The sequence below is a fragment of the Strongylocentrotus purpuratus genome, unplaced genomic scaffold, assembly GCF_000002235.5.
Source record: "Strongylocentrotus purpuratus isolate Spur 01 unplaced genomic scaffold, Spur_5.0 spur5_scaffold_18, whole genome shotgun sequence".
NCBI classification, from domain to species: Eukaryota; Metazoa; Echinodermata; class Echinoidea; order Camarodonta; family Strongylocentrotidae; genus Strongylocentrotus; species Strongylocentrotus purpuratus.
Window position 1 is genome coordinate 27,038,189 of NW_022145603.1, and position 72,089 is coordinate 27,110,277.

At 37.5% G+C, this 72,089-nt stretch overlaps 3 protein-coding genes and 1 non-coding gene across 4 annotated transcripts; 2 read left to right on the forward strand and 2 right to left on the reverse strand.

Moving 5' to 3' along the window:
• Positions 1-330: 330 nt before the first annotated feature.
• LOC580331 (alpha-1,3-mannosyl-glycoprotein 4-beta-N-acetylglucosaminyltransferase C) lies at positions 331-11,420 on the reverse strand. Its single transcript, XM_030989640.1, has 5 exons — positions 10,997-11,420; positions 9,503-9,756; positions 3,457-3,590; positions 2,429-2,522; positions 331-1,783 (listed from the first exon to the last, which is right to left on the reverse strand). The coding sequence occupies exons 2-5, from the start codon at positions 9,600-9,602 to the stop codon at positions 627-629; spliced, it is 1,485 nt and encodes a 494-aa protein (XP_030845500.1). The 5' UTR covers positions 9,603-9,756; positions 10,997-11,420; the 3' UTR covers positions 331-626.
• Positions 11,421-18,683: 7,263 nt separating this feature from the next.
• Positions 18,684-30,426, forward strand: LOC589826. The gene is made up of 8 exons (XM_789459.5): positions 18,684-20,624; positions 21,778-21,872; positions 22,540-22,588; positions 23,603-23,720; positions 24,894-25,029; positions 25,436-25,496; positions 26,913-27,019; positions 28,071-30,426. Exons 1-8 carry the CDS (start codon positions 19,575-19,577, stop codon positions 28,174-28,176), a joined length of 1,722 nt encoding a protein of 573 aa, XP_794552.3. The 5' UTR covers positions 18,684-19,574; the 3' UTR covers positions 28,177-30,426.
• Positions 30,427-32,257: 1,831 nt separating this feature from the next.
• Positions 32,258-54,269, reverse strand: LOC592915. Its single transcript, XM_795640.5, has 13 exons — positions 54,142-54,269; positions 53,117-53,138; positions 52,411-52,482; positions 51,860-51,990; positions 50,954-51,056; positions 50,014-50,129; positions 49,568-49,646; positions 48,682-48,843; positions 48,072-48,257; positions 36,265-36,334; positions 34,437-34,672; positions 33,889-34,023; positions 32,258-33,249 (listed from the first exon to the last, which is right to left on the reverse strand). The coding sequence occupies exons 1-13, from the start codon at positions 54,192-54,194 to the stop codon at positions 32,404-32,406; spliced, it is 2,211 nt and encodes a 736-aa protein (XP_800733.1). The 5' UTR covers positions 54,195-54,269; the 3' UTR covers positions 32,258-32,403.
• Positions 54,270-67,363: 13,094 nt separating this feature from the next.
• On the forward strand, positions 67,364-67,440 carry Mir210 (microRNA mir-210). The gene has a single exon (NR_036386.1). It is a non-coding gene; the product is annotated as a microRNA mir-210 (primary transcript).
• The last annotated feature ends 4,649 nt before the right edge of the window (positions 67,441-72,089 follow it).

A 72,089-nucleotide genomic window follows, 5' to 3' on the forward strand; every position in this document is an offset into this window, starting at 1 on the left:
GGCAACTCTGTGACATATCTTGCGAGCTCCCCTACCATTTGCTCTGCATTTACAAAAACAAAAAATTTAGTTTTTATTTTCCCTCTAAAATTTGTTCAATCATACATGCACCATAAATATAATTTTCAAAGTTTCTATTCAATCCCTGTATGGAGAAATAAATCAATACGTCATCAATAACAAAGAAACTGAAATGTTATGAAATTTTAAGTACAGACCAAAGTGGAGAGGAGCTTGAAAGATAAGTCCCAGTGTTTTCAAATTGTATTTGATTGATTGCAACTTTAAAAATTCATAACTTTCTAATTTTTAAGAATTTGGTCAAACTTTCACTAACATTTTCCTCTCATTTTTCTACTACATGTACTAATAAAGCCAATTTAATATCAGGGTGGACTTCCTCTTTACAGCAAAGTCGTCTGAGTTGGGATGATTGCATGAAATATGTCCTATTCAACATATTTTTTTTCCCTCTTAAAGAATATGAGAAGCCGTTCAGTATGGTAATTGACTGTCTCTTTCTGAAGAACACGACACAATTCTTCACCAAATATGTTGACAGTCTGTAGGACAGTTGTACCAATGTCCTGTCAGACAAACATGGAATCATCCGCTGTGTGTTATAATCAGTGAGGCAGCCACACAGCAATCTCTCTTATAACTGCCCACTGAACCTGAGACTTAAGAACATGAATACGTAGACACGCCACCGCTTCAGTAAATTTTTCCCGAACATTTACGTCAATCTCCCCTTTCAGAAATCGCCCAACCTCGACATAGTCGCTACACTCCGGCAACGATCCCTCATTTCCTTTATGAAGTACCTTTGAGCTTAACTCAACTGCAGCCTCTTCCAGCATGTCTGCAGGATGTTTGTCCGATCCGGTAGCGATGGCCACGCGGGATAACAGAGTTGGCAGATTGAATACAAGAATTACTGACTGGCCTTCTTTAGGACTACCTGCCCAGAAGAACCCAGGCTCCGGGCTGTAGCTCAACTGCGGCAAGTACATGCTGAATGGTTTCATGTCGCTGTACACCTTACCTGGAGGATTGTCACTATCTGTATACTTGCGATGATCAGGTTCAAAGAAATTGTCCTCCATGTCCATTTCCTTCTCTTTAAGCGATGACTGTTTGCCCTTGTGTTGGAAAAGTGAGGGCACCCGCAGGTACGTCTCTTGCTGCCCGTTCACAGAATTGAAATATCTATAGAGGAAATCCACAGGTTGATCCTGGTAGAAGAACATGACAAACTGCGCAAGTCTGTCAAGATCATACGCATGAAACAGCTTCCCGATGAAGCCCAGGACAGAGAACTCAAGAGTTACCCAATCGATGTTGCTTTTGAGCTGAACAAACTGTTGAATTGCAGTTATATACCCTGGGGTAGTAATGACATCATCCTCAATTTGGATGTAATACTTTGAAAGACTCTCAGCGTAAAAGAACATGAAAGCAAAATCCACACACTGTTTGGACCGCCAGTAAACCCTCTCCTTTGAGTCGCCATACTTCAGTTTCAGGTTGCCGAGGGGCGGGTAGAACCCTGAAGGAGCCTGGATGACTTGTATGAAACCACTCTCAAGATGGCTGAGGTACTTGTCCATCATCATGTTCTTCAAGATGTTGCGTTTCTCTTCGTCAAGATCTGCCAGGAATAGAAGAAGAACGACATCTGACCGTTGCTCCGGAGTGGAGTTGTCAATGAGGGAATCCAGGGTTTGTGTCAAGTAAAGCTCGCTCTTTCTTTCAACTGTGGGTATGCCAACTGTCAGAAAACCTGTAGGCACAATAAAAAGAGGCATGGAGATTTTTTTTTTTTTTTTACATACAATACCTCCTTCTTCTTCCAGTAGAGTAAAGACCTCCGTTGGCGTATTATCGTACCTTGTGCTTGTCAAGTGCTGAGTTCTACAAGAATTCTATGTGCAGCTAAAATTCTTTGAATTTAGAAGATAACTAGAGCTGTAGCAATACTAAGCTGCCAATAAGGTGTTTCCTCCTCAAGTGAAATATTGAATAAATGATATTGACAGGTAAAAATTCCACCAGTGTAAACAAAAAAATTCTGTTTACGAGAGCTCAGCTCTTTCTTGGTTTGGATTTTTTTTCTCAGTTTACCAGAGTTTATTAATCGCTCACAACTCCTGTGTATTTTTGTGTCGCTGGTACCTACACAGCATATTATTATAAGGTCTATTAAAAAAAACCAGACCCTACTGAATCATACATTTTGCAAATTTGACATTTTAATCGTCATTTTGTTTATCTATATTCTTCCAAATTGACATAAAAATCATGAGAAAGCTCACAATCTATTTGTTATTGTTAGCAGTAGTTGATCTTCTCTTGATATATACATGTATATATCAAAAGAAATATTGTACAGGAACAAAATGTAAAAGTTGTCCGGCATAGCTCTTACCTGGCTCATTCCGTTCGTATCCCAAGACCAGGGCCTTCTTGAGGGCTTCTTCATTAGGCTTGGTCCATAGCGGAGTCATTCCACACGACGCGTTCTGCATGCAAAAGAGAAATGTTGGACCATGACGTCATCAACCCTTAGCATTATTTTCCTTAATTTATATCCACAGATACAGTTGACAACTATATTATTCATACCCTTACCAAATTTTGTAATTTTTTAAGTATGAGAACAAATTATTTGTCCCGATTTATGTTTCTTGAGAATGTGACAAATCAAAGCTTAAAAGTACATCTAAAATTATTCACCAAAGGCCTTAATTCAACCAGTTCACCTTTCATTCTTGAGTTACAAAGTACACAACAAACATAATATTTTATACAAGGGGTATGAGTGATTCCGTTGTTAACTGTATATTAAAGATAAAGTTGCAATTATTGGATAAGATTGTCCATCATGGAAGAACCTGACTCAGAAGCAATTGGGAATGAATTGGGGTTTAGGAATCACAAAATGATCAGAAATTTACTGATTCTTGCTGGCATGAATGTTTGGTCCAAAACTTTAATTTTTCTTTTCTGATCACATATTACATTTGATGAACATGTGTTTCAGGGAACTTTTTGTTCTTCTTTTTCGTTTGTTTAACAATATTCTTCCAAACTGACATACAAATCATGCAAAAGCTCACAAACTATCTAAGTTAATCTTCTCTTAATACTGTAGTTCAAAAGAAATATTGTACAATGTTTCAAGATGAGCAAGATAAAAGAAAAGGCCAGGCTACAGAGTTAATTTAATTTTATTACTCATCATTCCTAAGTATCATTTGAGGTGTTCACATACACTTGTACGAGCATTGTTTTTTAGTGGACCCCTGTTTCCAACATGTATTTCTACATTTGTTGTAAATGTTTGTAATTTATTTGTAATGTTTTGTTGGAAACATGAATAAATTGAAATTAAAATTGAAAGTGTAAGAGAAATTGATGAAAAGCAATATATACATGTCCATGTACAGTACATACCCTCGCCGGTACATGTGATCTGTCATTGCTACTGGCACATTTTTGTTTGAGTATGTTGACAGTGTCAAAAAGAGTGTCTCGTTGACCTATGACCTGCTTCACAAACTCTGCATGCTTGGCCGGTTGCTTGTCATCTGCATAGGAACATAAATATATCATGCAAGGAAGAGAAGAGAAGGAAAGAAAAAAAGGGATTAGATTAGACAAGAGAGAAATGAAGGGGCAACAAGAGAGAAAAAGAGAGAAAAGAGAGAAAAAGAAAAAGAGAGAAAAGAGAGAAAAAGAGAGAAAAAGAGAGAAAAAGAGAGAAAAAGAGAGAAAAAGATAGTAAGAGAGAGAGAGAGAGAGAGAGAGATGGGGAAGGAAATGAGAGACGGAGCATGTAATCCAGGAATATGATATACATTCAGATAAATTTATACAAGCTTTCCAGTTGAATACAATCATTTCAAGTTAGCTTTAAGTGTTCACATTGGGATTAAAGGTAATACAAAGTTTAGGTATGGGGTCATGAATTTGGTTCAAATGAATATATTGGAGGCATATGCGATCCTACAATATTGAGTGATCGTTGTCGCGGTTGAAATCGAGTCTAAAGTTATGAAATTGTAAATAATAAACTCTTTATGTTGTATAGCTCCCTCTCAAGGTCGGGATATTAATTAAGCTATAAAACAATGTTTCTTGACTAAAATTGGCGGATCAGCTATTCCCGTTTGGAAATTCTATATCACAACTACATATTCTGAGATTTTCATGGTCGCAGTTACCATTGTACGGCCGTAGGCACTATTTGAAATTCATCAAAATTTACCAGGAGCACTAGTAAATTTTTATATTCTATTTTTCTCGAAAGCAGAAGTGTTTTAGTGGCTAATTTTTCTAGCGCTTACAGTTGTATAATACATCTACAGGGGCAACCAAATATATCAAAATTGTAAAGATTCACTATCCACCCAATTTTCCAAATATCCCAAAACTTTGTATTACCTTTAAGAGTAAACATTATGATTATCCTAAAATATTTATCAAAAAATACTGTCAAGCTCATGCCTTTTCTTTACACTAAACAAGTACAGTGTAATGTTTTAATAGCCTAGCTCGTCAGAATAAGTTAAAAAGTTTTTAACAAAATCTACCATAAACATACAGTATAAAGAATCATTGTATGGCAAAACTGGTTTTGAAGTTGTTAGTTGACATGAGAGCCAGCCAATCATGATTAAGCAATCATGCTTATCCCCGCCCAGTCATTTGATTTTCATATGATACAACATTCAGATAAGAACAGGATGCCAATTCTTAATCAAATTTTGATTGGTAACGATGCCAAAACAGGCGTTTTGTTAAACAACATTTTCTTGTACGGCATTTCTTCAGTGATACGATGTTCAGACTACAAAATTACAAAAAAAAAGGAAAAAAAAGAAAGAAAAAAAGGCAGACCCTAGATTTTAAGATTTTGGGGTTGGTCGCAAAGGGCAATACAACAACCATTCTTTAAAGCCTAGCCAAAGGGCAATTTCTTTCAAATAACAAATTCTTTATGTTTATTCAAAGTCGCTGATGTTGTGAGGCTTCAATAGATAGCATTTTTACGTAGTCAAAACTCTTACAAGACTGATTGATTAACCTGTGTAAAAGGGAGGTAAAGTAAGACAAAAAAAAATGACTTCTACATCACGGCACAAGTAGTGTTGCTCTCCATAGCGAACTAGAGGGCAATTTCTTACTTTTAAAATGGTAATGGTAATGGTTTTATTAAAAATTCATTTGCAGCCAGATGGTTGAATTGCAGAACTTTGTACATTGTAAAAACATAAATATTTATACAAACATAAAAAACGTATTAAGACATATCACGCAGTGAATGAATTAAAAAATCAGTGTACACATATATATACAAATTAATACAATTCATAAAATTCGCTTAACATTCTATTCCACAATCATCATAGGGCTGGAGGGAAATATAGAAGAGAGGTAGGGAGGATAATAGTGCAGACAGCACAGGAGATCCAGGAAAAGTGTGAGATAGAGACAGACGGAGAGAAAGAGAGAAAGGGAGAGAGGGAGAGAGATATATATATATATATATATACCGTATATATATATATATATATAAAAGATAATGCTGATGATGAGAGTGTACTATATCAGACATATCGAAAATAAGGTAAAAAGTACAATTTCGACAGAGAGAATACTGGTTGTAAAAATTAATAAATTACATTTTACATTTTCAATGAAAAGTTATGGATAACATATATTGTAAATTGATCAGTAGGTATGCAATCAGATGAGAGACATGAAATATTGAGATTTTGAGATTTTTCTTGTAATAAATATCGTCGCTGTTTTCACGAAGTGACGGTAGTGAAAAAAAATTGCATTCACTTTGCGTTACGTTTTTCCTCACTACCGTCACTTCGTGAAAACAAGGACGATATGTGGCAAGTATGTTTCAATCATTACATAAGTGAACAATGGTAATCTTGATTTACTGTATTATATTATCATTTTCATTAATCAATTATCAAGGTTGTACAATCGTCTTAGTTAAAAAGTTATATACTATTTCACATAAAATAAAATAATTCTCCAGCACCTCTACCTCATCACTATGGGGATAAGTTTACATGTTAAACAAAATAATGTGGACAAAGTGCATGATCACTACTGTGAATTTAGCAAGTCAATAAGGTAGGGAACTGGACCGTTACAAAATTGTTTGGTTTTACATTTTAACTGTTCTCCTGTATTTGATTAGCATAGGCTAAAAGAGTCAGTGAAACTGAATTAAATAGCAGTTGGTAGACTGGCCCCAAGGTCGAGTTTCTTCATCATTTCTTTAAAAAAACAATTTCTTTATGTTTTTTGAGGCTTCAATAGAAACTCACACATGACTGATTGAATATTGACCTGAGAAAAAGGGAGGTAAAGTGAGAAAACAAAAATGAATCTCCCTTTTTGTTTAATAAAGAACACCTTACCCTGAAAAATAAGAAAAGTGTTGCTCTTCATAACTAGAGGGTGCTTTCTTTATGTTTATTCAAAGTCAATGATGCCTGAGGCTTCAATAGATGGCCTCTCTTAATGTTGGTTTTGATTTTTGAAACTCACACAGCACTGAATTGAGATAAATAGGCGGTGTCACACAGAGGCCAAAAATCCGGATTTTAGTTATCCGGTTTTTAAATATCCTCTTTTTGGCTGTCTGACATCAATTATCCCTTCAAAAATCCCTTCAAAAATCCCTTCAAAAAACCTCACATGAAACAAGATAATTCTCTCTTGAAAGGATTTTTCAAGGGTTTTTTGAAGAGATTTTTCTGTCTGACACCAATGTTGAAATAATCCCTTTTAATAAGCATTGTGACATCACACGATTAAATGCGCGCAGTTAAACGTGTGATGTCACAATGCTTATCTGCCTAAACGGCGCATAATTTCGATTGAACGTGTAATGTCACAATGCTTATCTACCTAAACGGCGCATGCGCAATGGCCCATCAAAAATCCGGATTTTAGTTATCCGGATTATTCGTAGCCTGTCTGTCACCGACTCAAATGAAAAAACTAGATTTCTAAAATCTGGTTTATTCAAGATGGGTCGGGATTTTTCTGTGTGACTCCGCCTAATGAAGATATTCTTGGCATGATGTAATGCCTTGTACATGTAAAATGTATCATACACCAAGCTGTAGTTGGAAAGAATTTTTTATTCAATCATAAAATCTCTACTTTTCAATGAGGGGAAAATCCTAGCCGAGAAAGCAAAATATTATATTTAGTGAAAAATATATAACAGGGGAACAATTGTAACTCAATCTTGAGTCAGTTATTTAAAAATACTAAAATATAGCAATTAACAAATCCATTTCAATTAGTATGCAAAACCTTCACCCCAAAAGAGCACCAACTTATTTATGCAAAGTACATGTATATAAAGGATAATAGCAGGTGAGTGAAATACTTCATCACCACACACACCTGGGAAGGAATCATATTAAATTTGAATACATTTACTTCAAAGACGACTTCAAATGGTACATCAAGTTGTAACCAAGAAAGTGGTGATGCTCATGTCGTGATGAGAAACTGGACATTATTCTTCTTTTATACCTCTCTGATACACTTTGGTGGGGAATCTTGTAGATGAATGGGCAAAAATACAATAATCTCTTGGAATAACCAAAGTTATTTTTTTTTGGGGGGGTGAGGTTTCCTTCAAAGAAGAACACAGTTTCGGCAGGCCCAAGGTCTCTCTCTTTCTCTCTTTCTCTCTCTCTCTCTCTTTGTCCCTGCCTTTCTCCCTTGTCCCATCTACCCCTTTTCTCATCTACCCCTTTTCTCTTTCCTCTCATTTTTCTCCTAAGACTAGTCTAAAAAACCTTATATATTCAATTCACTGATATATCTTCCATTGAATTGAAAGGGTTGCAGCAGAACTAATTTGCGTGTGAAAAAGCAATCTGAGCAGCAAGGTTGCCACAGAGGCCGGTGCAGGTCAAATTTGCCACTACAGGGTACTGGTTATTTTACTTCTTGATTAAATCACACCTAGTGTTTAAGAAGACCATATGATTCAATCAAAACAATCATTTATATATCATTAACAGGGATGAAATCAACCAAAATAGTAAACATACAGAGCAAATACTATCTCCTTATAAATGTAGGTGAAGTCAGCAATGATAACATGTTGTTTGTAATAAAAGCAGCAAATTAAAGGTACTACAAAGTTTTGGTATGGGGTAATGAATTTGGTTCAAATGAACATATTGGAAGTTATGCGATTTTACAATATTTAATGATTGTAGTCGTGGTTGAAATCAAGTCTAAAGCGATGAAATTGTAAATATTAAACTCTTTATGTTTTACAGCGCCCTCTCAAGACTGATATCACTTTAGCTTTAAAACAATGTTTCTTGACTACATTGAAAATTCGACCGATTTGCTATTCCCGTTTGGAAATCCTATAACAGATACTACATATTCTGAGATTTTCATGGTCGCATCTACCCTGAAATGGCCTTAGACGCTATTTGAAATATTTGCAATTGACCAGGAGCACCGGTAAATTTTGATTATTCAATTTGCTCGAAAGCAGAAGTGTTTTAGGAGCCAACTTATTTAGTGCTTATAATACTTCCACAGGGGCATCCAAATATTGGTAAATAAAAAATTTAAAAAACTACTGTCCATCCACTTTTCAAAATGTCCCAAAACTTTGCATTACCTTTTAAAAAAAAATTGAAAGGTGTGAAAGCAATGGAACTTTCGTGTTTATTTGTCAATTCAGGAAAAAATATAAATCTTATCTTCTATTATATTAAGTTTTATTTTCGATCTAATTGCCTTTTATGTGATTTATATAATTAGTTATGTTGTGTCTTATGTGATTATGCTATGTTATATTATCTGTTTGCTTGTATATTGTTTAAAAAAAAAAAAGTATTTCTCTTGAAGTGTGGTAATATAGGGGTTCAGCCTTGACAGGCCAAATGCCTTGTTGATCCCTCGCATTCACCACCCTTCATCCTTCTTTCATATTGCCATATATATAAATATTATTATATTTATATTGTTTAATTTATACTGATATGTTTGAATATATCTTCTGATGTATTTTTAAAGAGACGTGAAATAAAATTGAATTGATTTGAATTTTTTTAAAGAGGGGTGCCTTAATCTTTACAGGTGAAATGAAGATTCAGGCATTGTTTTTTAAATTTCAAAATTAAAGTGTACCAAAGCAATTACCTTTAAAAACAATTTGTGTACAACTATAATGCATAAAACCATGATATTAAGGAACGAACTCTTTGCAGTGGTGTACTGATGAACTATGGGAGGGCATTACAAGACATTGTCTTACTAAGGAGCCCAAAAAGACAGGTGAATACAGGTGAATACAGGTGAAAAAGTAAAAAAGTAAGAAAGGAAGAACAGCCCTGAAACTGATGAAGTAAATAAAATAATCATCATTATTATTATAATTAGTAACGGTAGTAGTAGTAGTAGTAAAGAGTATTATTATTACCTGTTGCAGTGTAGAGCAATCTGGCATTCCAGCAACTCACAAGGCATAAGACCACGACGCCACCGTAGAGAAGTTTGTGGATCATCTTTGCACGCGTCATCCTGCTAAACTGAATGAACAGGTACCTGGCCGGGAGAGGTGTTTTTTGTTGGTATCAGCGTTTCAATCTTTCTGAGAATATTTTACGAGTGCATTATCCTTTCATTCCCTGGTGAACGTCACGCTTCACCTCACATCACCTTATCTAACAGTGCCTGTGAAAACAATGGAGGGGGAGAGATAGAGAGAGAGAGAGAGAGAGAGAGGGAGAGACAGAGTGCCAGAGAGAGAGAGAGAGAGAGATGTGGGGATAGAGAGAGAGAGAGAGATAAAGAGAGGGAGAGAGAGATAAAGAGATAAAGAGAGAAAGAGGTAAGAGAGAGAGGCAGTGGAGAGATAGAGAAAGATAGAGAGAGGGAGAGAGAGAGAGAGAGATGTGGGGAGAGAAAGAAAGGGAGAGAGAAAGTGGGGGGGGGGGGTAAGAGAGAGAGAGAGAGGCAGTGGAGAAGAGTTAAAAATAGAATTGATTAGTTTGCAGCGCAAAATTGAATCAGTGCATGGGAACCATCTCATTTTATGTGCTCTTTATATAGAATAATTATACAAAGAACATGATTGAAAATAACTCATGAAAATGAGCGACTGCATGGTCATCAAATCGAGTGTGCAACACAAACACTTGGGTGGAATTATATGCGGGGGGGGGGGGGGGGGGGGGGGTGCACGGTGCAACAGAACACAATCAATAGGGACTCTTAGATTTACACGGCGAGAACGTGGACCGCCACGTGTGACATCCTTTTAAGGTAATGTGACATCCTAATAATTGTAAGGCATTGCCGGGCATGGCCCAGTGACTAATAACACAATGTCACACGCGGCAGCCCGTGCTCTCTCTCGTTGTGTAAATCTAAAAGTCCCTATTGTCATCCCGGCCCCCCCACTCAGGTTTCAAAATGACCGCATGCGTGTTGCGAAAATGTCCTTTTCGTAACAAAAGAAAAAGGTCGAGCCGTATTGACTTTACACACCGGACTTTTGCTGAAAAGGGGGGGATGCTGAAAAAGGCTCGTATACAAAAGAAAAAGGTCGAGACGTATTGACTTTACACACCGGACTTTTGCTGAAAAGGGGGGGTCGGTTGGAACACGCATAGAGTCTATGCGTACCCTAAATAACACTGAGTGGGGGGCCGGGATTGTCATTAAGCTTCATTGAGCTACTTATTACTTCCTTTATACTGTTTTTAGCTGCACATATTTTACTTGCACTGTTACAGCTGGAAGAAGAAGAAGACTGGATCGGGTACCGTATGTGAGCAGACAAGCGATTCTAGCTGCTCCCTAATAATGAATGATTAATATTATTAACTGATTAATATGAGCATGATGAGTAGAAAACCCAAAACAGAACCCAAAACAGAACCTAGCATTACAACTGAGCAAGATTACTTACCTAGATGCGTAGAAGCTTTGGTATTCAAGGTATTCAAGGTATAAGTATGAGCATGATGAGAAGGAGGAGTAAAGAACAAGAACTGGAACTTGAAGACTCAGACTGGGGCCCCGTTTCTCGAAACCGTCATAGAGGTCTATAGGGTTTAACATAAGTTCTTGACTGAATCAGCGCGCGTTGAGTAAGAAGGCGCTTCCAACCCTCCTGATCACTGCTGTCTAGACTGGATGCTGCAGTGCACAGTAACAACAACAAAGGGTACGCTACCAGTCTATCATGTACCATGTGTGATGCAGTATGCAGCTGGGAACGATCCGTCCTGCTGCTTTGTACATCATTAATGGCATCACTGATCAAAAGCATTGCCAAGGCGCCAAGGAAGTGCTAATTTGACATCGCAAGATAATTAGTCTTCAAGCACAGACTTTATTTGACATATTTATCCTGCTTATGGAAAGCCATAGGGGGAAAAATAAATATACCGGTATTCGATCCTTGCAAAATATGTCAAAATATAGACCTATTCATGCTTATGAAGAAATAAATATGTGCTATAAGAATAACTTCGATGTTTTATTAGAAATACATGAGTTTAATATAAAAATATATGCGATATGCCGATTTTGCCGATCGTCGTTTTTTTTTTTTGGGGGGGGGGGGGGGGGGTAAGGTCAACTCTTGGGGTCACCCGTCATTACCACTTTTTTTCCTTCTAAATATTATTATTTTTTTATTAGAAAACAAACAAAGGGGGGGGGGGGGGGTTCCTCAAAAACACACACATGAAAAAAGTTGAAGAGGGGGGGGGGGGGGGGTTCAACCCCCAACCCCCCCCCCCCCCCCCTGCGTACGCGCCTGAATGCATTGTGTTATCGTACAAAAGCTTGTTTATACCGGTACGTAATGACCGTCACATATATTTTCAGAACCTTAAGTCCTCTGTCTCAGTTAATAAAAGGGAAGTTCAACCTAAGTTAAGTTGGTTATAGTTAGAAGCGGAAAAATGAGAAAGCTTCTCTGCTCAGGCAGTGAAAGCTTGAACAAATTCCGATTAAAAATAAGAAAGTTAATTGGTAACTACTCTGTCTCTCATAAAGTTGGATTTTTTTAAATCCCATGATGGAATTATTTTGACTATGATCAATATAAATAGATATACCATAGTTTACATTCTCAGAGTTATTGAATAATAATTTGCCAGTGTTTGTTTTGCGTGACTGCTAAAGCATGCTTATCAACTAGGGGACCTACGCCTTTAAGTCATAAATGACAGTAATGAGGATTAACCCTAATAAGGCCGGGGGCATTATGGCCCCCCTCCACGATTTTTCTAATTGTTCAGGAACGCATATGGATGGCGCCCCGCCGCTCGCTGACTTTTTTCTTTCGAGTCTTGCGCATCTTAAAAAAAAAATGAAAAATGAAAATCGGACCAACAGTTACAAGATCGAATGACCTTTTGTCTTTGCATGTCAGCCCGAAAATCGCTCATTTTTGTGATTTGTGTACAAAACATGAAAATGTCATTTTTCATAAAAATAGATCAAACATTGGTTATTGGGTCTTGTTTAAAGTTTAGGTGGTTGTTTTGGGGGTCAAAATAGTTGAATTGTAGTAAGAAATGAAATAAAACAACAAAAACAATAAAATTCATAAGTTTTAAAAAAAAATGAAATACGCCATAAGATATTATAAAAACAAAAGATAACATTAGGAATTAGCTGGCTCTTCCGAATTTTTTTTGTCGTATTATTATTCCAAATGGTCTAATGAATATATGTGGTGAAAAAGAATGCTTAAATATGAATGATATATGATTTATGGGTACAAATGTGATTTATGACCTAATTAAATTACCATAAATATGCAAATTTTCAAAAAAATGCAATTATTATATTATTCTATACACTTCACTTGACATGCGTGCAAATTTTCGCGGAGATCGGCCCTTTCACGGTCGAGATCTTAAGGGGGCCATAATGGTCCGCCCGACCGTTCTAAGACCTCAAATAGCCCGGCCTTTTTAGGGTTAATGCCCAACAAAAGGGCATTAATATAGCACATCGACACGGTTTCGATCCTGGGGCCTCACAGTTACGAGGCCATTGCTTTGCCACTGAACCATGACTGTACGCAGCGGGGCTATGGTAGGGGGCAGACCCCACAATATGGTCATTATTATGTGGCTCAGTTTGACTTCAGAGACATAAAGAGAGAGAGAGAGAGAGAGAGAGAGAGAGAGAGAGAGAAGGATAAATGCCATACATTCAAAATAATAATGTGGAGAATAAAAGAAATTGTAGGATGTGGCACAAAAACTCGTGTATTCATATAATGCACTTTTATACACAATGTTTTCTCTTCCAAACATCAGTCCTATTTCTTTACTTCAGGTGAGCTTTTATTTAGACTAACCTTTAAACTGAGACTAATATTTAAGCCGTGCCCTCAAAAGCACCTTTTCAGCTCATTAATTATTATATGGAAATTATTGTAATTCATTACTGCTGTGTGCAGGGGCGTCGCTAGACCTTTTTCAGTGGGGGGGGGGGGGGGGTGTAGAGGCCAACGATTACCGACAAAAGTAGCCACCAATAACCGACAAAATTAAATTTCCAATATCTACAAAGTCAACCCTATAAACCTGGGGCCGAAGGCTAAATTGTTTTTCCTATGGACTATCTATAGTACTTGCATATGCGCAAAATGGTCATTTTCCTCGACGACATTAATATACGAATTATTTCTTAAATTTAGTCAGCATCATAGTTATATATTTAATGCAGGCGCGGAGCTAGGATCTTATTTTAGGGAGGGGCGGTAGTGAGCAAGAGAATCACTTAAAAGCGCGCTCATAAGGGGGTGTGGGTGATGAGCCTTCCGCGCGAAGCGGGGAAGCTTAGACGTTTCCTTAAATTATTAGGAAAAGAAGACGATTAATTGTACCGTTTTCGACTGGTAATCCTAGGCTGAATGAAGTTCCCCCCCCCCCCCCTCCCGCGCGAAGCGCGAAAGCTTTGACGTTTCATTAAATTATTATAAAAAAAAGACGATTTGCTGTACCATTCTCGACTGTTTATCCTTTTCTGAATTCAGTATTCCCCTTTTACATTTCCTCATATCATTAGAGAAAGAAGACGATTCGTTGTACCGTTTTCGACTTTTAATAAACCCTATTAATTTTGTCTGAATTCAGTTTCCCCCTCTCGCGCGATGCGCGGAAGCTATGACGTTTCATTAAATTATTAGAGAAAGAACACGATTCGTTGTACCGTTTTCGACTCTAAATAAGCCCTATTAATTTTGTCTGAATTCAGTTTCCCCCTCTCGCGCGAAGCGCGGAAGCTTTGACGTTTCCTTAAATTATAAGAGAAAGAAGACGATTCGTCGTTCCGTTCTCGACTCGTCTAAATGAAGTTTCCCCTTCCGCGAAATTGTTGGCGTTTCATCACAATATAGAGAAAGGAAGACGATTCCTCATACCGTTTTCGAATCTTATTATTATTAAGCCCTATTCATCTGAATTCAGTTTCCCCCTCTCGCGCGAAGCGCGAAAGCTTTGATGTTTCCTCAAATTATTAGAGAAAGAACACGATTGGTTGTAACGTTTTCGACTTTTAGTAAGCCCTATTTGTCTGAATTCAGTTTCCCACTTTCGCGCGAAGCGCGGAAGCTTTGACGTTTCCTTAAATTATTAGAGAAAGAAGACGATTCGTTGTACCGTTCTCGATTCGTCTAAATGAAGTTTCCCCTTCCGAGCAAAGCGCGGAATTTTTGGCGTTTCATCATTTTATAAAGAAAGGAAAATGATTCGTCGTACCGTTGTTGACTCTAAAACCTTGTTTGAATTTAGTTTTTCCCGAAAATTTTAAACCTCTGATTTCTTTAGCTGATATTATAGGAAAGTGAAACTTCGAGAAAATACAAGTATTGTAGTTGTAGTCACTCTCGAAGTCGTCACAGCGGATAAGAAGTCGCAGTTCGTAGGGAAAAAAACTTGTCGGCCGACCGACAATATACATCTCACCGACTTCAAACTTCTGCATTGATATAGTACAAGAGGATCGATCAAGAATACCGACACAGCTGACCCAACACAGCAACATATTTACCCGTGTCTTTCTTGCTCCCTCGACGAGACGACTCCACCCAACAACCCCCTCTCTCTTTTACTCCCACTCCTCCTCTCTCAGACTCTTACCTCCCTTTCTCTCCTCTCTTTCATTCCCCGTTTCTTTTGTTTCCCTTTCACTCTTTTTTCTTCTTTTTTTCCTTTTCTTTCTTTTCTTTCTTTTCCTTTCTTTCCTCTCCCCCCTCTTTTTCTTTTTTCTCTTTCTTTCCTTTCTTTCCTTTCTTTTCCTTTCTTTCTTTTCTTTTCCTTTTCTTTTTTTCTTTTCTTTCCATTCCCCTCTCTTTTTGTCCCTCTCTTTTTTTCCCTCCCCCTTTTCTCTTTTTCCCGACGGCAGCGCAATTTTACCGACAATATCCTGAGAGGTGGGGGGGGGGGGTGTCGCACCCCCCCCCCACACCCCCCCCCTTTGGCGACGCCCCTGGCTGTGTGTATACAGTGTACTTTTAAAAGATTTGCAAATGTTTTCACATGTTTGAGCTTCATTTATTTAAATCGAAATGCAACAGGAAAAAACAGAGATTTGTTTTTTTCTTCTTGGACCTGATTTAAACTGGATGTTCAGGAATGGTATACAGTCTTGTACGAGACGATTTAAGAATAATGCGTGGAGATCAATTCAAAAATAATTAAGTCTGTTTGACATTTCAAGAGGTTGTTTAAGAGAAGAAAAAAGAAAGGTTGAAAGAAGGCGGGGTCAAAAGAAGAAGGAAATATTATAAAAGTAGAATTTTTGAAAAAAATAGAGACGGTATAATTAGAGTAACTATATTAGGCCTAAAAAAGAAGAAGTTGTATTGGCCTTTAGGTGCCAAAACATGGGTCGGTCGGTCGGACATCTTTTAAACAAATTGTTGTGGAAACGTTGTGGAATCGATCAGAAAAGGTTGATCATCTATAAGTATTTGGCCCAGCCTTCGTAAAGTAAGCGGCACTGTACACAGAAAATGTATATGGGACTCAGAGCACATGCAGGTGCGCGACACGTGCGTTTATCTCTCACACACCAATAGATATGACTAATTTACCAAAATAATATATTAATTAGTAGGCGGTTTCCCGGCAAATTTTTTATCATCATGTATTAGTCAAAACTTACTCTTTCACATGATTGGTAATAAGGGCGGGTCGGTCGCAAAGGGCAATACAACATTTTTTTGTTTTGTTAGGCCTTAGAGATAAAGACCGAAAGCTTCAAATCTCTGATGTCGATGGTTGTTCCGCTGAGACTACTACTTCTGGCTTATGTGTGTATCGGGGGAAGGTTGACAAAATAATGTCATTTTTGGGGAATAATTAACCCATATACCAGACGGTTATTTCTTTCTACTATATACTTAACTAGCGAGAGAGAGAGAGAGAGAGAGAGAGAGAGGGGGGGGGGGTTGAAGATATGTCCATTTTGCTCTTATCTAGAGAGAGAGAGAGAGAGAGGGGGGGAGAGAGAGAGAGAGAAAAAAAAGAAGAAGAAGAGAGTACGAATGCGGGGGAGCTATAGGGGCGTGTAGGATTAGTAGAAAAAGTGAAAGAGAGTTCAGAGAGCAAAACTAGACCCACTTCTTATGTCTTTAAAAAATAGATGTTGTATTTGCCCTTTAGGTGCCAAAACATGGGTCGATCGGTCGGAAATCCTTTTTTTTTTTTTTTGTTCTTCCTCTTTGGGCTGATATTTTTCAGTTTTGAATACATATTTGTTTTTATTCATTTAACATTATTTTTTTCCTTCTAAAAAGCCATTTTCAGTAGGTCGCACTGAAGCTATAGTCAATTAACGCCTTATTTATTCGTATAGAATGCATTATTTTGTTAACTATATCTAGTGAAGAGGGTGAAAGATATTTTTCTAGCACACAATAATTGAGGAGTCGAAAGTGGAAGAAGCCAAGAAAAAGGCACTGGAACTCTGGGAGTTAAGGAGGGAGCGATGGGAGGTATGAGAGAGAGAGAGAGAGAGAGAGCGAGAGAGAGAAGGGGACGGCACTCGAGATGGAGAGAGAATGAGGGAAGTGTAGAAAGAGGACAGCAAAAGATTAGGGAGATATATACATGTAGAGAGAGTGAGAGAGATATAACAGTTATGAGGGAGAGAGAGAGAGATCGATCAAGGGAGACGGAGAGAGAGAGGGAGAGAGAGAGAGAGAGAGAGAGAGAGAGAGAGAGAAAAAAAAAAGAGAATCCTGTGGAAAAGGTATGGTTGAAACAAAGTTATTCCTTTGAACAGCACAAGAATCCCATCACCTGCAGTACGTTACAGATATTAAACAATTTTTTTGCTGTTGAAGTAAGAGCAGATATTCAGCGCACCGAGCGTGAACATAGACCCCTGTTACACATGCGTCGGCTTTTAAAGCGGGCCCCGGAGGCGGCCTCACACCGGCAATTTGAAGCCGCCTCGAGATCATCAAACCCCTGTTACACATGATCTCGGGCCCGCAATTTTGCGTCTACACATAGGCCGGCCTCACGTCGCCTTTTCACGAGCTGATGTTGGGGCGGACTCCAGAAAGAGAAAGTGATAGAATGATAAAAACAAAGAATAACATAAGAGAAGGTAATAGAAGGGAGAAACAAAGAATAACATAAGGAAAGACAGAAAGAGAAAGTGATAGAATGATAAAAACAAAGAATAAGATAAGGAAAGACAGAAAAAGAGAGTGATAGAATGATAAAAACAAAGAATAACATAAGAGAAGATGAAAGAAGGAAGAAACAAAGAATAACATAAGGAAAGACAGAAAGAGAAAGTGATAGAATGATAAACACAAAGAATAACATAAGGAAAGACAGAAAGAGAAGGTTATAGAAGGAAGAAACAAAGAATAACATAAGGAAAGACAGAAAGAGAAAGCGATAGAATGATAAAAACAAAGAATAACATAAGGAAAGACAGAAAGAAAAAAGGATAGAATGATAAAAACATTTCACATAAGGAAAGACAGAAAGAGAAAGTGATAGAATGATAAAAACAAAGAATAACATAAGGAAAGACAGAAAGAGAGAGTGATAGAATGATAAAAACAAAGAATACAGGTTACGTCACTTCCGCTTATAAGCCGGCCCGAGTCCACTTTTGGTGTTACACATACCGATTGCGGGACTGAGGCCGGCCTCAAACCACATCCCGAGGTGGACTGAGTCCACCTGGCCTCAGTCCGGCTTTTCGAAAAAAGTTGGTGTTACACATACGTCGAGCCGACTCCGGGGCCGGCCTCAGTCCACTTTCAGACGTATGTGTAACAGGGGTCATAGACTACTACACACAACACCCATCGACAACACAATTTCAGTACATTATTATCAGTACATTAATAATAAATAAATAAATGCAGAAATATCTGCTAAAAAGTATTCGCCCCGCCCCTTAATTCCCCTACACGTGTACAATTTATTTAGCGTACACCTTATGCATGCACAGAGAAGGTTTGTTTCGGAAGTCTTACGAAATACAAGCCGACTTAGCTGATAATGAGTGAAAGTTTGTCTCAGGCCCAGGTATGATAGATTTAATATCATTTGTTTTATCTAGGCCTAGACTATAGACCTCTAGGCTATAATTAATAAGTCCCATATATGCACGCTCCATCTTCTTAACAGGGCTATTAAAGAGCAAAGGGAGGGCGTTTTCGGTACATATCGCAGCTCAATCGTCAACGTACATTCAGTGCAGGTCCCTCGCCGAGCTGTGGCGTAACACTCGGTGCGATGGGTACCTACCACCACATCCGTGAATTCGCGTTTCAGTAGTGAGTAGCTTTTGAGTTTGAGCGTGAGTGAGATCGAAATGACCGCTCAAGCTGTGCGTACGTACGCTGATGACGCTTTCCGAATTCCGTACGCGTATTGGCGTAGAGTCGTGGTATACGCCTATCACGCGATGCTTGAATTCACACATCTTTAAAGCGTACACGCGTACATTATGTAGACCTACGCGTTGTAATTCGATGTAGCCAGTGGAGTGACACAGTGGCGCTGGAATGAACAGCTGCGTTATAATTTCTAGGCCTATAATTATAAACTCGCACAGTCTTTGATCTTGGATTAGAAAGTCTGTTATTAGTTAATGCTGCAGCATGCAGCAGGCCTAGACCTCAGATTTTATCTTGACCTATAGGCTACCGAATGTTTGAACTTTAAGAATCGGTTGGAATTCATGTGAGTAGATCTACACTGCAGTGCACGTCGGACGTCTACAGCTACAGTCCAGACAGACAGCATATAGTGCCAGGGATTCAACTTCATGAAACCTCAGCCTCAGGATTGAGCTGTGAAATAAATTAAAGTCAGACGCAGCTGAAATCTCATCAAGATCATTTGTAAGACTAAGATTCAAGACTGAGGCCAGAGGCAAGACCAAGAATTACATCGTGATACAGACTGAGTAACCGAGCCAAGCTAGGCCCAAGGGTTCTCTCTGGTTCTGGTTCTGGTTCAGAGAACCAGAGAAGAAAAATGAAGCAAAAGCAAAGGAATTCCACTAAGATGTCATCTGATATTAAGAAACGGAGCCATAATAAAGGCTGTAGCGATAAGGACAAGGCAAAATTTCAGACTTCTTGGACTGAACTTTTTCCATTTATACAGCCCGTATTTGAGGATAGATACCACTTTCACTGTGCTCCCTGCCAGAAGGCAATTCCATGCTTTCATCAGGGACGCTTTGACCTTGTTCGCCACATGAGAGGAACTCGACATAAGATAAATATGTTGGAGGCTAACATAAGTTCAAAGGTCACACCGGGCTTGCTTCGAAAGGCACAGTCTATTCGCTTCCCAATCCGCTACCTGTATGAATTCGAAGCACAAAGATCCATGTTAACACATGGCGCAATCGCCTCAAAGCCAGCAGCAGTAGTCTTTGATCGAAGAGAAGATACATTTAGCCTTGCCTGTCCTGGAGCTAGACAGGAATCCAGTGCTATTGGTCATGTCGGCAGTCCAAGCAAAGACTTGGAAGAAGAAGAGGTGCAAAGAGAGATGGCGGAGTATGATTATGTGTTCGCAGAGGAGGTGGATGATGGTTGGTCTGAAGGTGAAATGCAAGATTCTTCACAAGTTTCTGACAATCCAGATAAAGACGTTCCTGGGACATCCTATGAAGCGGACCTTCAGCAGGCTGCAGCCAGCTGTAAGTACATTGTCCTCAACCAAGGCTTCCAACACGATGAGCTTCCAGCGCCGACTCATAACACCAAAAGGCGATTCAAGATAGAAAAGGATGAAGATTCAACCAGGTGTAATTCAATCTTGTCTCAAGCAGACTATACGAGAAGGATCAAGCGTCCTGCAGCAAAGTCCTTGATTGACAAAGAGGGTGTCTGTGTGACCAACGGAATACAGGGGATTGGCTCTGCTGCTGGCCAAGAAGTCTTGCACAAGGAGCGTGGGCAGCAACAGGATGATTTCACAGGATTTCAAATCCACAATCCTCGTAGTTTGAGAGTTGATGACGATGAGGCTCTAGATGTAACAGGCTGGTCGCGTCATGATGAAGTAGGAAAGGTGATTAAGGGGCTCATGGGGGACCAACAGGCACCAATTAGGCATTGTTTGCTGTAAAGTGGGCGCAAGTAGCTATAACTAGTGCATGGGGCTTTAAAAAAAGGTCTATTTTCATCCAAATTTAAATCTGTGTTTATTGCTTCATGCGGCTTCAAAGTTCTACAAATTATATTTTGGGGAGGTGGTGGAATAAAATTTGTAAATAAGTTCCAAGTTTGCTATTTTAAAGTATTATGACGCACGTCTAAAAGGGAATCATACGTTGTAAATTGCGTTTATTGATGGTTCTTGTTAAATTGTTATGTGCAATTGCTTATATTTGTATAGAAATTGGGCATTATGAAATAACAGTTAATGATATTATTATTAATAATAATTAATATTTTTAGTAGTAAGTAGTAGTATTTTTACTAATATTAATATTGTTTTTATCATTGATATTATCATTATTATAATTTTTGTAATTACTGTTATCATTAATTATAAGTAGTACCATGTAAAAAGATTTATATCGTATCATATTTTCTTTTACTAATATTAATATTAGTTATTAATCATTATATTTATTATATCATCAGAATTAATATTATCACATAAATTTTCAAAAAATATATTAATACTTATGGATCATAAATCATAATGCCATATACTGTACATGTATGAGCCTGATTGTTAGAGGTGTTGTGGTATAGTGGTTTATTCTCTTGACACTCAATCTAAAGGTCGGGGCTTCAAGTCCCACCCTGTCTCTAACGTCGTTTGCCAAGACTTTACTCCACTTTGGCCATGCTCCATCCAGCCTCCAGGTGTAAAATAGGTATCTGGTTATGGCTATTGCTGGAGTAATAATAGTAGCAAGGTCCCCAAGAAGAATTACCGGTACACCAATGCTGATGAGTGTGATAAGGCTTCCTAGACAAACGAAATTATTATCATTGTGTTAGATTACAGAATGCTCCCCAGGGAGTGGAGAATGTGCATAATGTACATTGTGTGCGGGTAAGCCTGAATCTGATGACCGGGGTAATAATATATCTGTAAAATGCTTAGACACATCATTGTATACATCTATGTATTGGGTGCTATATAAAAGCGGAATATTATTATGTTATTATTGTTATTATTAATTACTATTTTATTCTGTCAATTTCAGGACCATCCTAGAACTCTGATCCCAGAGCTTCTAAAGCATTTCTATGGGCTTGGCTGGGTCACTGGTACAGGTGGCGGGATCTCCATCAAACATGGGTAAGTCTAAAACTGAACACTTTGATTATTTTCATCCTCTCTATTTATCTATTTTATTTATTTATTAGCCTTTTTTTAGTAAGGTGGCTCCATCAGTTAAATACTGTTTTCCGTGGAGGCCCTACAACATAAAAACAAAATTTACAAACATATGTAAACAATCCAACATGCAGGGTTGCTTGATTGCCATAGATGCAAAATTACACAAAACGATAGCCACCAATTGATGTAAATGTATTGTATTTATAAAAAGAATCTTGCCATTTGAATGGTTTCAGACTTGAGATGAGAAGTTTATGATTAAAAAAAATAATTGTAATTACATGTACATGTACAGTGCAATACCATATTGTTTACATTAAACTCTCCACAGTTTGTACTCTGTATACACCATCAGGTACCGGTTTCACAAAGCCTTTTTTCAATGACAAATGACAAAAATCTGTGACAAATCTGTTGATAACCAATCAGAAGCAAGGATTTGAGTAGCTTATAACAAAAACTGTCATTTGTCACTGATGACAAGCTTTGTGAAATAGGGCCCAGATCTCTGGGTGCCCATGTGTCCCCGCGCCCCGTTGCCTGTTAGTGTCGAGCTGTGGTTTAATAAGACATTTATACTTCTATAGGCTCATGCTGTTTTGTTTTTCTTTATCATACCTGACAGGGATGAAATCTTCATAGCTCCCTCTGGTGTACAAAAGGAAAGAGTTCAGGTAACTTAGAATTGATCTACCTAAGTAGATTAATGTTAATATGTCATTCATGTGTAGTTCATATCACAAGATGTATTATTTACCTTTACATGCACTTACACATCTGCAAGAATCTTCAGCAGTGAAGGAGGCAGATTAAGAAGAATATAACGTCTTAGTAGATCCTTGTCATTTGATTGGGGATCGTCACATGATATACAATAAATAATCCATTGAACAACTACATGTACATGTACGTCATTGAGCGTGCACGCGACCAGTATTGTCTGATGTTATATAAAACAAATAATGAATGTTTTTTCGCTTGTTCAATAATGTGAATTTGTCCATTCGTATCAAGTTGAATTGAACGTCAATCTTTCAACTCATAAACATTCATTATTTGTATATTATTAAATAAATACCCTTTTGCAACTCGGTGCGTTTAAAGATCAGGTTCTAGTACACCTGGGTCAAGTGTGGCGAACGTAGATTAACGTCTTGCCAAAAAACTCCTGAATAAGTTAAATGAAATACAAGAATTAAGGGTGCATTGATAATGGTGGTGTTTAGTAACGGTTGATTACCATAGTTCTTTAATACCCACTTAAGTGATTCTATTTGGCATTTATGTTACGGAAATTTTGGTACGCTTCAGATTATTTTTATTTTTTATATTCATTATTGGTATACTACTAATAATAATAATCTTGTAGTCCACTCCAAATTTTATTAAACCGAAAATAGAAATTCTTTTTGCTCAATTGACCGTGAGCCCGGCAGCCACTGAGCAGCGCCAGATTGATGTTGCTCTATCCCCTTATTGTTGAACGCCAAACAAGGTAGCAGCAACTCCTGTCTTTTGGTATGACGCTGCCGGGGTTCGAACCCACGACCTCCTGGTTGTGAGGCGAACGCTCTTCTGACTGCGCCAACACACTGGTATAGAGCCAAACACCAGTGAAAAAACAAAATCGCTGAATGGACAGTAAATATTCAATTTCAGTTTTGATTTCTTTTTTCTTCAATTTTCAGTCAGAGGATCTTTTTGTGACCAATCTCATTGAAGAGGATATCAGTGGACCTCCCCCAACCAAGAAACTTAAGAAGAGTCAATGTACACCACTCTTTATGAGCTGCTATACTCTAAGAGGTAATTATCTCACACATATAAATCATTCATTCTATTTATCTATCCATCCATCTATCCATCTGTTCATCTATCCATCAATCTTCTATATCAGTGGACCTCCATGACTCGAGAAACTTAGGAAGAGTCAATGTACGCCACTCTTTATGAGCTGTTTCATTCCTTCTAACTATCTATCTATCCATCCATCTATATCAGTGGGCCTCTGCCAACCCAAAACCCTATGAAGAGTTAATGTACGCCAATAATGAGCTGCTACATGTAAGTAGAGGTAATTGTCACACATGGCACATTCAAATCCAATTTCTATCTTGACTATCTTTCTATCTAGTACCCAATCTAACTATCCATCCATCCGGCCATCATTACTACAGTTAACATTACACAAGTAGAATCTGCTGGGACTGAAGAAATCACTCTGACATACAATAGGAATGACAGTGGGGGAAAATCAGAGGACTTTTTTAGTTTATTGCTTCAACTTCTATATGCATACTGGAGGGTCACAGCTATTAGCCTGAATTCACAAAGGAGGTTAAGCTTAACCCATGGTTTAAAACCTCATCAACATAACCCATGGTTTAACAAATAGCGCAAAATAAGCGTACCTTGCCTTGCACGCATCTAATATTGGCCATCTGACTGTTTCGCGCATATTTTGCGCTAAATTTTGCGCTAAATTTGAATGAGGATTTAAACCATGGGTTAAATTCAAACCTCCTTTGTGAATTCGGGCCAGTATGTATGTTTTTCTTCTCCCAGGAATAGGGGACACCAAAAGGTTTATTAAAAATATTGATAACTAATGGTAATAATAGTTGATGATGATAATAATAATCATGATATTAATATCAATAATCATAATAAATAATAATAATGACAATAGTTTGTTCTTATATAGCGCTTTTCAGGACCGCAGGCCCTCTCAAAGCGCTTTGCAGATATGTATTATTACCCCGGTCAACGGATTCAGGCTTACCCGCACACAATGTTTGCACATTCTCCACTCCCTAGGGAGCATTCCAGCCGGGCATCATTTTTATAATAATACAAATAATTATAAAAATAACAATAAAGATGATAATAATAACAATAATATCAATCATTCTACTTGTGTTTAGTGTGTCAAATTATGTAACCTTGAGTGTGTTTATTTTGCTTTACTCGACTGCACAGGGGCCGGAGCATGTATCCACACCCATTCTAAGAGTGCAGTTTATGTCACCTTGATGTCACAGGGGTCAGAGTTCAGGATTACTCACCAAGAAATGATCAAGGGCATCAAGAAAGCAACAACAGGACAGAATTACAGGTACCTCCCCCGTTAATGCAAATGGAATAGTCCATCTTTATGTTTTCAATATTGAGAGTGAGAGCATTCTATTTGTTAGTAGGGGTGATGGATTTCTTAAACGAGGAATACTCATGAAGAAGGTAAAGGACAGAATTACAGGTACCTTCCCCGTTTATGCAAATGGAATAGCCTATCTTCAAGTTTCCAATATAGTTACCGGTACTCAAACTTCAAATTCTAAAACCATGACCTAAACTTAGTTTATAACTTGAAGTTAACTGAAAGTTTTGAAACCAAGGGTTCAGTTTCTAACTACAAGATAACTACAAGAAAACTCAAACTTCAATGTAAAACCATGGCCTAAACTCAAAATTAAAGACTGTCGTGCGTAACTAAATATTTGTTATGTTGCATTCACACACAGATACGATGAGCAGTTAGTGGTCCCCATCGTTGAGAACACACCATTTGAGAAAGACTTGAAGGTAATGTGCATTTCCAGATTAAAACAAAATGAATATATCATCTGTTTGGAGCCTGAAGGCTGTTAACTCAAATCCTTTGATACAGGGTTAACGGCTTTATGGCCATTTTGAGAAAAAGGGGTTTATGTGTCACTGAGCACTCGGGCCTTAAATATACTATGTCCCTTTTGCAGCCAACATCAAATTCTTTAGAACGTTGCAGGAATTATGAATATGTCATGTGTGTCCTCTCTGTAAAATCTAAACGTTAGCAGTGTCCTAATATTCAAATTATGCAAGGAAACCTATTTACTTGCTAGACTTCTCTGTCAGACACTATTGAGTGACTGACTGGCTTTTTTCTTCTTTGGTAATAACATAGGTACATAAAATGAGCTGTAAAGGGTACATGAGCATTTGTCTACATCAATAACCCACTTCTTGTAATGGCCCATATTAAACTGATTGAATCTTTGCGCAGCATAAAACGTACAACCATTCAGTACAATGGTCTGAAAATCAGACTATACTTACTCGCTCTATAGCTCTTAAGTCGATTTGACAACTAATAGTCGTTATTTTCCCACTTAAAGACATTTTCAAGCCCCCCTTTTTTTAGGGAAGTTTTAAATTAGTATTATCTTTCAAATGCTGTTGGAATTTAACCTTTTCATTTGTTTGGCCTGCAAATGGGACATAGTACATTTAATACAGGGTGAATGGCTTTCTGCCTCCAAACAGAATTTCCCTTTAATATGATAATATATATATTCTATAATATTTTATTGACAGTTTATATGGAAATTTTAAACAATAAGCTGAGTGTACATTTGTATGTGTAACTAGAGGAAGGGAGATAGTGGACACATTCTTCAGGGTATCTATTTCCTACAAAATAGAGGGCATAAAATTGACTATTGATTGTGTCTTTACAATAATATTCGACAGTTGAATTGAATGCCCAGCCAGCAGCTCTTTTTTCTCACCCTGTAGGACTTTTTGGGCCAAATCTGAATATAGCCTCGTTCAGATGTGGTATGATAAACCATGGCAGCTTTTTTCCCCGTTTATGTAAATGGAATAGTCCATCTTCATGTTTCCAATATTGAGACTAAGAGGATTCTATTTGTCAGTAGGGGTGATGGATTTCTTAAACGAGGAATACTCAAGAAGAAAGTATACCATGCTGGAACAGGTACCTCCCCCGTTTATGCCTTACATTTCTGTGTCCTATACTGTCTGCAGAGCTCAGTGAAGTACCTTTGTTGTATACAGGTGCTATTTATTTACAGATTTTTTTTTTTAAATGCTGCATTTTACTGCACACCATATATTTGAGCAATAAGTTTAAAAGGAAAAATAGACTTGCTTTGATATTGATGTGTTTAAAATGAACTGCTAACAACATCCCTGTGCTTGCTTTCATTTGATTTTTAGAGTTCTCTGGAGAAAGCGATGAATAAATACCCCGATACGTATGCTGTGTTGGTCAGACGCCATGGTATATACGTCTGGGCAGACACGTGGGAGAAGGCTAAAACAATGTAAGTTGTAATGTGTATCAGGGGATGTATGATAAACTACTCATGTTTAAAAATAAAGTTGAGTTCTGGTCATGCCATTGCATTGTGAAAGAAACGTGGAATAGATCAGAAAAGGTTGATCATCTAGCATAAGTATTGGTGTGAACTGCAGGGTTCTGGAATCATTAAAATGATAAGAAATTTGACTCTGTCTTGGTTACAAGCACTGTACACAGGAAGATAAATATAGGCCTGCACAAACATGTGGCATAAAAATCTGTCCCAATTTTTCTGATGTTACATGTCATATTTAGAATATTAAGGCATTTGAAGAGCCATGCTTTTCAGGGAACATTTATTATCTGATGTTCTTCCACACTTGCATAATACAATGATAATGCACACAAAATAATTGTTCACCTCTTCCCAGGACTCGACCTTCTCATTAAACAAGTCTTATGTCAGTAAAAGTTACGTGATAATGATCATCGCTGCCTGTATAGCATCGATGTCAGCCTCTGCTGGGTGCCTATTATGGTGCTTCCTCTACAATTTTTCCCTTTTTCCAAAAAAGAGATCTGAAATTATCATATGTTGTGTAGGAAACAGAAAATTGTGGTTTTCTGGAAATTTTAATTTATGCAAAAAGCGATAGGACAAACAAACAAAAATATTTAGAGAGAGATGGTATAGACAGTTTCCATGTGCAGTAATGTACTGACACCAGACTTGGTGGAAATACCATTGATGGGTGTACAGTACTCGCACACAGCAAACCCATGGTCTGTGATGGTCAAGAGATACTCCCTAGTCTCTCGGGCGAAGGAAATGTAAGATAACGACTTTTCAATATGGGGTGATTGGTGGAAAATGTAGAGCATGAGATTATAGGCCTGTTGGTCATAAAAGTGAAAGCTATAAGCCTGGTGATTGATAAAACCTGTTTTGGGGGAAACACCCGCATGGTGTCGAATTCACAATGAGAGACAATTACTATGCGTATTTGAAATAAATGTACATCTACAGAACCAATCAAATTAATAATTTGTATCATATTTCTCATATTATCTAGGTGTGAATGCTACGACTATCTATTTGAGATTGCTGTTGGGATGAAACAGCTAGGATTGGACCACACGAGGGCACCAGACGGACCAGAAGGGGGCATCGTTGGATAGCAGCAAAAAGTTTCATATTTTGGTTTGAAATGATTTATTTGATGACCATTTATTTTGTCAAAGGTTGAGGGTAGGGTTGCATCTGGGTCTAGGCTAGGTTTACGATTTGAATTTGGGTTATTTAGAGTAGTGGTGGTGGTTATTTTACCCGACTGCTAAAAAGGTATAAATGCTTGTTAGTAAGCAACCAGAGGACCGACAGCTTTAGGTCCTCTCCGAGGGACCTGGTAATGAGGATTACTGCCTTACCAAAGGCCACTATTGCATCAACTTGGTTTTGAACCCGGGTCGCCGGATTAAGAGACCACTGCTCTACCAACTGAGCTATTGCGCCTCCTGTAATGTATGTATTTTATATAGCCTTGCGTTCAGATAGCCAGAATTCATGGCAAAGCTTTACGATAATCTCATGTATATTACATTTTATGTAGTCTTTGCGTCGTGTAAAGAAACATCGTTAATGAAACGTTAAGCGAAACACTGAATGTAAGCTCAAAAGAATCACAATTCCAATCTAGTCTGAATGTCTCATCGTACCAAAATTTGGGTGGGGCTTACAGTGAGCACGCACAGAAGAGCCACCGACCTCTTCAAAAGCAGTTTCTGTATTCAACGTTTCTTTAGACGATGTTTTCTACTCTGTATGTTCCTTTCGCTATACAATGATTATTTATAAAGTGAGAATAGGTTATGGGATTGAGGCTCGAAAAGGGACGAGTGTTTTCTACTTGCCTGCTCATTTCACTATACAATGATTATTTATACAACCTTTCTTTATTCAAGTTCCTTAATTTTTTTCTCGAGTCTGGTTATGGGATGAGTGTAGGAATGTGACCATGGTGCAATTGTCACCAGAGCATGTGCTATAAAATCATTTTCAAAAGTGTATCGTAAGAAAACCATTGCCAGATTCAAAAGTTTTTTCTATTGCTTTTAAAGTCAAATGCATTTGAAAATAATGCGAGTATGCCAAATAGTAATGTTTGCTTCCTTTTGAAATGATATACATGTAAATAGTATTTATTTTACAATATAAATGGTTATTGTTATTGTTATTCCTGCCTTATACATGTATGTAAATGAACAATTTGATGGCCTGAATCATTTATATGTGCCATTGTCCATAGTCAATTTTCTGCAAACTAAATCAGCAAAAAAAGAAAAGAAAGTGGACACTGTCTATTGTTCAAAATCTATAAACCATCCGTAAAATATTATAAAATACATTTCACATTAAAGGAAAAATACTGCTCTTCCAACATCAATTCAGAAAAAGTTTTGAACAATCGACACTTGGCTGTGCCATTAGAAGGTCTGATTTAAAACAATTGCAAAATAGAGCAAGTAGCCATTCAAATGTTATTGAATATGTGCATCTGTAAGACATTCTTGTTGAACAACGAAAACAAAGAATTAGAAACATTGAGGAGGATTAAGCTCTGGGGGTGTTTCACAAAGATCCTAAGTCAAACTTAACTCTAAGTTGGACTTGAACATTATGGAGAGCCATTTGTAGCTTTAAAGTAAAATATATTCAAAAGCCTAAATTCCAAGTATTTTAGACCTTTCATAAATTCCATGTCAAGATCATGAAATCTCCTTGATAATAGCAAATATGAATGATTTGAATCAACATTTTATGCCTTTTAAAATAACTTTTACAAAATATTTTCAGGGATGCTAATGGTTTTCCATATTTGTTTAGTCCAACTATTAAAGAGATAAGTTCAATTTAGGATCTTTAGGATTCAATGAATGGTTTGGAAAAGCACAGTCAAGATGCATATTTTGTTTCATTGTGATTTTTTTTCTTCTTCATTGTTTTATAAAAGATGAAAGATAAAAATGCTCATCAATATTGGAATAGACAAGTGCCCCATTTTTGCAATTTTCTTTCACCAGTGCATGTATAGTATCTTAAAGAGGCTCAACTTATGTTTATTTTTATGTGTGACATATTAAACAAATATATCATGCAGGCATTGAAATTATGGATCGAGGTGGCAGGAATAGCACTCTTTCTGTAGCCTTCGAATCCATAATTTCACTAGTGGCTTGAAATAGTGCATGATATATTTGTTTTATATTTTTCAAACCAACCTTAATAAAAATAAACCATGGATGATGTCGCGGTTTAGTACAATTTCTTATCAGTTACATCATAGCAATGTTATGTTTCGTCACGTGATGCCTTGTTGACCAATACAAAAATATTAAAGTTTATATCAAATGTATATTTGAAAATCTTAATTGTAGAGTGTCCACTTTTTTGTTGTTGGCTGAGTGTATATTTCGGATAGCATATCTCTAGAACGAAAAGACCATCCCAAGTCATACTATTTTGCAATCACAGTGACATTACCGATTCAGGCTACATGGAATGACCATATTCAAAGTATAGTGATGGTAGTATGCTATTAAGGTTAGAATTTCCTGGAATTTAAAAGTAATTACTAACAAATCACTGACTGGTTAAACACATGTTGTAAGCAAAGTTAAGTCATGTTTATTCAACATCCATGTGTAATATTATTATTATCATTATTATATCACAATAATTATTTTAATTGACATCGTTATTAATATTAACAAAAAATCGATCGACCAAATTTTGGGACACACACACAAAAATGTGCTCTCCTCCCCTGCTTATTCATCGGCTGGATGAGTCGTTGCGAAATTGTATATGTCCTCTTATTACCCCCCCCCCCCCCGGTTATTCAGCTGCTGGCCGAGTCTTTGCGATTTTTTCAGCGTGATTTTCAAATGTTAAACCCCCCCCCCCCCCCCGGCCCCCTCAAAAAAAATCCTGTGTACAGGCCTGATCACAATCATACAAAAAATACACAAGATTTCACTTACATCAATTTAAATGGCAACAGGAATTAACACCTCTTGTTATGGATGCATTTTTTCTCGTTATGTGTATGTTTCCTGGTATGGACAATAAATTATATACTTATACAGTACTTATGCTTTCACTTTTATCTTGATTTATTTTTTGCAGAAAATATAATTGTTCATGAACACAATAGAGAAATCGTGTGAGAAACCTTGGGGCAAATCAAATCTACACTCATTCAAACAAATATTAAAACTGTACTCTCCCAAGATAGAAAGTGCCTTCTCTCATAATGCTCCGGTCACAAAGGTTTGTACGAACGATAATTTTGTACAAATCTCCGTTTTTCCATTGTCTTCCCGAATTTCCATTGTCTGAAAATCATTCGTACGACGTTCGTAGCAGTTCGTAATGGCATTAATGACCAAGGCTTAAGGTGCAGCGGATTTACAGGAAAATGAAATGAAATAAAGCTAATTTACATAAAAAAGGTCAATAAAGGTCAATATCACAAATGAGATGTGAAAGAATTGCAAAGTTAGATGGCAAGTGAGAGAAAAACCAATTATCAACAATGATTATCAAGGTGAAAAAAACATTTGCTATACATGTAAGTTATATGTGCATCATAAACAAATTAACACTATTAGTTCTATCAGATATATATATATATATATATATATATATATATATACTGTTTATACATCAAAATAGGTTTCACTAAGTACGTCTTACAAGATCAAATATCCAGAAATATTCACACACGTATCGCACATTGCTAGTGAAGTTAAGTCACTTCTTACATTCATATTCCCATTGTTAATATCAATTTTTCAATGAATATCGCACCAGTTGAACATACACATCCTACAATATAACTTGTCACAGAACCATTTGTAAAAAGCAATTGATCATAAAACATCATTTGTACAAAAACTCCTGCACCGGTAATCTTTGGTTTGACAGTTTCATATTTGTTATCGATTGATCATTGAAATAGAAATAAGCTTTACTGACAAGGAAGTTTAAGTTACTAATTCCCATTCGCAAAACAGGATGATCAGATACAATCTGAATCAATGTGTTTATAAATGTTGCATATCATTGGGTGGGATTTGGTGCCCATGGCGCAGATCCTTGGGAGGGATTTTTAAAGTTTTAAGAGGTGGTGGTTATTTTACCTGGCTGCTAAGAAAGCATACATGCTTGTTAGTAAGCAACCAGACATGCGACGGCTTTAGGTCCTCTCCGAGGTACCTGGTAATGAGGATTAATGCCTTATCAAAGAGCACTAAGCGCATTGACTTGGTTTCGAACCCGGGTCACCGGATTACGAGACTATTGCTCGCATATCATCAGGTGGGATTTGGTGCCTATACAAGGCATTACTCTCCATCCTTGCTGTTCATGTCCGACAGGCTATCACTAAGGACGTTTGAACCTGTGAGCTGTTCATCACCACTCTTAAAGGTCAACCTGTCAATCTCACTCAGAGGATACCCATGAAGGAACAGTTCGTCCTCTTCACCCACGGTGATCTTCCTTGTCAGCTTGGTGCGCTCAAACTGCAGGCTCTGAGCCAAGGGCGAGCGGGACTTCCGACTGGCCGGCTTCCGCGATTTCGTCTTCCCTTCTTCAGAGTTCACCGATCCTTTGCGAGGCTCTGAGAGCCATCCTTTGCGCAGATCGGTCTCGTCCTCCCGGCTCTCCACCTTGTCTGTACTGGCAGGCATCGTATCGATGCCTTCATCAACATCCTCGCTAGCTGTCTCACTGTTGTGGAAGTAGTCATGGAGGACAGCGACTGTACCCATCCTGGACTCCCGGAACTTTGTTGGATCATACGGGGTGTGACTAGCTTGCCTGCTCTGGCGTAGCTGTGTGAGGAAGCCTGCATGCTGCAAGATGTCTGTAGTCTGCGTGACACTGCTTGCTGTATCGATACTACCCGTTGAGCTCATATTATCCCCAGTTAGAGTATTCTTGTCCAGGCGGATTGACACTTCACTCTCATTCCCCAGCTTCTGCCCATCGAGTAACACTAGTGGTTTTGCAGTTGATTTTGCAAGCGGGGTTCGACGGTCGTGGCGTGTCCCGGAGAAGGCCTGGCTCCTTGCGTCGCAGTTGCGATCGTGAAGTACGTGGAAAGCTCTGGGATTAGGGTTCACCAACTTCTCAAGCGACTCAACAGCCGCTTTCTTGGCCTCTCTTTTATTCCTTCTTCTTGTCCTCTGTTAACAAGGACAAATTAAAGGAATAATGAGTGTGTTAGTACAGTGAAACCGGTACATACAGCTTGCGCAGATAAAGTGTCCGAAACAGTGGTGGCCTTTAACAGAAGGTCGTTTTTATGTTCAGGTTATTTTTTGTTACATATTTGGAATTGGTGCATCTCTTTCTAACCCTTTTTAATAGGAAGGAATTATTTAGGGGTTTATTTATTTGATCAATTTAATTTTCTTCTTCAAATCTCTGTAGAAACAGACTGATTAGGAATACATTCCGTGAGTGCTTACTTTCCAGGTACATGTATATCAAAATATACTTCATGTGCTTAACAAGTTATCCAATAAAGTCTACTACAGTCAAACCTGTCTACAGCGACCACCCAAGGGAAAAACCTAGAGTGGTCTTTGTAGACAGGTTCCTTTACTACATGTTTCAATGAGAAACCATTTTCAAGGGAAACAACAAATGTGGTCTTTATGGACATATGGTCTTTGTAGACAGGTGGTCACTAAAGCAGGTTTGACTGTACTACTACTACATGTACTACTACTAGTACTACTACTACTACTACTACTACTACTATACCAATATTTTCTGGGTTTCCTTAATTAGAAACACGGTGAAAGAAATAGGAGACTTACCTCTTCTTCAATTCTAGCGACTCTGGCTCTCTCAATTTCATCGGCTTCTTGGCGCTTGACTGCAGCACTCTTGAAAGTGTGATGAGGTAGGAGTTTCTCCAGCTGGGAATGCAGGCTCTGCATAGTGCGTTCCTCCTGCAAAGATTAGCATAGATGAAGGTAGAGTTTTAAAGGGAAGGTACTAATACCATCACATTTATACATGTACTATTATTATCTATGTCAGGCTGACTAGCGAAATAACAAAATTGGACTCACCTCGGTATGGCTTTTTTTTGTGTTGTGATATTGATATTGATATCGATAGTTGAAGTTCCCAGATAACTGACCAATTTTGAAAACAATGTTGGTCAATTATCCGGGTACTGCGCTAAAGAAATTGAATACACTGATTTATTGTACCACTTGGAAGCGTTATATAGATAATAATTGTAAATATTGAGTGCTCCAGAGTTCAAAGAAGTAAAGGCAAATCTCATACATTAATATATTTTTATAAATATAAATATGCCAAAATTATCAATATTGTGACAAGTGGAACAGCTTACCAGAGTTTGTATCTCGTACTGGAGACTGTCGAGTATATGTTGTCTCTCTTTCACGTTATCCTCCGTTACGACAATCTTCTCCGTCCTCTTATGTTGCTTTGTCTTCTGTTTCCATGGTAACACATTCTCATTATCCCCATCGGGCCTGGCTCCAGGGAAGGCTGAGGGAAGCATGCCTGGTGGGGGTTTGAACCTCTGACCTGAGGTGTGGACGCTGGAGGGAGCAGAGTGCAGGGCTAGAGGAGTACAAAAGAGTCCGTATAACAATTTGAATACAAAATATTCTGATCATACATGTACGGTATACATAAAACAACATACATCTTTATGGTATACTATTATATAACAATGTTAATGAAAGTATAAACAAAATTCAAAAAAACAATCATCATGAGACAAGGGCCATGTTGCACACAACTTACTATTGATGGTAACTACCATAGAAACCTTGATTTTGATTGGCTGTTGAGCCCTGTTACCATGGTAGATGCCATTGATGGCAAAGTTACCATCAATGGTAAGTTTTATGCAACGGGGCCCAGAAGTCCTACTATTTGTTTCCCTGACACACACAAGAAATATTAAAAGGTTATATCTCAGGAAACGTATTCCTCCAACATTCTGTCTTCATAAACAGAAATACAATAAGAAGAATATAATTGAAAGAATTAATTGAAAGCGAATAAACACACCTTTTTACTATACTTTCCTATTTAATAAAAGAAATGTGTAACCGGAATCTGAAGCACCATACTCGACCCGATCAGCTTTGTGTTCCAGCTCCAATTCACAAAGTGTGTACCTTACTACAGACAGCGTTGAAAACAGCAAGATAATACAGCTTGCACAATACCCATTTCACATCACAAAATTAATCACAGCTATAATCCACACCTTTAGTTCCTCAATGCTACTTGAATTATTGCAAGAGAGGTGATTTGGGGATATTTATTAAAAGGTGTCTTTCTACATTCTATATTATCTGAAAGGACCCCATTCGTCCACTCGACAACAATAATTAAAATTATAATGATAACAACAACAAAAATAATATGAAGATGAAGAAGAAGAAGAATATAATGACAATAAGAAGACAAGACAAAGAAGGACAACAAAAAAGAAGAACAATAAGAAGAAAAAAGAGGAAGAAAATAATGAACTCTCCACTATCTGGTAGGTATGTAGTTTTGATCAATCAAGTGCCGATCAATATTTTCAATGGTCCCACAAGACACAGCTAGGTCCTTTGCATCAAATTAACTTTTGCAGTGTGAATGGGTCAATGGAAACCATTGGGATACCCAGTAGGTAATCCTATTTGCATAGTGTATAACAAAGGTGCACTTCAGACTATAGTGATCATGATCGTGCAAAGAAGTCAGGTATTACTTGATCCTTGGTTTGCTGTGTCTTCTTCAAATAGAAAGATGGCTTAACAAAGAATGCATGAAGATAACATTGTTTGCTGATATCTTAAAAGGATGTTAACTCTATGGTAAAGAGTAGGAGTTACGCCCTTCTGGCTCTCAGCATATGATATATGTGTTGATTGATTCACTCCAAGGAAATGATTTATTCACGTTTTGTGAATTAGGGAATAAATCATGACGGAACTAGTGGCAGTATGGAGCCAAAACCAGCTAGTATGTTATTTGCATGATCTGTAAGATAGCCAGGCACAATGGGGATGTGGACACGTTGGGAAAAGAAGGGTTAATGCTTCGGTATTCTATAAGAAACAGTTGATATTATTATCATTATAATTCTAAATTCTAAATTAGAAAATAAGGAAGATCAGAAAATGAATCATTGAGTGAGAATGACTTACTTTTTCTGTCATGAATTTCTTGAAGCAGCCTTATCCTCGGATCCACATTCCTGGCTGTATCTAGATCGGACTGAAATAAAGGAATATCAAGAAACATAGTTTATAAATGAAAGTGTATGGTGGAAGAAGAAAGAAGGAGATGCTAAAACCCCTCCCACCTCTACCCCTCCTCTCACAAAAAAAATGTTTATGAACCCAATAGCAAGAAATGATGGTATCAACAAGATTATGCACTGTACACCTATAGAAAAGGAAATCTAGCACTATGCAGTCATCATGAGTGCATGTCTAACGCTCCATATCTTATCAAATATACAAGGCATGCATTCAAAATTCCATGCATTGAATGTGTATGACAAAGGAATAGAGAAAGGAATAGCGAAATTTATGCCAAAATGTGAAGATTATGACTCTGATAGAAAAGTGGTTACCCTAATTCTCTTTTCCCTTTAAAAAAAAAAAATCTGCATAAGATGTCAGAGTTTTGAAGGTATGCACATGTAGCCATATTTCTGAAACCATATATGCATTCATTGAACTCGCACCCTAACTGCTTGGTAACTAAATATTTAACTCTTACACTGACTCATGAATGGCATCTCAAAATGCTTTGTATCCAGTGGAAAAGGTACTGTATCAATAGCAACTATTATCATATCTAATGATCTCTGATTTGTATAGAGCCCGTTGTTTTATTGTTCTCTTGTTCTTCCTCCTGATTATTTGTATCAAAACGCTTTCCAATAGTGCTGTAACATCACGGATATCTCCAATTCCGTTTAACCGCCAGTCAAAACCGGACGAAAAAACAAAAATCATTTTTTTTTTTTTTTTTTTTTTTTTACCGACTCTGTCGGCAACTTTCATTTAACTGCAAGGTGCATTTAAAGGGGCCGATTTGTGCTTGTGAACTTGTCACAAATAATAGTAACAATGTTGTTTTTAGAAGAATGTGTAAGATCATTAATGTAAATTAAAAACAGTAGAGGACCTAGGACAGAACCTTGTGTAAAAGTTGGATGAATTATTATTATAAACTACATATTAAGATGATGAGATCTATTACAAAGATTACTTTCAAACCAAGATGACAGACAAATTGGAGTGTTGTTCTAGTTTTGGAGTGGTGAGTCAACACACAGATTACTGAGCTGGGAGACATTGCTAGGCATAGTGCCAGGTGGAGGGGCATAAATCGAAACTTAAAAAAAAAAAAAAAAAAAAAAAAAAAAAGTCGGGAAAACGAAACCGTCCAATTGAAAACGGAATCCGCCATGGGCGGTCAGATACCGGACGGTTAAACGTTTGACTACAGCACTACTTTCCAACCTTTATTCTCTTTTTCACCTTACTTCTTTATCTTTATCTCTTTACAAATTCTCCTCTTTGATATTCTCCTATCAAATTAATATCTTGATTTAATTTTCGTTGTGTGTTAACATAAAAATGGCAGTATGAAAAATTCAGACAGCACACACAAATGCAATCAACTATAATTTTAATTCACCATGTTTTCCCTTCACCATCACTCACTCACTGGAAATCACTGAAAATCTACTTCAAACTCTTGAAAAAATAGAATTAGAAAGGACATTTCAGCCAGCCCAAAACAAAATAAACCAACTTGAACTGCATGATTGCACTGCACTAGGTTTCATTTAAAAAAAAAAAAAAAAAAAAAAAAAAAAAAAATCGCTGATGTAAAATTGCAAGCACGGGTCTTCAAGCCAAAATATTGAGCAGGCCTGTGAAGAAATTCCCCCAAATACCCCAAACTCTCATGTCCCAGTCCACCTCAGTCCATACACCACCCCCCCCCCCCCCCTCTCCGATCCCCGCACAAAACAAGGAAGAGAAAACAAAACAGTCACCATTTCCCATGATCCCACAGCCAAACTGGGTAAGGTAGCAAAAAAAGAGTAATGTGGCAAAGCAGTAACACAGTTAATTCACTTGGAGTGCGGTTGGTTACTCTTACCTTTAGGGTGTCTGAGCGTGCAGATATAGAGCGGGTTGAGGTGCTATAATGTGCAGAATTGGTTGACTAAAGGGTAGGGGGCAAAGGTCAAGGGTCAAGGTCATGGGTCACAGGGATAAAAGGTTATTACTTCATGATGTTGTTACACATGGAATGAATTATAGTCCAGGCTAGGCCCCATAGGAAAGGGACCGAACCATGTTTTTTTATATATACAATGTTTTTTGAGTGATTCTTGTCAATTCGAGGGTGCTGAATCCAAATCCGATGAGTGCCAGACGCGAAACCTTGAGCATTTTTCGTAAAACGCGAAAATTCTAAATGGCCGCCAAAATGGCCGCCAAATCATGAAAACGATTATTATATGGCTATTTAAAAGGTTATTTGATGTTTTCTTGTCAAATCGAGGGTGCTGAATCCGAATCCGAGGTGTGCCAGATGCGAAACCTTGAGCATTTTTCGTAAAACGTGAAAAAATTCAAAATGGCCGCCAAAATGGCCGCCAAAATGGCCGCCAAATCATGAAAATGCTTATTATGTGGCCATTTAAAAGGTTATTTGATGTTTTCTTGTCAATTCGAGGGTGCTTAATCCGAATCCGATGAGTGCCAGACGCGAAACCTTGAGCATTTTTCGTAAAAAAAAACGCGAAAATTCAAAATGGCCGCCAAAATGGCCGCCAAATAAATTTAATTACACATTTAATAAAACCATTAATGAGCACGATTTAAGACCTCAGAGGTTTTTTTTTCTAAATGTGCAATTATCACCTGCAAACAAGTATACAAACACGCACACACACACCCACCCCACCCTGACACACACCCACATCCACACCCACCCACACCTCACACACACCCCACCCCTCACACAAACCCCACCCCTCACACACACACACAAACATCACATAAAGTACGATGCCACATTTGTATAATGCATGACTCAAACACAAATTTGAGACTTTTCAATTTAGTTGGAGTCAGGTGACTTGTCACATGACTAGTGCCATGGCCTTCACATTCACCATGGAAACAAGCATCTGAGAGCTAGACCCTTGGTTAACTGGCTACCACATCATGTAATTGATATATACAACAGGTAAGATGAAAGCTATGTTTGAAATTTCTGTTAGAATATGCAAGTGTGACAACATTTGATTTCTTGTATAATCTACCTAAGATATGAACATAGGTCTATCCTGATGTGTTTGTGTGGTAGTTTTAATAAAGTCATTCTAGATCTACAGTCCCACATATATTACTTTGCAAGTGCAGTATTTTATCTACATATTGAATGTTAAATGAATACATTATTTTCATCATGACTCTATGCAATTGAAATATTAAGGTTATCCAGTATATTATTACACTAGATTATAATATAATACTGTTTTCACACTGGCAATATTTTGCTTAACCCCGTAATATAGGTGGGGTTAAGGGGGGGTTTTAGCCCCACCTATAGTACGGGGTTAAGCCTATTCCACTTTCTGTTCAGACTGGTTTTTACCAAAGTGGGCTAAAGTTGGCTAACCCCACCTATAGTACGGGGTTATCTAACCCTGCAAAATAGCAGGGCTAACTCCGCAATTGTGGTGCTAACTCCTGCTAACCCCGCAATTGCGGTGCTAAGCCTAAGCAAATGAATGAGAACAGAAACGAAAAAATAGTCCAGTACTACGCAATGGAGCGTATCGCAGCTGGCCAGATGCGAAGTATGTCCAATCATAACATTAACGATATCCGGGGTTAACAAGATGCAGTGAGAACAGCGGGAATTTTCTTATTCCGGAATAGGCGCTAGTACGGGACTAAAAACATCGTGTGTGAAAAGCCAAAACAAATAGTCCGGGGTAAAGGATAGTACGGGGCTAAGCAAAGTACAGGGTTAAGAAAACCAGTGTGAAAAGAGTATAAATGTTATAAAGTGAATGTAGAGCTAATAAGGTTAAATTTATTTGTTATTATGATAGCCCTAATCAAGTTCAGTTGAAAGACAAAACAGAAAAAGTGACACTTCAAGTACTTGCCCTTTTACATTACTATTACATTGTAGTTTTGCATAGATTAATTAAGATACAATTACATTTTATTTTTTATACAATTATTTTCCTAGGTGGTGATCTACATAATGGAGGAAGTATGCATTATCTGCCAAACAAGCGGATTAAAATCGCTGATCCTCTCATCAAGAGTAGAAAGTTTCCGCATTGCAAGCTGTCTAAGGGGAGATGGCGTGAGTGATCTTCTTGAAACCGATGCAGAATCATTCAGATGCCACAAAAACTGCATTAGCACATACTGCTCTAAAGACCATATCCAGAGATTCTTGAAGAGGAAGAACAGTGGTGAAAAAGAATCAGATCAATCAAACGCCCCAAAGCGATTGCGGGGAAGGGCAAGAGAATTTAACTTTCTTAAGCAATGTCTTTTCTGTGGAGAAGAATGTGACTTGGAACGGTCTAGAAAGAATCCAAGTCGATGGAGGAAAGCATACTTGTGCCGAACTGCGTATAGCAATGACAAGACCGCTTGGAAAGATAATATTCTGGAACATGCCATCAAACGAGGTGATACTTGGGGTAGTGATGTTGCATTTAGAACCAATAGTGCATTGAGTGATCTCCATGCAGCAGAAGCACGGTACCACAAGGACTGCATGGTAAAGTTTTTCAGCAACAAACCTGCAGCAAACACAGACGGCTTGATGGAAAGAGCTTTGGACGAACTAATCACTGAAATGACATCCGACCACTCTCGCATCTGGAACAGTAGAGAACTGCATAATTTATATCAGCACCTGGGGGGAAAGAACCTATCTCGACGTGCGCTCATTGGTTACCTAGAAGATGCTCTTTTTCCGGACATCCTGGTACTCACATCGCCTGGTGTCTCTTCAATCATTGTATTCAAGAACAACGCATCATCCCGACTTCGTATTGAAGATGATGGTGAGGATGAATTTCTTGGACGAGCTATCGCAAGACTTTCCAAGAAGATTAAAGCAGAGTGCCTTCACCATCAACCTGATCCTTATACATATCCAACAAGACTGACCACAGACTTAGTATCAGGTAAATATTACACTGTTTATAATATTCACACGGTTTCGTTTTTTGGGATGTATGTTATAACAAATTTCAATGACAGTTTCTGCATTGTCTCACCTGGTAGTTATGATACAGTTTGGGGGATTACATGATTATCATACGTGTCTAGAAAATTAATTACCAGCCACGGAAATGCCCCACCGTGGTTAGGATTGGGATTAGTGTTGGGCTGGAATTCCAGCAAAATGACTTTATACTGTTTTCTTTACTGTTTTTATTTACTTTGCCAAAATATCTTATTCATGTATTTATGGGAACAAAATTTTCTCCATTTCGTTTTCTTGGCAGATGTATGCAGTGAGACATTACTTGCTCTGCTTGCTGGAATAGACCCAAAGCTGGACTCCACTCTGCAGGCCGTGATGATCAGTCACATTGTTCTTGGTGTTGTGAGTGGATATGCAACATCTCTTCAACTTGGGCTCAGTGTGCTTCTTAACAAGCAGAGAAGTGTAATGGAGCAGTTTCATAACTATGGTGTAACATCTTCATACAATGAATTGCGCCGTTTCAGAATATCTGCTGCAGCAGAAATGGCAAAGGATAGGGGATTAACAGAGTTTGAGAGTAAAGATGGCCTCGTTCAAGTTGTCGCTGACAATTTTGATGCCCAGATCTCCTCCCCTAATGGACAAAAGTCTACTCATGGCTTAGCCATGGTGATCACCCAAACAGGAAGAAAGAACCCTACCTCATCTCATGACGGCAAACAAGTACCAAGAATAAAGCGACTGAAATGGGAGGAGACAAAAGCAACCAAGTTGTCCCTGGGAGAAGTACAAGTTCAGCGCAACCGGGGGAACAAAAAGGCTGAGATGCCGAGAGAGTTTGGCCAACGATTTGTTCCAAAGCTGTCTATGCTTGCAAGTATGCAAGTCTCCAAGAACAGAGCAGCAGCAAAAGATCTTGCTTTCCTACAGGCCGTGACAAGAAACGAGGATTGCCCAGAATTTAGCGGTTTCAATACTAAGCATGCACGAGACAGTGGACAGCAACCGAGGCCCAAGACTACAGTAGTGTACACTCCATTCTTGGATATGGCACCAGCAGAACCTGACACAATGATGACGGCAATGGTACAGGCACAGTTCCTGACATCACTTACAGGTCAAGAATGGACCATTCTTACGTGCGATCAGCAACTCTACCAAGTGATGGTAAACATAGTCTGGGCTAACCAAGACAGATTTGCCAAGTTTGTACCCAGACTAGGCGGCATGCACATGATAATGAGTTTTCTAGGAAGTATCGGCTATTTGATGTCGGGAAGTGGGCTCGAAGACATACTGAAGTCACGATTTGCTGGAGTTCCAAAACTTCTCTCTGGGAAGAAGTTCCCACAGAATTTCAGGGCGCTTCGACTTGTCATTGAGGAGATATTAAGATCAGTACTGGAAGACCACCAATTCACTGACTTTGACGAGTTGATTGAAGTAGCCAGCAAGCAAAGGAGTCGAACTACAAAGTTGTGGATGAACTGTCTTGTAAAGCCAATGCTCATCTGTATGGCTTTTGTTAGAGCTGAGAGGGAGGGTGACTGGTCTCTCCATCTGCAAGCTGTTGAAGAAATGCTTCCCTATTTCTTTGCTTCAGGGCATACCAATTATGCACGCTATGGGCTGTACTATCTCCGCTCCATGCAACGTCTGCCACCAGCATTACTGAAGCAGTTCTTAGATGGAGAACATGTGATGCACCATCAGGATGGCATTTGGAACGGCATCTGGTCGGATATGTACATTGAAACGACGTACATGCGCTATGGAAAGGGACCTTCTGGCATCATCGGATCCACTTTGAACGAGTCTACCCTTGCTATCTGGGCTTTGTCTCTCAGCCTCTTTGGACAACTGAAGAATGACTTGGAATCCATGCAAGAAGGGGAAGATCAGAAAGTTGTCACTTGTCACAAAGAAGAGAGCCTCAAAAGAATCAAATCAGATGCGGCTGACAGAAAGGGAATTCGAGAGGCGCTATCGACATGTATAGATGTATTTGACAGTGAGAAGCATCCTCCTTCAAGCCTGGTGAACATCTACACTGGACAGGTTGTGGATGATCCAGCAGTAAATGCCGATGATGCAATCAAGATTGGAACTGATCAGATGAACGAATACGAAAGAAAGTTGCCGAAGGGGTTCCATGACACAATAAAGAGGAGAGTCAAAGGAATGGCAAAGGCTTCTGATATGTCATCAAGAGGTGAGGTATCTATAGTTACCAATACAGAGATGATCTACGCCCGGGTAATCGGGATCATGGCATCATCAAGGGAAGCGATTTCAACCAAAACCTTATTCTCCTATGAATTGGCTCCCTATCCACCCGCACTGTTCGACAAGAATGGTGATGCACGTTCCACAAGTAAGTCCGTCTTGAAGTCAAGGATCAAGGTTGAGTGTAGTCAACGAAGTGCAGAGGTGCCAGATGTTATCATTCTTGATGGATGTGCTCTTCTTTGGACCGTTCCTTGGCCTGCGTCTCCAGCAAAGGTGTGTACCTTTGTAGATGTTGCTGTAGCAACGTTCATGAAATATGCAGACAGTTGTCCAGTTCTTCATGTGGTTTTCGACAGATACTACGAGAGCAGCATCAAGTCCTGTTGCCGAACAGCACGTGCAAAAGGTTGCAGCCGTGTATACAAGCTGAACAGTGAGTCACCACTGCCAAAGCAGAACGTCATCCTAAATGTAACTGCAAACAAGCAACAAGTCATCAAGATGATCGTAGATCAGTTGTGTTCCATGCAAGTACCAGAGGGCAAACGATTGATCGTAACTGGACCTGATCCGCATCCAATTGCTGTTGGTGTTGGTGCACTTGAAGAAGAGGTGAAACACGAAGAGGCAGATGTAATAATGGTCTACCACATGATAAAGGAGGCCAAGGATGGTCATTCACCTATCAAAGTTGTGTGCGATGACACAGATGTTCTGGTCATTCTTGCACACCATCTACATTTCCTAACCAATGGTATACCACACACAACAAAGGTGGTAATGGAATCAACGTCTCGCACTCGAAAAGTCATAGATGTCAATGAGGTCATCAAGAAACACACGAAGATCATGCCCAATCTACTTGGAGCCCATGCATTGACTGGATGCGATACTGTTTCCTGTTTCTATGGAGTAGGAAAGGCGTCTGCACTCAAGAATTTGGAGTCCTATCCTGATTCTCTACTCCTTGGTAATATTGAAACGCCTCTCGATGAAGTAATAGAATCCTGCTTGAGATACGTGGCATCCCTGTACCGAGAAGAACCAAATGACTCTCTAGACACAATGCGAAGAAACATTTTCACAAGGAAGGCTGGTGGCAAGCGCCTAGTACCTCCCAAATTAATGAGTCTTCCACCAACTATGGCAGCTTTTCGGCCACATTGCCAGCGTGCCCATTATCAAGTAGCCTTGTGGGTGGCTGCTGGCAAGCCAGTACCCCCAGCCCTAGACCCATTGAAGAATGGATGGAGGATGAAGTCTTCTATGATTCAACCAGTCTATCTCGAAAATGATCAGCCAGTCGCACCGGAAGAAGTCCTCAATATCATTAAGTGTGGGTGTAAGAGCGACTGCAGAACAGCCCAGTGCAGCTGCACCAAATCGTCGTTGGCATGCTCGGAATTCTGCCGCTGTAAGGGCGATGTCCGCTGCCAAAATCCAATGAACAAGACATCAGAAGAGAGTAACAGTGACAGTGACATTAGCAGTTGTGAAGACTAATAATATTTGACATCGTTCGGCACTGCTACTATATATGGAGGTAAGACTAGAAAGACTTCAATATTATTATGGTAAATGATTGTCTATAATGGACAAAGATATGGTTTACAATGAATATCTATATCATCTATATGCTCATTTATTCATTATTTTATTTATACGTGTATATAACTTTCCCATTACACAAAGTAAACTTTGTTGTTTTCTAGCTAGCCTGCTGGGTTCACTATACCGGTATCGACTACAAAAATAATAATCGTATTTTGCGTAAAATGCTCAAGGTTTCGCGTCTGGCACTCATCGGTTTCGGATTCAGCACCCTCGAATTGACAAGAAAACATCAAATAACCTTTTAAATAGACATAGAGTAAGCGTTTTCATGATTTTGGCGGCCATTTTGGCGGCCATTTTGGCGGCCATTTTGAATTTTTCGCGTTTTACGAAAAATGCTCAAGGTTTCGCGTCTGGCACTCATCGGATTCAGATTCAGCACCCTCGAATTGACAAGAAAACATCAAATAACCTTTTAAATGGACATAGAATAAGCGTTTTCATGATTTTGGCAGCCATTTTGGCGGCCATTTTGGCGGCCATTTTGAATTTTTCGCGTTTTACGAAAAATGCTCAAGGTTTCGCGTCTGGCACTCATCGGATTCGGATTCAGCACCCTCAAATTGACAAGAAAACATCAAATAATCTTTTAAATGGCCATATAATAAGCTTTTTTATGATTTGGCGGCCATTTTGGCGGCCATTTTGAATTTTTCGCATTTTACGAGAAATGCTCAAGGTTTCGCGTCTGGCACTCATCGGATTCGGATTCAGCACCCTCGATTTGACAAGAAAACATCAAATAACCTTTTAAATGGCCATATAATGAGCGTTTTCATGATTTGGCGGCCATTTTGGCGGCCATTTTGAATTTTCGCGTTTTACGAAAAATGCTCAAGGTTTCGCGTCTGGCACTCATCGGATTTGGAATCAGCACCCTCGAATTGATAAGAAACCATCAAAAAACATTGTATATATAAAAAAACAAGGTTCCTTGCTCTCTAGCCTGGACTATTAGCCACAGGCCTGTATTCTACTAAAATTTAAAGGGATACTGAACTTATAAACTTTCTGAAGTAGCAAACTGTTTATTGCACAGTGCCAGAGTCATGGTCAACTTGTAAACAGTGCATAACCTAATATGTTATCCCCATTTCCCATACAGGACTCAATGCAATAACCAACAAACTGCTACAGCTGTTTTAAGATGGCTCTTGAGTGGAATTTGCAGTAGTGCTTCTAGTACAGCATCGCTTTAAGCTTTTGTTCAAAATCTGGTTTAACAAAGCTGGAATTTAGTATGAGGTCTAAATTTTCTTTTGTTAAACATAATATTAGTAGAATACAGATCATAGGGTTTGGGTATAAATGGGAAACAGTGATTAAATGATTACATTTTAGTCACCTAAAGAAGTTAATTTGCTATGTAGGGTAAACATGCAGCTAAAAATGTAAAACCACACGATTACATGCTCTACTAACATCTAATTTCAAGATTTCAACCGAATAAAAATAGCCTTTTTTAATAAAAATAAGAATGAAAATTAATAAATTACACAAAGTCTTTATGGAAATCCATTGGGATAGCTTTTTATCTTCTTGTTTAATTTGTGGTATAGTCTCCTTTAACATTTCGTATGACACATAAAAGAGGTTAATGTATTCTGATATTTCAAATTTTTATTATGGTTTCAAGAGTTTTAATGTGAAAAGATATTATTAATGACTGATACAAAGGCCTGCTTGCTTTTGAGCCGTTAAACAACTCAACAATTCTAAGCATTTTTTAGTATCATGATAAAAAGACAATTGTAGATCATATTTATACCATTTGGCAAGGCTGAACAAGGACGATCTGATGCATATGGGCTAGTAAATTCAACTCGAGACCCCCCCCCCCCCCCAAAAAAAAAAAAAAAAAAAAAAAAAATGTTGTTGTTGTTGAATTTAAACAGGAGGCCCTTGCACAATAGCACAGAGATTTTATATTTCAATCTGGAGCCCCAGCTGTGAAAAAAATTAGTTAGTACGGACTCCTATATTTTATTAGAAAAACTATAATATCTGCATTCACATAATAAGTTACAATTTTACAAATTAATATATATGCAATAATTGGGTTTGGATTATTAGTTTGGGTTAGATGAATGTGCTATCTGATTTGGGAAAATATATCATTGTAGTAACTATTTTGGTAGGTCACTATTTACACCACTAAGACGTTAAAGGTTAATGAAATGTTTGTGTTACTTAAATAAAAATGACATACATACATACATGAAGTAAAAGTGCACTGAGCTATTAGGATAAGCCCTAGGGCCCTGTTTCACATAATTTGTTATCAATAAGACATGATAAATCTCTTTGACACATTTGCTCTAAGCTAATCAAATGCCACCATTTTTAGTAGCTTATAACAGTTATTGTAACTTATCATTGAAAACAAATGTTATGAAACAGGGCCCAGTTCTTAAATCTATATGTGATTTCAAAACATGATTAAATGTTGCAGCATATATAAACAATCCCAAGACGATATTTTCTGTTTGTTATCAATGAGTCATTCTAAAAATATGAGCTTCGGATATTATTTCTATAGAGTGATATTGTACGTTTAATTTGACTTTCAGTTAACATAAAAGCATTTTGTTAGTAGTCTAGTCAATGCAGGCCTAGAATATGGCTTGCATGAAACACAAGTCTTGGGCTTAGCGAGTCTGTCTTGGGTTCTGTTTAAAGTTATTCTTTATTTTCTTCATACTCTTTATTAGCCTCATATATTTTGTTAGGTTGATTGTATGCATTTTATCTGTACCCAAATTATTTTTCTAGGTGACTGGTACACTTAAACTGATGACCAATCCTAACTTTGTACTTCATTGAAGCACTTGCGATTGATTCAAATAAGGTCCTTGGTATGGGAACAAAAAAGAATTTAATACAATACCTCAGCTACAGTATGGGGGCGCATGTCAAACATCGGTGGAGGCGTGGCAGGGACCCGGAACTGTTCAACACCTGGGGCCGATACCGGTCTCGCCCTGACGTGGCCGGCCTTGGTGTTCTGGACGTGACCGGTAGATTTGTTGAGGGATCCCTTCAGCTCTCGGTAGCGACGGGAATGGTATCTCACCTGGGAAAAAGGAAGGAATCAACCGAGAGAGGTTAAACTTCATTCTCATCCAAAATTCATTCGGAACATTAGTCATGAAATCTGTGCAGAATGCTTCTAAATATGGCTCAGCTTGCATCAGAGAGCAGCTAAGAACCCCAGAGCTTTCAGGGACCTTAAGAGTTGGGGTTTTAATTTTTAGAAAAATACTGGACTTTGGTTTTGAATGCTTTACAGAGATTTGGATATACCGACGATTCCCAATTAAAGCACACGTAAAAAAAGGTTTCCAGTTTTAAAGTTACTACTTATGGTTTAAAATGAACATTCAATAGATTTTTGGAGATGCAATCTATCCAAAATTCCCACGGTAAGCATGATACAAAGGTTAAATGGTATTACGTTTATCATTTAGGTACTTATGGGTTTGAAAGCAGATCTATACCTGAGACTTCCGGAGACTTGGATCTACGGATGATTCCCGCGGTATGCGTTTGCTACCAAGGATCTCATGTCCATAGTTGCGCTCGGTTCCAATGAACTGCTTGTTGAGATGGTCTTCTAGCTTTTCATCCTTTGTGGAGAAAACTCGTTGGAGATCATCAAGCTGAAAAGACGAACAAAAAGACAAAGAGTGAGGACTACTATACAGAAACAAACAAATTGATTATTTAAAGCCAATCTGCACTAGTTTGGCCAGGAGGGATTAGACCTCCCTGCCTGGTCACTGGCAGATGGTTATCTCATCAAATCAGCTCTCACTTTACATAAGAAAAAGGGGATCATGGGGGACCAACGGGTACCGCTTAGGCATTGTGATAGAAGAAAATCCATAGGAAATGATTAATACATGAAAAGCCTTGTAAAGAAAGTCAATATCCTGTTAGGTCATGGTCAACTTCAAGTACAGGTACTAACATTAAGAAATGCAAGTGGAGGAGTTATAGTCGAGTGGTTAAGCACTTGACTTGAAATACAAAGGCTGTGGGTTTGATCCTCGACAAGGCACTAATTTCCTTTGGTAAAGGCATTAATCTACATTTGCCACTCCATACCCAGGAGAGAAATGGTGACCTGATAGGATAAAGAAAGCCTTTGTGTTACTAAGTAATTGCCATATGCCCTTGCCATGCCCATATGGTAGGAATACTCCTCAGGGAGTAGACATGATGCACATTGTGAGTGACTGAATCCGATGACCGAGGTAATAATATCTGTGAAGCGCTTAGAGACGGTAATTGGTATTAAACGCTATAGAAATCCAGATTATTACTGATTAATATTACAAAATCAGAGAAAGGATTTCATTCAATGAAATGCATCCAAGTTACCTCAAACAATTTCCTCCATGTTTTGTCCATTGGTCCTACTTTAGGATCAGGTACAACAACATCTTTGGTTAGAGAACATCTGCGCATTGTGGAGACAAAAACATTTATTCATTTACTTATTTTGTAGTTTCATTTTATTACAGGGTTGCATTGTCTGTTACAAAACTGCTTTCCCCACTTTAAAACATTACATACAAATAAAAATAACAATGAAACATGAAAAAAAAAAACTTAACGATAAACACTGAAACAAAAATCGCAAAGGTACTGGTATTAAAGCAAAATGAAGTTTCTGAAAACAACAAAAGTACAAACAAAAGAAGATTGGAGCTGGGACATGGGTTACTCGTGGGGTGGGGCATTTTGTAGTTGTTCCTAAATTTGAAATAAAATAACTGAATCCCATTGTCTAGAAAAAATTCTAATAATTCACACGTTTAACTTACAGCACAATCAGGTCCAGAAACTCGTAGAACTGGATACGACCAGGTTCATCCAACCTCTCCTCCATGTGTTTGACTCGATGCATCAGCTTCAGAGGTGCTATAGTGCGTCCACATAGCTGCGTGGGGATGAGGTTGCCGTCAAACAATGCATAAAGCAATTAAAATGTCAAGAAGAGAATACTACTTATGCTAGTGAAAAGGAAATCGTATCGAAATTTAATCAATATGGGGGGTGTTTCACCAAGATTTTAAGTCAAACTTAAAAATTATAGAGAGCCATATTCAAAAGCAAAAATACAAGTATTTTAGACTTTTTATAAACTCCAAATCAAGAACATGAAACCTCCTTGATAATAGAAAATATGAATGATTTGGATCAACATTTTATGATGACTTCTAAAAGAACTTTTACAAAATATTTTCATAGATGCTAATGGCTTTCCATAACTGTTAAATCCAACTTAGAGATAAGTTAAATTTAGGATCTTTGTGAAACACCCCCATGGTCTCATCTTTGGTCTACTCATGTAAAGATATGTATAATTATATGCAAGATGTTTTGATGTTCTCTCATTAATCTCAAATTGGCAACATATTTTCATTCATTTTTTACATTTCATTTCACTGGCAGCATAAGAATACCAACCAAAGCATTTTGAAACGACAAGATACATACAAGAAAATAACATAACATACTATACATACATGCATGCTGGAGTAGGTAGCCAAAAGAAGAAAAAAGGTCCTAATATGAGGCTGATCCAAAAGTTTAAAATATTAATACAATTATACATGATGTATGAATATACCCTGGCTTTCCCCCTACACTTAAACGAATAGTGCAGTGGGTTCTTATGAGCAAAGGTGGCGACTCTTCTCTACATGGGGCCCCAATTTAACATCCTATCTGAGGGGCATGGTGCTATCTCAACTCTCTTACCTTAAGTGTTCTCATGAGCGTGTGTTTATCTATGATCATTCCTTTCATATCTCCTGCCTCGTAGACTTGGAAGGCAACCCGCACATCACTTAGCTCATCAAAACTGTCAACAAAAAAATAGGAATACATTACAAAAATTAGAAACTATATGAAGTAGTGTAACTGGTAAAGAAAAAAAAATGAAAATCAATGAACACATTCATCAAATAGTTTAAGTCATAAAGAAGTTAAGTATTGAAAATGTTGAAAATTATAAGGAAGTTAGATGATAGAAAACAACAACAACAGCAACAATGACAAACCATGCTTTATCTTATCCAAATTCAGAAAGAAAGTTAAAGTCAAATCATCATGCTTTAAGTACTTGAGTAGAATTAAGGGAGCAAAAGTATGCACAGGAAAGATAATTTCAGAGAAGGCACAATCTACAGTTTTGCCAATTCGAAGTGACATACGGTACTTCAGTTTATACAGCATCCAGATTTGTTGACAGGGTCATCATTACTTCAGCAACACAACCTTGAAGTGTTGAAAATTTAACAAAACTTTGTTTCTGTGCCCTTCAGCTTAAATGTTGAGATTTAAAAGCCTTAATCGCATCAAACACTTTTAACTGATGTGGTTCATGCTTTTCTAAAGCGATCTAAAGTCGGTAGTATACATATTGATAGATTACTACATTGTACATCTACAGCAACATTCCAAACAATTCTTTTTTGGAAAATCTGAAACCAGAATTAGTTCTCTGATCTGCCTGACACTCCATGAAATTATACACCTTGAGCAACAGGCCCCTGTTTCATAAAACATGTTATCAATTTAACAAGTTACTATTACATTTTTTAAGCTACTGAAATTGTTGCGTTTGATGGCTGAGAGCAAATTTGTCCTAGAAATATTACTCACGTCAGGAACCTATGGTTGAGCAAGTTCATGCTTTTTCTCAGGACGTTGATGTTGTAATCAGCCGTGTGCATGTTGACAGAGAGATGGAGCGATTCATTGAAGTACTTGAGATCTATGAGCTTCAAAATCTCCTGCAAATAATAATAGTAATAATAATGAAACGGTGCCTATAAAGCGCTTACATCAAAGTCTCTAAGCACTAAGATGGGTAGGCAAAAGAATATCAGTTATTAAAATTTAAGTGATTATTCGACACCATTCAGGTGTTCACCCCATAACCAGGATTTGCCTTCAGTTTTATGACCAACAAGCTTTATATTCCAGCCATCCCATATGGTAAAGTCACAATCTTACATTTCCCTTACCTGAAGACTCTCCGAGAGATTTTTATGAGTTTGCTGTTTGTGAGACTTGTACACCTATTAATGGTATTTTCATCAAGTCCGGTGTCAGCGAATTATAACCTTCTGCACGTCATGGAAACTGACGACCATCTTCCTTTAATACGCATACTGAATTGATTACGCCCCAAGGTTCATACGTTTACTCACCCGATAGCTTACGCCATCCTTTCTGATTATGTGATCGTCGGGAATACATTTCCGAAGAGTTCCGTTGGGATACTGCATGAAGCAAAAAGGAGAGAAAGAATTTTCATAATTAATAAATCAATAATGTGCGCCATCACAATGGCTACTAAGTCATTTTAAATGCTCTTTATATTTCAACCAATTTTTTTCTTCTTCATAGTCACTTATATCTAAAAAGTGCATGGAGAGTTAGAGACATCCCTGTATTATCTGTTCAGAAAGCATTACTATTATTAATTTGTAATTACTATTGTTACTATTGTTACTATTATTACTATTACTAGTATAGTAGTATTATTACAACAACTAATATCATGATCATTATTATTTCTATTGTTATCATTATCATTATTATCATTCTCAATTTATTATTATCATCATCATCATCATAACAAGCGAAAAAAAGGGGGGGGGAATAATTTATGATTTCTGTCTTTTAAATGCTGTTATTTAGAAGCTGTCGATGATCTTTGGAAAAATGGCATCTATCCATCTTAAGGATATTAAATCTTTTTTCATCATTTCACTAGATATAATAGTATTAATATAATATTGACTCTGTACTTTGACATGTTCACACAGGAAACAAAACAAGATCTAATTTTTACACAACCTAGATTGGATCCACATTTGAAAAGGTCAAAGGTCAATTTTACAATTAACTTACCCCCAGAGCACTGGTAAGGCAACTGCAGAAGAGATAAAAACAGGACATAATAATTATTAGTAGAGAAACAAATTAGAATATAGAATAGAACAATGTTGTTAACACATACACACTGATTCATTTTCAAAATACATGAGGAACTCATTGAGGACAGCATTTAACAAAACCGTCATAAGTACAAGTTCGTGGACAAAACATTGCATTGAAACGTACTTTACTGCTACTGAAGAAGAAACGTGTGTATTGAATATAAACAAGTGTTTCAAAAGGACGTTGGTGAACTTTTACTTATGAAAGGATTCCATGTCTACAGGAGTAACGGACTAACAAAAAAAAATGTCCCTCAAGTTTCTGCACTGCACCTAAGCCTCAACTTATCAATTTCATTTCCCTAAATTCCTATAAGGCTTTATCAAAACAAAGGGCTGAAAACCCTTTGAGAAAGAAAATAAAAAGAACGAGCTTAAACGGCAGTCAAGAAAAAAATAATAATTTGGCAACATCATTTAATGATTTATGGGCAAATGGCCAAGTCACTAACGTACACCTGACCATGCCTTTTGACATTGACAATGACTGTTTTGTAGTTGTATTTAATTGTAATACAACTACAAAACTGTCATTGTCAATGTCAAAAGGCATGGTCAGTTGTACATAAGTGACTTGGATTTTTACTTCAAAATCAAATGAAATGTTATGACACTGTTTTTTACCTTTTTTCTTGTGACTTAGTAGATAATATACTAGATCTAGGTCTAGTAGACCTACTACTCCCCTGAAAACAAGATTGAGGACACCAAAAGAACTGTAAAATAAGGGGGGACCAAACAATCGACGCGCATTGGATTTGGATTGGAGATCAATACCATGCACCATGCACCAACAGACAACAGTCAATTCTAAGTCAACATTACACAGATCTGGATGCATCGGACTGTAATGTAACGCACTATGATAATTGCTACATGAGGAATCCTTCATAGATCTATAGCACAACCAAATCACCATTTCATATATCAACTTACCTCAACTCTTCCCAAGTGAAAAACTTTTTCGAGTGTGGATATTTTAAGTGCATTTTAAGACGTTGTAGATCTAAACGACAATGAATAAATATTCTATTCTAATTGATCCATGTAGGTCGCCATATTGTTTATAATCGGTACCTTGGTTTCGCAACTACTTTATTGAAGATTTCTCCCTCCGGAAAATATATTGTAGCCCGAACAAGTCATTAATAGCTCATAGCTGGTATTTTGCATCATTTTATTTTCAAATTTAAGAACAAATAATGTTTTCATGTATTTATTGACATATCTTAACTACTTTCTAGACATAATCTTTAATAAAAAGTGTGTAAAAATTCCGAAAGTTTGGAGGGGTAAAAACCAATCATTAGAATATCCACCAGACGAAATCAATAAGAGGATGTTCGTTGAAATCGATAAGTTCGTCTGATGACGTCATTAAACATCGGGCCACGCCTCTAAATTGAATATGCATGAGATATTTGCCTAAAGTCAACATTATTCTCGACTTGTACGGCAAAAAGGAGGGGCTTAGCCAAATAAGGCATGGCCTACGTGTGCTCCGTGCGCCTGCACATGGCCAAGGGTGTAAGCAGTATGCATATGGAGGATAAATGTCAAGATTATTATCCTATAGCGTCAAGTACAATGCGAAGTCCAGCGATTGTATGCTCCTCTATCAATACATATTTTAGCACATGGTGTCATTAAGTTGCTCATTCGTTCCCACAGTCGCACGCGATCCTTAGAAGTTAGATGTCGACGCACCATCACACGCAGCAGGCATCCATATTGCAAACTATTTAAATTATTGACTAATTCGAAGTGAATGCACCTGTAGCTTTTTGTCTGCAATGGAGCCCGCCAAATTCTTGAAGACCGACCTGTGAGCTGAATGCAACCATCTATGTAGCAAGAGGACCTGTTGGACTTGGAGAATCGGGTTCAAGACTCGACTGAGATGACCGAAATCTCAAAATTACAGGAAAGTAACCTTGGCTTGAATTATAATTTCACGGTGCCCTTTATATTTGTATAAGCACTTGTCATCCATGAGGAAAGAGGAAGGCCCCAGACAATTTGGAAATAAAATTATGAAGTTGCATAAAATGCATTTCTTCGAAGTGTGATGAGTAGGCCTATACCGTGTGAGTCAAAAAAAAGTTTACACCTAGAAAATTGCTAAGTATTTTAAAAATCCTCTATAAACAATAAATTATTATTCATCTTATGAAAGAGTGTTTTATCCCAAATCAGTTGGTATCATTTTTGTGTGGTATGTGTTCACGCTTGGATGAACAGGAGGCATTGTTTGCGAGAGTGCAAAAATCGACTTGCGCCAAAGTGATGCCTACAGCATGTATTATGTTGGGATTAGCGGAGTGAGAGAATGAATTGAATGTATCAGATGAAATGCATTGCAAATGCTTTTTGAAGAAGAAAAGTCACACACACACACAAATGTTCGTTGATATTTGATATTCGATATATGATATGTGTGGCATGTTTAATTTTTGTCAGGGATGTTATTTGGATCTGCAAAAACCGATTTAATACCCAAATTCCAATTGTTTTATTTAAACATCAGATAAGCAACTTTGGCGCAAGTCGATTTTTGCATTCTCACAAACAATGCCTCCTGTTCATTCAAGCGTGAACACATTCCACACAAAAATGATACCAAATGATTTGGGATGAAACACTCTTTCATGAGATGTGTAATAGATTACTGTTCATAGATGATTTTTAAAATAATTAGCAATTTTCTAGGTGTAAATTTTTTTTGGACTCGCACTGTATATGTTTTTTAAAGGGGTCATAATATATACAAAGCAGTGTTTTTTATCAGGATTATTTAGCGCTGGGTCCGAAAACAGAGACTTCCATAATTCTTAATTTGTCCTTAGAAAGTAACTTAGATGGAGAAAAGTCGGGGACAGCGCTTTTATCATAATAATAGGCCTATTATTACTTTTGTCATTATTATCATCATTATTTTACCATTACCATTATTACTACATGTATATATTATAATCATTTAGTCTTATCAAGCATAAAATAATAGAGGAAGAGATTACTGTATTCATGTTAATTCCTGTCATTGGTCGGCCTATTCCTCGACTCGACTCGACTATAAATCATTCATATGAAAATGAGTGGGGTTGGATGGTTTACGCAGCATGCTTTGCGTTCAATATGCCTGCATAATTATTATTAGACCATAGGCATATGCCATCTGACCATGTGCTGTGTCATGGGTCATACATGATTCATTATATCCCGGCATAATCCCCTCCCATATTAATTCATTTCATTCTAATCCCTTTATATTTCATTAAAACCCAATTCCTCATTTTTTAAATTACACATTGTCTTATATGAGTGCATTTGGAGAACCGATTTTCTTGGATCTTGTTGCCTCTTTTCGTATTTTCGTAATCAAGAAACTTTAATAGTTGTGGTGGGGAGGGGGGGGGGGGGGGGACTACGCGAATGGTACATGTTTAGCTGCAGGAAATTATTGGGCCAATCAATGTATGCACTTTACTGTTTAGTGACAGGTTGTTCTATTCAAAATTTAGTGAGCAATAAACAGCTAGAAAGGCACCCTGTGTGCGCCTCTCTGCATGCATTCTAAGCCTTATATTTTAAAATGGTTTCTTCATTTTGATACCGAATTTTAGCTTATGCAAGACTTCATTTCTCGTGGTATTGATCACTGATCATCAGAATTATCACAGACAGTACGAAGAAGAAGATGAAGAAGAAGAATATCCAAACAATAAAATATTTGTGGTAAAGAGAATCACTACTTTTTAAGAAAATGTCCGACAGAGCCTATCATTACATTTTTAGCAAGCTAATGCGGTATTGAAGTGGTTTTAAAATCAGTGAACACAAAAGTTAAAGTTAAGTACAAAAAGTGTAATTAGAATAGGTGGAATTAATTAGTATGGTTCAAGAGTCACTGAAACCATGGTGTGTAAGATTATATACCCTAGATATTTTTGGTGACGTGACTTTTGATACGACTTCAGATAGGTTGTCTCCCCCTCCTTCCCTAACTCCCTCCCCCTCCCCCTCCTCACCCCCCCCCCTCTCTCTCTCTCCCCTCCTTCTTGTTTGTGGGTTGCATGTTTTAGCTGTCTTTGTTGTTTTGTAAATATTATTAACGGAGCCGTAATGTCAATGACTCCTTCAAAGTGCCTATTCATTATATCTTCCCCTTTGCAAACGGTACCCGATATCATGACTCATATCATTTTGTTAATATTGACTGACATGTATATTCAATAATGATCGGATTTATTTAGCGCTCAATATAAATTACCGTCTCTAAGCGCTTTACAAATATTTTTGCCCTGGTCATCGTATTCATTGAAGCACAGAGTGCACCATCTCCACTTCCTGGGGAGTATTCATACCCTATCACCGTGAGGGCATGGCAATTACTAACACAAAGGCATTCATCATCTTTGCTAGGGCCCCATTTCTTTCTTGGGTATGGAGTGGCAAATGTAAGTTCATGCCTTGCCAAAGGACATTGGTCCTTTTTACCCTAGCATTGGCCTTAAATCCCCACTGCACTTTGGCCAGGAGGGATTAGACCTCCCTGCATGGTCACTGACAGGTGGTTATCTCATCAAATCAGCTCACAATAACATAAGAAAAATAGGGACCAATGGTCACCGATTAGGCATTGTTTGCTATATAGAGGGCGCAAGTAGCTATAAGTAGTGCAGTTGGGCTTTAAGTGACAATACATGTACATTCAACATGCAGGCAGATCGAGGTATACTAAGAAACTTGTAACACGATGAAGACTGTATGAAGATGGAGCATATTTGAGCCTAACTGGGAAGTTCCCAACTTCCCTATTTCAGCTTATGGATCTAGTCTACAGAATCAGACTCTAATTTGACACTGCACTACAATTCCTAAAGTATGGAGCAGAGCCTAGCTCCGTTGACCAGTTTCCGCCTGTGTCCGAGTCCAAAACAGCTATACTACAGAGCTTATGTAGTATACAGTCAGTCTAGTATCACTGTACAGACACTATTAAACACAGCGAACGACCAGGGTTTGTGCCTGCAAACTATTATGGATCAGGGCATTATGCGAGTGTTAGGAACGACGCCAGGGGCGGGTGGGGGGGGGGGGACGCCTCTCTATTGCCCGTTTACACATCAAAATTGTTATCATTTCTGTTAACCAAGTCAATGATGAGAAATCCATAAATAATCACGAAGAGACATCCATTTCCTCGTGAATGTAAGATTATCATCATTTTATCGAGACTTCAAAATAAAGGTTCAGGGGTCGGGTAAACAAAAAATAAGAAAATAGTACAGTGTTCTAACGGTTCAGACAAGGCTTTATCAATATTTTCCAAAAACGACAAATAAAGAATGTCAGTTATCCTATATATAAAAATGAAAACGAAGAGATTTGTTTTTATTTCACCTTTACAAACAAGTAAGACTGGCATTATAACAATCATATTTTATCTTTAATACTTGGTTTTCTATGAAATAATTACACATTCACTTATATTATAGACTAGATTCAATTGAGTAAACTTACTCACACGTTCGCAGTCACTAGCTATCATAATCGTGCTAATTGGTCCTCAAACTAATATAATATATTACTACTTTTTATATGGCATTCGCGGCTATCCTGAAAACTGAAAACACCCCGTCTATTCGGGGAGGACGCCCCCCCCCCCTATCATCTGGCTACACCACGTGCTCGCTAATGGTTTACCGGCCTGTGTGACGCGGAGCGAAGCCTCTTCAATCAACGCGATCTTCTGATACCATATAGAGCGGGAAACATCGTGTATCATTTTTCATTTCGCGATGGGTATAGGTATACCAAAGCCCATGTCAATTTCACTGCAATCTCAACATAATGATATTAGTATGTAACTTGCACACTTAAATGTATGTAGAATATATTATGAGGCAAATTTTGCGAGGAAAGGAGACGCGTATTTTGCGTATTCAATTCTGCAATTTTAAATTTTGTCGTCATTAAATATCAAGGAATATATGCTTTAAATAAAATAAAAATGAACAGCCTAGCTGCTTGAATGTGAAGTGGCGGTTGCTCGAATATTGGGTCGTTTCTAGAATGTAAAACAAGTCTGTATACGGGGGAGGGCTACAACCCTGATCTTAATTTAATCGTTCAAATACGCTCTCTAAACAAATTAGATAATTAATAGACATAATCTATATTCTTCCCTGGGCGTTTATAGTTTGAAACAAAAGGATTGACTTCTAATAATTACAATTATAGTGTTCAAGATCTTGACTACTATCTCGGCTCTCTTATCATTCCTTACCATTCTGCAAGACCTGGCCCAGATCAAGTTCAGACCATGGAGATAAGGAGATCTCCATGTTCAGACTACACCATGAATACTCCATGTGCCCAGAACAAATAAAGCTGGTGATAATGCTTACCAGGCCTCTGCACCACGCGACTGTGGAATTACCTGCCACGATCTGTCCGCCTGTCTCCTTTATTAGATATTTTTATGAAGGCTCTCCACCAAAGTCCAAACTCTCCTATTATATTACTAAAAGAAATGTTAATGTTTTGTAAAGTGTATTGTAGCATCATTAATCTTGCATTGAAAATGAATAAAAGCAATCAATCAATCCATCAATCATTAAAATAATCACTCGAAATCCATTATGTTGTTGGTTGACAAAGGACTAAAATCGTATGAAAATGACACGGTGGGGTTGAACCGTTTAAAAAGCATGTTTTGCGTTCGATAATCATTATTAGACTATTGGCATAGACCATGTGCCTGTCATTTCAATAAAAGCAATCAATCAATCAATCAATCATTAAAACAATCACTCGAAATCCGTTATGTTGTTGGTTTACACAGGACTAAATGAAAATGACACAGTGCATGGGTTGAACCGTTTAAACAGCATGTCTTGCGTTCGATATATATCATTCTTAGACTATTGGCATGGACCATGTGCCTTGTCATTTCAATAAAATCAATCGATCAATCAATCAATCATTAAAACAATCACTCGAAATCCGTTATGTTGCTGATTTACAAAGCCCGGATCCGACTTCCCGCCTTTTCTTTCGATTCCAATCAATAATTTATCACCTCTTTCCTTTCGATCACGTTGATCACACAAAGCGGTTAAAAGTCTACGTGCGAAAAATCGCATCTCACTTTAGACATAAGTCAATAACGGTGAGCTCTGCATGACTAGAAGGAATTGAGCGATGGACTTTGGTATTTATGTGTCCCACTCAACAGACAAAACTTGAGATAATTGTTTAATAGGTAAATAAAACGATTTGCTGTTTTGTATAGTTTAGTTTATTAGTTTATATATCCAGGGCGGGCATCTATGACTCAGTCTATTTGCAGAGGGAATTTAGTAATGATAGATCATAGATTGAATGTAGACAATTTCGTTTCTCATTTGACATAATGTGCAGGGCGACCTAGAGAGAGGCACCGCCGCACCGGGTTTTACCGTCGTTTAATGAAAAATAAATGAAGAAAAAACAATCTGGTAAATCGTATATAGAGCGCACAGTCATCTGTTAGGATGTTGACCATGGAGTCAGTGTCCACCCCTCATTGTCTCGTGTTTCCTCCCCTTTTCATTTATGCCCTTATTATATTTAAATGAATTTGGTTTATTTGGGGGGGGGGGGGGGGTGGGGGGGGGAGCACTTGCCCCATACACCCGTACCTACGGCAAAGGTCCAATAGGGTATCATTATTATCAGGCAATGAACCCGATCTAGACACAACTTTACCATCGAGTGGGTCATGAATGATAACATTCTATTTATTCAATGGTGTACCCTGCATGGTTTAAGCCTGTTCAGCTGAAGAAATGTCGTTATCGTAATTCACTTTGAGTTGTTTCGTATCTACAGAATGATAGAATAACATGTGCATTAAATAGAAACGACTTAACAATTATTCATGAACGATATTGAACACAAATATAATTTCTCAAAATAATTGTAACATCATGATGATATGCCTGTATTCCTTTTTATTTGAAAAAAAATGAATAAATTTGATCTGAATGTACAAAAAATAACGGTAAAGTGTAGAACCCAGTTAAAATGGCTGGCAAGAACATGGCGACCTACATTTTTACGGGCACCACGGGTTCAAAGTCCTGACCCAGTTTTATGCTTTTTCATTAACCATTAGGTATTCAATTTTGAAGTTGGGGTTAACAAGTCTTCCAATTAATACCTAACGAGAGGATTAAAGTCCTCACTTTTTATCCGACTGCCGGAAAGTGTTGAAAAAACATAGATTTATCAACAGAAGTTTCGAATGTTTGTGGGAGAAGGAGGGGTATATGCCACCGCCCCTATGTAGCCGGGATGCACCTCATTCGCCAGATGAATCTTTATAAACCATCGCAGACACAGACCGATAAGAAACTTGAGACATGAAAAGATGACCTAAAAACAACAAGAATTTCGACCCATTTCTTTCCTCTCCCTCTCCCCTCCCTCTCCCCTCCCAGTGTATAATATCATGTAGCGATGACGTCATCTCACATCATTACTCAGCCAGATATCTATCTGTTCAACTTAGGTTACAGAACATGCAGAGCATTCGAAGTAGGCCTTATCTTTTTGACGGAGATTTATAGTATTAATAGACAATATTGCATCGAGCGGCATTGGCGTAATGTGCTTCCTCTCACCAAGGGGACACTGAAACAATTTGTGGGGGGGGGGGGGGGCGGTTCTTAGTCGATTTCATAAGGCTACTGATAAGAGGGTGCGGGTATGGTCAGGGCATCTTTTTTCTCATCCTTTTCCCCCTTCTCTCTTCCCCTTTATCCTTTTCTTGCTTTTCATTTATTTAGACCCCCCCCTTCGACAGGGGGGGGGGGGGGGGCATGTGCTCCCTTGTACCCTGTACCGGTCGAGGATAGCCAATCGTCTTTGGGAAGACGAGACGGGCTTATCAAAATAGAACCTTAGACAATACAGGGCATGGGGGAGTTACATGAAGATCAAGTGTAGGGTTTAACCATGGTTTAACTCCCATGTGATCAAGCCCTGCTCGAATTTCAGAACATTATCTGTCCGATGGCGTAGCGCGGTGTGTGATGGAGGGGGGGGGGGGGGGGGGGGGGGTGGGGGGATGGGGGTGCAGGGTTTGATTTTTATGTGGCCCCACTGAAACGGTAGACACTGATTCATATCACATTGTGAGTCTCCTCAAACTCTACTATGGATTTGTATTTACTGTTCGTGTGAATGATCCATTACACATATGCATTGCTTTTTTAAAAAAAATGCCCAGATTTTTCTTTTGTTACAAGCCACACATTTTCACTGTTTGCTTCTCATATCATATTTCATTTAGGTCAATTGATGATGTGTTGTTTATACTCATGTCTCAGTTACGTTATATCTTATCAGAGTATAGGGTTACATAATATATAAATATCATTTAGGAAATCACTGTAGATGAGAAGGCAACATAAGAAATATACAATGGCACCTGCATCCTGTTAAATCTCTTGGGTTGCAGCTAGGTGTATATAATTAATAAATTCCACACTCGGGTTAATAATGTCATTAATATCTTTACTAAGTAAATTAAATGACTTTTTATCGCTACCGTTTGTCATAAAAATTCATGTGGAATTTAAATAAAAAATGTTTGATATGTCTAACGTTGAGGTGATATATTAATTATGTTCACATAACCACTTAATTTACTATCTGAACACAGTATGATCTAGGCCCCCATACTCGAGATGAAGATATAAATAAATTAACTGTGGGGATTTTCCTTTTGTTCAATTGAAACTATTGTCAGTTTATATTGTGTTGTGTATCATTTCCCTTTCATGTTCCTTCGAAGAAGAAAACGATCATGCGTTGAACGTTTATAGCAGCTCTCAAATGTTGGCTATTTTGCAAATGGTTGTCGAGAAATACATGGCTGTACATATAATATAATATGCAAAGAATATAATTACACTCTCAAAAATATATATTCATATGCGAACAGAATCTATCCAAAGTGAATTGAATAGAAAAATTCCTTCAAAGGGACACTTACGAGAATGAATATAATTCATTCATATTTTAATATTTTCGACATTTCCAATCTACGATAGAAAATTTGATTTGAATACTAGTCAAATTGACGAGCAAGTTCGAGTTCAAAATGATTGAATTGAAGCTGCTGTTCAATTCACACACAAAATAGGAATCGGTTTGTCACAAGAGTGTAACGCTGACGAAAGGGAGAAAGGTTAGGGTCCCCCACCTCCTTAAACGGCACCTTTAATTGAACACGACGTACCCATCATCTCCTCGCGATGGATTCTAAGATTATAACTAATCTATCTTTCATCGCCTTTCCCGCCTTTTTTTTCCGTTGAACGCTTTACCGTCTGCGCTAAAACCCGATGCCATGAGCTGTGTCAATAGGTTGCTATGAGACACATTATGTTCCTTATGGATAATAGATGTGAACATGACTTTATTCATTTCAATATCGTTCTTACACAATCTTCAAAACTCATATTATTATTATTATTATTTATACTTATCTATCCATCTATCTACCTATTCTTTTTCTCTCTCACTCCCTCCCTTATTTTCTCTCTTCCCCTCCAAGTCGTAACCTTTTGAAGTTTGTTTCATTTCTTTTTGTTTTAGTCTAGTGTATGTGGATTTTGTTTCGTCAATAGTTTAATTCATTGAACCTACACATGTACACGCAACAAGCCCAGCTTTAAATAGTTCGACTATTCATTTCCGTATAGTTAACGATTTACAGAACATTTTTTCATTAAATACTTTCATTCAGCATTATTACTTCCGTATTACTTTATAAAATGTTAATGTTCTGTGAAATGTACACAGCTTTGTAAATTATGCATGGAATATGAATAAAAGCAACCAATCAAATCAATACAAATCATTAGGAAAGAACGTTTAATAAGATTATGACGTCAACCACTATGCCCAGCCCCCCCCCCTTCCCCAAGACATGGCTTCTTAATATGTGTATACGCCCTACGTCTACGATAATTTGTTTCAATAAATAGTTCATGACAACAAGTGTTATTGATTTAGTATGTTAGATTGCCTTGTAACCGAATGAATTATTGGTCAAAGTTCGTCGCTAGCCGCCCTTTTCTTTTTTTTTATTGGAAAAATTGCTGTCAATATCATACACCCCTATATGGCAAATAAGAGAAAAATAAAGGAGAAGGGAATGAGATTGAGGGAAAGAAGAGAGGGAGAGAGTGTGTGTCATTGGCAGGGTGCAACAAAACACATCACAATACAGGGAATTTAATAAAGCAAAAGAAACATTTGAACAAATCGAGAAATTCAAAGGAAACTGGAAAGACATCAACGTTCATAAGCGAGTTGTACATTAATAGACATTCGTCAACTAAAGAACATGCAAAATAATGATTAAGAGAAAAATTTATTGTAGATAATTTTAATTATGCTGTTTATTGTGAAGGTTTGAATTGTCATAGTACTCGTTGATTATTTCAATTTGTTTTGTGTGTTTGTTGTTTTGTCTTTGTTTTTAATGATAATCCTGTCATGCCAGGATTTGGTTTTCAATAAATTATCTGAATTTGAATTTGCATCTATTAAGGTCGATGCCTCACCCCAACCCATGGTCCTGGTGCCCCTTCTGTATCAGGGGACCCTTTGCTATGGCGCTCGCCCATGTAGATATCGGTGTAAATGTTCTATTCCCATGTTATAGTGGCATAGCTAAGAGATTGGAGGTGAGGCCATCGTCCTACAAGAGAATGGAAATTTTAAAAAATTAGGTGTGTGTAAAATATTGGTTGGTAGAAATTGATTGGTAGAGCTCATTCTCAAATTCCTACAGAATAGTTTACAAAATGAAAATGGCCCTCGCCGCCATCCTCTCGTATACTCCTAGCCGCTCCCCTTCACCGCCCCCCCCGACCAAATACGCTACGCCACAGGTTTTCCCCGCTATAAATGACATGAAAATGTTAAGTAGGTCATTTTGAGAAGTACGTGTAGTAAACGATCGCACGTGCAGATCAGAACGCTCACAGTGGGCGTGGTACGTGAAGTGACGTCATGACGTGGGCGGAGATACTTAATTGAATATTCATACCGATATGAAAATTCATATCAGTATCGGAAACTGTCAACGTGACTTCGATTCGTCCCATAATAGTTTCTTAGCGACACGCACATGGTCATCTATATTCTTGAATTCATGTGCTTCGATTGTGATTTGCCGATTTTAAAAAGGGCGAATGTATTATAGGGCTATTTTGGAGACTTCGACGGACCTATTCTTTTGACGAGAAAAGACAGAGACAGATTAAATCCAGATGGACTTCACCTTTTTGAATATTAGATTATTTGCAAATATTTGGAGCAATTTGCAGAATATCATCTGATGAGTGTAGGCGACTATAGGCCTAGATAATTCAACTTCAGTAGACTCTCTTTTGGAAGAAGACTGAATACAAACCAAATGACCGAGATGCTGTACTTGACTGTTCTAAATTAATCGAGTCCATGTGGTGAATGCGTAGCCTACTTGGAATATTCGTGCCAATGCGACTAGTATATTTGAAAATGTTGTGTTTTGGCCTATGTAGTATTCCCACTTCAACTACAACTTCTATTTGGAGAGCACAGACAGACACGAAGTGAGATGGACTTACATTTTTTTTCATTACAATCCTTTTTTTTTGTTGCTTATCGCAACGCCTATAATAAGAATTCGGGCTTTTGCATGGTTTATTTGAAAATGTCTGCTAATTTTGCTTAGAATGACCTAGAATAATTATGACGAATGAATGAATGAATAAAAAAGGGTGAGTTTACGCCTTTATTCAACTTCAACTGGCTCTGTTTTTGGAGAGTAGTGACTGGCATTTTGAACATAAATACTTATTACTGATATTAGATTTTAGAGCTTGAATAGCATATTTGAAAATGTTGAGTGTGGGCTTCTAATTATTCAACTTGAGCAGGCTCTCTCTCTCTCTCTCTTTGAAGAGTAAAGGCAGAGAAAATTTGACATGGACCTCAGAATGTTTAATTAAAAGACTCTACCAGTATAATTATTGGACATCACCGATTCAGCCAATTTGAAGCTCCCATTCGTATAGTGGATAACAACTCTCTCAAAAATTCATAATTTTCTTATTTTTTGTCAGATTTCGTTCAAACTTGCACGGGTCTGCTTCTCTGATTTTTTTTCTATTAAAGTTGGATTTGTTATCTTTTCGAAAATAGTAGACCTCTATAATTATAAAGACATACAAAGTGAGACGTGATTCCATTTTCTACAAACAGATTCATAACTATTATTAATACCTGGAATTTTTTATCAGGCCTGTGAAATGCAATATATTTGACCGGTACGACGTCTTAATATCAAGACTCTAATAATTATAATAATATCGATCACTAAATAGGAGCGCTAAAAACAAAAAAGTACCATAGCGCTCACACAATCTACAGAATGCGAACTTGAAACATGAAAGACATAATTCTGTTTTACATCGAAACTGATAGGCCGACACTTGCAAGCTTTGACCATGGACACCTACTTCGAACTTTGACACGCTCATGACAGAAGTAGTCTTAGCGCATGTCAGTATGCACGTATGCATGTGATGAATGTAACGGATATCATTACGCTGTAGGGGCTGTGGGTCCTATAGACTAGTACCAGTCACAGAATCCGTTGTTTTTATTTATTCTTTTACCTTTTAATTTCTTTCAACCCAGATAACTTTGTGGAAGACTACTCTAAATAATCAAAAATTATTTTCAAAAAATGGACAATGTGAAATAACTATCGCGCATCATCGGCTAGAGGTTTTCTTGTTACGTCAAAACTTGTTATCTAAGACTCTACTGGAACATGATAGGTCTGGAATCTGTCCACGTGCTACTCTGACAGATCCTGCTGAACTATACGAAATAACAGTCACCCATTGGTCAGAAGTTATGTTACGTCATGCCATCTCGCCCTATACTGGAACCTGATTGGTCACTCGTCTTGTAAACAGCGACTGATCTTGCTGAACGATATGAAATAACAGTCACCCATTGGTCAGAAGTTTTGTTACGTCATGCGATCTCACCCTATACCGGAACCTGATTGATCAGTCGCCTTATCAACATACCCAGCTCTCTCGTTAGTTGCTGTCACGCGGCACAAGAGAGCAATCATGTCTATACACTCTTGTGCGTGCGACAGCGACTGATACAGGGCTCCCTTTCATCTGTGTTTACCATGACAACGAGAAAGCATCAGATGCACACAGCACACTACGATGACCATTTACCGAAGGGCGTGTCTGTATCAGTTAGCCGACATGTATGATCATGGACGCTACCATCCGACCCATATAAAACAGTTACTTAAAGTAGTAAAGTATTTTACAATTGAATTTGTTTTAAAGAGTTTTGGTAGAGCATAAGACTGGAGTCCATACAATCAACCACGCTCTTTTAAAGATGTCATCTGGGTGTTATGAATTGACCGACGATAGTTGTTAAATTTAGCAATGAGTAAATTGATACAAGTCTACAGACTTTACGATTTTACATCATTTTTATTGAGCGGGTAAAAAGAGGTTTTGAAAAAGAGAAACAAATTATGTGAAGTTTACATCATTCACCCGAGTCGGCCTATAGTTACCGTTAAAACATAAATCGTTAAAACGGAAATGGTTTTTGTATGTTCAACATGATGCAAAACAGACTTATTTCTAATCTTGTGTACCTGTATAAACATGTATAAATAGTTGCGATTGTGTTACTCGCTAATTTGTTTGTTTTTATCTATTTTTTTGATATTTTTAAAGTTAATTTTTATGCATTTTTATTCACGTCATAAATAGTATTTTGAAAAAAGAAGAAGCAGTTTTAGGACAAAGATTTATACGTATATTCATTCTATTAAAACGATTAACAAATTTGTATTTAAACTTGTATATAATCATATTCGTCAGTCCACTAGTCGACCTTCTTTATAATATATTCTTGATATTCTTGTTCGCTTTTATTTGTACTGCCCTCTTATATACATGTAGATACATTTTTTGCTGCTGCTGCAGAAGTGTAATTCTCTTTTTTTCCTTGTTTATATTAATGTTCGATGTTGATTTTATTTGCATAATAATTGTTGATCTTTTTATGTATTGGTGGCCCCTTTTTATAAGCTCTGCTTTCTCCGGGGTCACCAAACCATCATTGTGTTATTCTAAATTCTTGATGTCACTTATTTTGATTGTATATTTTGATGGTTGAACAATAAATGAAATTGAAATTGAAATAATATTATTGTACCCTCTGACATTTGCGTAAGTTTACACAGGAAAAAACATAGTTCAATCATGATGCATTTTTGTAATCCCGTAGTCCAGAAATATACATCTTCAAAGTCATATTTTGTCAGAAGACCAAAATCCAAATAATCTTAATGAGACTTTCATGTAATTTTCAAATCCACAAACTGACATTATGTTTACAGACTAAGAAGTTATTGCACTACACCCCCGTACAAACTAGGGGTTCGGGGGTTCGCGCGAAGTAATGCAAAAACTAATTGGCAGGACATTTGTTGTAGTCTAGAATTCACTGAGATAATCATTGAGCAGGACTTTAGAAGAAAAAAAAATTAGTTAAAGGGGACTGTCCCTTGTATCTTTCCTTTACAGGATTATGTTCAAAATTACACGATCTCATTTTTTATCAGAATATAATGTTGATGAAATAAAATAAGGAATCAACCGCTCAAAAATGACTAATCACGTTATCATATTTCAATATTGATGCAGGGCTGCAGTGTGTGTGTTCGCAAAGTACAGAGCTAATGATAAATATAAAAATAGAAAGGATGAACTTTGTCCGAGTAAACATCGAAATCATGTTCATCTTTCCTGTGAATGTCACGTGTTGTCTTACACTACGTGAGGACAATGGGTGGTGACTTGTGTCAAAAGGGACACGGGGGCATTTCCGGGAAAGGTAGAGGGAGGAGGGGGATAATGGTGCTTGCCAGAATATCAACTTTCTAGTTTGTACACAAGCCTAGTATACATGTAGCTAAATGGGAGTTTATACAGTGTTTTTAAACCAATCAGTCGGTCAACTAATAAATCAGTCAGTCAATCACTCAATCAATCAGTCAGTAAGTTAAAAGACGAAGTGACTGGCGTTTCGACTCTAAGTCAATCATTCCCAATCCCCCTTCTACTTCAGGATTGTGACAGATGTTTCGTTTCACCTTTTCTTTTTTTAGAATTCCATAAAAATGTGTAAGCCAGTTTATACGTTTAATTATTTTAGAAGGGATCGGAACTGCCGTGGCAGTATGTACTATCTGAGACATAACTAAATGTTTAATCACAACAAAGTTTCCGTACAATGTAAGTTTTCTCATTTTCCATAAATCCAAGGTATTCTTTTTTTTCTACTTTACTTTCCCAGTTTAAATTTTGAACGTCTAAAGAATTTTTACCTACATGTATACCAAGACCTTTTATAGGGTCTTCGGTGAGATATAAATCTTCAAGTTCATCGTCATTCATATTAAATTTCATATGATTTAATTTGGTCCAGTTCATTTTTGGTCCCGCATGTTTTCCAAACATTTCTACTTCTTTCATCATTTCTTTAACAAATTGAACAGATCTAGTAATAATCGTTGTCTCGTCTGCATATAATATTCGTTCAGTATAATTAAATGTAAACATTATGTACTGTGTATTAAACTATCTTATGTATTTTTTGAGAGATGTACAATTTTCTTTATATTTTGATATATGTAAATCAATGAAGCTGTATGTTTGTTTGTTATATATTTCGTCCTTGTTTTCACGAAGTGACGGTAGTGAGGAAAATCATAACGCAAAGTGAATGAAATTTTTTTTCACTACCGTCACTTCGTGAAAACAGCGACGATTTTGTACTGAATGAATGCAATAAAACAATACTACAAAACAAAAAATATTGAATGATACGTATATCTTTAATATCAGATTGATCTTCATTGAAGTCTGGGACTTGGATTCCCTCTATTTTGGCGTTTTGTTTAATTTCAATTGCTAAAACCTCTGCAATTATTATAAATAAAAGTGGAGAAAGTGGGCAACCTTGCCTAACACCTCTTTCTATTGCGAATTTCTCGGATATCCAACCAAAATTTAAGACACGACCATGAGCACCATTATATAACGTTTGAATCCATTTTAAAGACGAATTTTTAAATTTATGTTCCTGTAACAAGGACAATAAAAAAACATGACCATTCATAAGTATTTAAGAGGTGAACAAAGGGCTTGGACAATTTTGTTTAAATATTGGATCAAGAAAATTGGGGATTTGCCTCTGTTTGCATTTTAATTGCAAAGAGAGCGATATTTATCGTATTTGTAGAAAAAAAAACAGTTACCTAACTGTTATGTTGACATGTTTTGTTGTTGAGCTGAATTAAAATATATTGATATGTGATTAAAAATGAAACGATTTGGTATAATAGCAATATTACAAATATGAATGAGTTATTGTATTTTCCAAACTAGATGAGAAACAATATTTTTAAAGTGAAACAAGTCTCGGTAAACGGTATCTGGAAAGAAGTTGATTACATTTGTATCAATTTTCAAAGAAATGAATTACTTTCCGCCTTCAAATTGACAAAGTTACGTAATAGGTTACAATATGTAAATAGTCTATCGTCTGCAGTGGAATCCAGTACAATAAAAATGGTAACAGGTGACTCCATTGGTGTAGCGGTCATGAGAGCCAAACACTATTATAATTTGATGTTAGAACAAAATAGAAAGGATTTGCCGTGCATTTATTTTTGGAACGCTTATTTTGATTTACCTAATGAGTTTAACTGGAAGACGGTGCTTCATTATAAATTTTACTTTATAAATGACAACAGAATTAAGCAGTTTAATTTTGAATATATTCATAGCCGGAATATTGCCCAGTAAAAACAATTTATGTAAATGGATTAAAAATAATAATCTATGTGATATATGTAAGATCCCAGATACGACTAACCACCTTCTCCTGGCATGCAAGAAGGTTTCGCTTTTTTGGAAAATTGTATCCAAATTAATCGATACTTTGTTTAATTCAACAAAAAAAATTGGAACGAAAAAAATATTTTAATAGGTATTGAAATAGAGAGAAAAGAAATGAATCTTGTCAATCCCATTTTAAACTTTGCTCAGATTATTATATATATAGAAACTATATCAGAGAATGTTTTGGAAGTGAAAAGCACAGGATATATGCTGTATATTTGATAAAAGAATAAATGTAGAAATTCGCACCTATCTCGATATGAAATGTAATCAAAAGAAATTCGATACAAACGAAGTTACAAAAATGTTTTCATTATGTCACATTAGTTTCATGTTTTGTACTATATGATATGTTACAATTATTGCATGAATTTTGTATTTAAACACTGTTGTTAATAGCTGTTGTTTTATGATATGAACAAATAAAGTTCCTCGAAAGAGGATAAATAGTAAAAAAATCCGTCAGTAAGTGAATCATTCAATCAATCAATCAATCAATCGGTCATTCAATCAGTCATTCAATCAGTCAATCAGTCAATCATTCAATTAGTCAGTCAGTCAATCAGTCAATCAATCGGTCAATCAATTAGTCAGTCAATCAGTCAATCACTCGATAAATCGGTCAATCAATCAATCGGTCAGTCAGACAATCAATCAATCAATCAATCAGTCAGTCAGTCAATCAATCAATCAATCGGTCAATCAGTCAGTCAGTCAGTCAGTCATTCAATCAATCAGTCAGTCAGACAATCAATCAGTCAGTCAATCAGTCAATCAATCAGTCAGTCAGTCAGTCAATCAATCAATCAGTCA

Bases quoted from the DNA above. Each gene is read 5' to 3' on its own strand.
- LOC580331 (XM_030989640.1), bottom strand. From the start codon at position 9,602: ATGACGCGTGCAAAGATGATCCACAAACTTCTCTACGGTGGCGTCGTG. The intron at 2,523-3,456 runs GTATGTACTGTA...TTTTGCATGCAG, and splicing joins GATCACATGTACCGGCGAGG to AACGCGTCGTGTGGAATGAC. The intron at 1,784-2,428 runs GTAAGAGCTATG...TTGTGCCTACAG, and splicing joins ATACGAACGGAATGAGCCAG to GTTTTCTGACAGTTGGCATA.
- LOC589826 (XM_789459.5), top strand. From the start codon at position 19,575: ATGAAGCAAAAGCAAAGGAATTCCACTAAGATGTCATCTGATATTAAG. The intron at 20,625-21,777 runs GTGATTAAGGGG...TGTCAATTTCAG, and splicing joins GTCATGATGAAGTAGGAAAG to GACCATCCTAGAACTCTGAT. The intron at 21,873-22,539 runs GTAAGTCTAAAA...CATACCTGACAG, and splicing joins GGGATCTCCATCAAACATGG to GGATGAAATCTTCATAGCTC.
- LOC592915 (XM_795640.5), bottom strand. From the start codon at position 54,194: ATGCACTTAAAATATCCACACTCGAAAAAGTTTTTCACTTGGGAAGAG. The intron at 49,647-50,013 runs GTAAGTTAAACG...CACAATGCGCAG, and splicing joins TTTCTGGACCTGATTGTGCT to ATGTTCTCTAACCAAAGATG. The intron at 34,673-36,264 runs GTAAGTCATTCT...GTACTCCTCTAG, and splicing joins AGAAATTCATGACAGAAAAA to CCCTGCACTCTGCTCCCTCC.